Raw genomic sequence first — 58101 nt, forward strand, 5'->3', positions numbered from 1 at the left:
AGCTCCAGAAAGGTGCTGGACAGCCTGCCTCAAGCAAGCAAGGCACCTATGAAAATCACGGAGTCTCTGGGCCCCACCCCAGAAATTCTGTTCAGGACATAGGAGTGCAACTTGATTAATGGTATCCTTAACCAGCTCCCCAATGGGACTCTGACCCAGGGAACTACTATTTTGGTTCAACTCCTCCCTCTTTTTTCTTTTTTTTTTACAATTAGGGAAACAGAGGCCCAGAGGGGTGATCTGTCCATGGACACCCACAGAACTGGGAGTCCCCTGCCTCCAGCCCATAGTGGCCTCTCCTGATGAAAATCTAAGGCAGGAAGAGACGTGGTGATGATGTGGAGGGGTCAGAGCGAGGGAACCTGGCTGGGGTTCTTGGCTCGCCCACGGGAATGGGGATCTTGGAGACACTAGGTAGAGATGAAGGCACCTCTTCCCCTTTGCCCTGGGAGGCAGAGAGGTGCACACCTTCAGCCCACTCCTTCCTACCAAGACAGGCTTCCTCATGAGCCAGGGAAAGGAGGGAGAGCAGCCACTCACAGGCTGTGTGACCACTGTAGGCTGCCAGGTAAAATACAGGATGAAAAAATGTATATATTTTAGTATAAGTGTATCCTATGCATAGTGTTGTTTATCTGAAATTCAAATTGAACAGGTCATCCTGTATTTTTATTTGTTAAATCTGGCAATACTTTGGCCACCTGATGTGAAGAGCTGACTCCTTGGAAAGGACCCTGATGTGGGGAATAATTGAGGGCAAGAGAAGAAGGGGGTGACAGAGGATGAGATGGTTGGATGGCATCCCTGACTCAATGGACATGAGTTTGAGCAAACTGCAGGAGATAGTTAAGGATAGGGAAGCCTGGTGTGCTGCAGTCCGTGGGTCGCAAAGAGTCAGACACAACTGAGCGACTGAACAACAAAATCTGGCAACCCTAGACCCATGAATCACTTTACCTCTATGAGACTTAATTTCTTCATCTTGAAAAATGAGATAATACACTACCCTGTAAGGATACTGTGTAAGTTAAGTAAGATGATATAAGTAAAATACTTGGCACAGGGGAGGTAAATTTGTGAAGTTGGCAAGTCTTGCCTTCAGAGTCCCCATACCCAATATTTTCATCTCCACCATTCCTCTCTCCCTTCCAGAGTTCTGTTTTAGATCTGCAGGATTCCAGTGAACATCTTCCGAAAGCTACCTGATGCGGTGGGAATTACCACCTTCTGGCTATGTGACCTTGGACAAGTTGCTTACCCTCTCTGAGCTTCATCTGTAAAAGGACCTTATCATAGTATTACCTCCTTAGGGTTGCAATGACAAAATTAGTGTATAAAACACTAGTATTGAGTCTAGCAGCAGGGCTCACTAATTAGAGCCCATTAACACCTTGCACTAAGACACACCTTTATTTTCATTGTTTAACAGAACATCCTTTATCCCCAGGGAAAGAATGAGTCAAGGTGGAGCTGCAGGCCCAGCGATAGGAAAACAGGGAGACGTTTCCGCATGGTGAGCAGGGGTGAGGATCTAAAGGTGGGGTGGGGTGGAGACTTTGCCCGGCCTCTCTCCTTGCATCCCTGTGATCTTCTTGGAAGCTCGCATGAACCAGGCCTTCTGGGTACCACATTCCCGGGATGTGGGATCCAGACATCCCTCAGGATGCAGACCAGGCCTCCACCAGGCAGAAGTGTGTCCTCCTGGCTGGCTCCCACAGACGGCACTATCTGTTTTCCAAACTCGCTCCTAATCTTCCTAATCTTTTTACATCTCACCTGCCTGCATGCCCGGTGGCTTCCATTAGCGCCTTTCCAGCCCGATCTGCAATCTCCATCTTGGGAACGTCTCCAAGAGCAGCTCCACCTGGCTCCCGGCAGGCTTGGCTTCTCCCTCCTGGGCAGCCAGGATGCTGCTCTCCAGATGCAGCCAGCCATTAGGGGAGCTTGTTTGCTTTTTTTTTTTCCCCGTATTTTTCTTACTCTTCCCCACAAAATTATTTTTGCTGTGTTTGGTCTTCTTTTTACTCCCCCCCAGCCCCCGCCCAAACTTCTCAACTGGTCTCCTTGCATGGGCAGCCCTGAGTAGCATGTGAGAATTTTGCCAAGTGCCTGCCATGCACCGGATTCAAACAACACTGATCAGAAGCCTCGTCCCAGTCTGAGGGGTCAATGTCATCCCCAAACACCGTGTTCTCCCCTGCAAGAGCACGCACAGCAGAAAGGGGGGAGATGCTGAATTTGGATCCATGCTGCCTCCATCTCCACAACAAATTATTTGTCGTTTTGCGATCCCCTCCGTTTTTCATAAAACAATCCCCCGAAGCTCTTTTATCTGCTGAGAGAGGCAAAGAATAAAGTGCAGGCGCTGAAGACGTGTGGCGGTTTCTGACAGTTCCCTCCCCAATTCCCAAACACTCCCCGCACGGAAAGAGAAACCCTGATCTTACGGGGGAGGGAAGGAGAATGGAAGGAGAGATTCTGAAGGCCCCCAGAGGAGGGGAAGGATTTCTCGAGAAAGACAAGATTAAGACAATCTCCATAATAAAGAGCCGGCCAGGAGAAGGAGAAAAAGTGGATCAGGTAGTGAGTCTGGAGGTCTGTGTTTCTGATGGAGAGGGGGGTGCAGGGTAGCAGATGAGAGTGAAGGGGCGTCCGTATCAATGCCGTGTCCCCTTCTTGGGGTTCAGACAGTACCGTGGGGATATGAACACACCCGTTCACAGGATAGCACAGGGAGCAGGATTGTACGAGAATGTTCTTAGGTTTTTTTCATCATAACCAAACATTTCCATGAAAAGGAGCAGGGCTACACGAAATGCGCTGCACACGTACCACAGAGTACTACTCAGCGATAAAACCGAACCGGCATGAAGCAAAAGCAAGGCTGAATCTCACAAGCATGTGAAACGAAAGAAGCCAGACGCAAAAGACACTGAGGAATTCTATTTACGTGAAGTTTAAGAACAGGTAGAAGTGACCCGTGGTGAGAGAGGTCGAAGCGCTGGTCTCTTTGCGGGTAGAAGGGAATACAGTCGTCCCTTGGTATCTGCAGGGGATTGGTTTCAGAACATCCCTGTGTCCCCTTGGAGACCCAAATCCAAGGATGCTCAAGTCTCTTCTATAAAATGGCATAGCATTTGCATATAACCTACACACATCCTCTTGTATACTTTTAATCCTTTCTAGATTACTTATAATACCTAATACAATGTAAATGCTATGTAAATAATTGTAAATACAATGCAAATGGTAGTAAATAGTTGCCTGCATGTGGCAAATTCAGGTTTTGCTTTTTGGGGAACTCGCTGAAATTCTTTTCAAATATTTTTGATCCGTGGTTGGTGGGATCGGCGGATGCGGACACTGAGGGCTGACGGTAATACGAGAGGCACGAGGCAAGTCGCTGGGGTGATGGAAATGTTCTGTGTTTTGATCTGGGTGTGGTAAAGGGTGTCTTCATTTACATAAAAAGCCATTGAACGGGGTCACTTAAGATTTGTGCATTTTACTGTGTGAAAATAATACCTCCGTGTTTTTAAGTGCAATACAAGAACTTTAGAGTTATATTATATACACATTTGACTATCTGCATTTTGCCTAATAAAATTCAGAGAGAAAGAACTAAAGATAACTACCCATTACAATACGGCAAGGGAAAAAAAATTAAAAATAAAATACGGCAAGGGCTGCTCTCCATCCTTGTTGCTTCAGACCCTCAAGGAGCCTATTCTGTAGCATGTACCTGTGGGCCCCGACCCCCCATCTCCAACCCCCCACCCCTAACCAACCCCACCCCACCGCTCCCCCAACCTCCCACCACTGTCTGCCTCAGATCCAGAGCCTCTTGTGGTCTAAACACCTCACCACTGAGTACAGCTCCAGTCTTTAAAGATTTAATTTTTTTAAAAGGGTGTATACATTAGCCAACTGATACTCCATTGAAGGACTAGAAATCTGTTCTAATGTCAAGGCTCAAAGTAACCACACAGAACTATCCCGAAACAGTAATATGGTCTTCAACATGGTGCTTTCCTAAGAATTTTTCTCCAAGGGTGAAATTGACCACTGACAATTACTGCTTCATATGCTGATTTTGGAACGCAAACTTTGAGTGGGAGGTGATGACTCCACCAGAAAGAATCTGAGTAATTTAGAAATTATTTCTCTGATGACCCCCAGACCCTTTGTTGCAGGAAGGAGGACCCCTTCCAGGGCCCGAAACTGGGCTCTTGTCTAACAGTCAGAAATGAATTGTCTGAGGAGACACATGTGCTGACAAAGCAAGAGATTTTATTGGGAAAGGGCACCCGGGCGGAGAGCAGGAGGGTAAGGGAACCCAGGAGAACTGCTCTGCGCCTGGCTCACAGTCTTGGGTTTTATGGTGATGGGACTAGTTTCCGGGTGGTCTTTGGCCAAACATTCTAGTTCAGAGTCTTTGCTCAGCCAAGATGGATGCTAACGAGAGGGATTCTGGGAAGTGGCGGACAGGCAGTGTCTCCTCTCAACCTTTCCCGAACTCTTCCGGTTGGTGGTGGCTTACTAGTTCCGTGTTCCTTATCAGGATCTCCTGTCATAAAACAACTCATGCAAATGGTTACTGTTGCCTGGCCAGGGTGGGCGGTTTCAGTCAGTGTGCTTCCCCTAACACCTTGACTGCTCTCTGGGATGGGGCTCCTGGATCCCGACCTCACAAGCATGACAAGGGGTTTCCTCTCATTCCTTCACTCCCGCTTCCCCTCCAGGACCTTGAGCTCTGGAGAAAATGAAAAAGACACCCTCCTCTTCTGAATGAAGGTGTCCCAGCTGTGACATTCATAGGCCTACTGCTGACCCATTACTTTTCACACTAATGATATGTTCATTATTATCGATGCCTTTTATTTCTTGGGAAGTGTTTATACTCTTGCAACAGCCTGATAAGTGAAATCATCCAACACTAGGAAATAAGGCAAATAGATAACTGGTGTCCTTTCAAAGTCAAATTAGAGTCGTGTCTAACAAGCCCTCCTAAGGGTCACCTGACACTCCAGGGGAATGTCACTTTGCTTGACTTATTATTTACTATTGATTAGGGCCCAGGCTCTGTAAAGATAGCTGTTAGCTGGTAGAAAACTGATAAGTTGCCAATTATTTTTGTCTGGTAGAGATGCAAATGATTTCTTTCCAGTAGAGTAGATAACTCCAACTTGATGATTTTATTGTCCTAAAGAGCACTAACCAGTTTTGTAACTACCTTAGCAACCTATGAATATTCCAGAATTCTTGGGGTTTTTTTTTTTTGTTATTGTTTTTTTCACTGAATCTCTCTCACCCTAAAGAGGTATATATAATTTTTTTCCTCATATCCTTCATTGAACAAGCTTTGTTCCTTCATTTATAAACTGCAAAAGAAAACTAACACATGCTCCCTATGTATTTCTTTTTTAAAATATTTATTTATTTATTTGGCTGCATTGGGTCTCAGTTGCAGCACTTGGGATCTTTGATCTTAGTTGTGGCAGGTGGGATCTAGTTCCCTGACCGTGGTTGAACCCAGGCCCCCTGCATTGGTAGCACAGAGTCTCAGCCACTGGACTGCCAGGGGAGCCCCTCACTATATATTTCTATATGAATTGTGCATTTAATATTTTGAAAATTATACTCTGAGAAGCCTTTCGTAGTATTTGTTTTATCCTCATGCCAACTCTGTCATTTTCTATATAATCTTGGCAAAGTCTTTCTGTTTCTGATCCTCAGTTTCTTCATCTGTAAAATGGGAGCAGTCAGGCTGACCATTCTGGCTCTGACACAGTATTTCTAACTTCTCTTGCAGGGAGGCAAGATTGACACAATGCAATCAAAGAAGAGGATGCTGGAAGGGATGTTACAGACCAGCCTCCCTGCTTCCTCCCTCATCTTCTCCCTCATCTTGAGAAAGTGAGGTTCAGAGAGGTTAGGTAACTGGCCCAAGGTCACACAGATATTATTTATAATGATGACTTATTTTAATGTGGTATTTGACAGTATAAACTTCCTTATGTGGGCGTGCATGCATGCTAAGTCACTTTGGTCATGTCCAACTCATTCTGATCCTATGGACTGCAGCCTGCCAGGCTCCACTGTCCATGCGATTCTTCAGGCAAGAATACTGGAGTGGGTTGCCATGCTCTCCTCCAGGAGATCTTCCCGACCCAGGGATCGAACCCTCATCTCTTATGTCTCCTACGTTGGTAGGCAGGTTCTTTACCACTAGCGCCACCTAGGAAACATAAACTTCCTTATATATTCATATAATCCCTTGGCAGCCCACCAAAGGGACTGTATCATCCCCATTTTACAGGTAAAGAAGCTCAAGGTCCAGAGAAGTGATGTGGCTTGCCCAAGCTCATAGAGAGGTGCTAGCTCCCCTGAGCCCCTGAATCCTGAGGAGCAGGAAAGGGGCTGGCAGTACGAGCTGTGGGCCCCCACCCTTAAGCCAGAGCATCCCCCCCTTGCTTGTATGCACATTGTCTGTCACACAAGATTGCAAGAAAAAGGGAGTCTCAGAGTCTTGAAAACCCTGGTCCTAGACTGCCTTCACCTGCCCAGGTGCAACAACCCTCCCCCTTCTCCTCTTCCTCTCCTCCTCCCTCTGGAAAATGAGACAAAGCAACGACAGCAAGGACAAAACATGGCCATGGGGAGAAGCAGAAAGACGTATTCAGCCAGGCCTGAACACACTGGCCTCCGATCTGGGGGAGACAGAATCACCCAGTCTAAAGAAAAGCGTTCTCAGGCTGGCAACAACAAAGGGAGCTGGGTTGACAGGTAGTGAGCCCCCCATCGGTGACCATGAGCAAGGCTGGACAACCCCTCCAAATGCTGACAGCAGTTCTCTAGGTGGGCATTTATTGCTGATTTTCATTTTTTGATTTTTAAATGTTGATCAAAGCTGATTATTAAGTGTCCAGGGTTTTGTATGTGTATTATGTCTCTAAAACTTTATACTGTTCAACAAAGGAGAATCTGTGGTTTCCAACTTATGAACAATAACCAAAACCAGACTGAGGCCCCAGGAAGTCAAGCACAGTCCCAAGGACATGCGGCAAGGAAGTGGCAGTCTAGAAAGCTGGTGACCAAGCCTCTCACGACTGCATCACAGTTCTTGTCTCTTCACGCTTTTTTGTATTACCAAGCTTTTGGCAATGAATACATGCTGCTTCCGCGATTATGAAAAAGTCTAACAAGTCACTGATTTGAGAGAAGGTTCCTTCTACCCTGCTGCTCCGTGTCTCCGGCAGCCTCACTGTCCCGCCCAGGGCCCACTCCTCCGCCCCCATCCCTGCAGCCTCCCGCCTCGCTGTCCCTGTGCTTGCGCCCGTGTGGTTGGGCTAGGATGTCCATTGTTGCAGTCTTGCTGAGGTCTGCTCAAAATGTCCCTTGCTGGCCTCTGGCCCCTGGGGCGGATCCAGGGAAGGAGAAGGAGAAGTGGGAAGGGATGTGAAACTTGGCCCCGGGCCAGCACCGCCCTGCTGGGTGTCCCACAGGGGTCCCCGCGTGAAGGACCAGAGTATCCAGTGCGCTGAAGACTGGACGCAGGTGAGGCCACCACTGGATGGGGAAGGGGGCTGTGACGTTTAGCGAGCCAGGGGAGGTGGCCCAGGAGACTGGACCGGGCAGGGAGGGAGGGAGAGTGCTGCTACCTGGTTCTGTGCCAAGACAGGGCCGGGGGGCACTGGTCCAGGACCCAGAACAAGTGGGTTGTTCTGGGGGGACCTTGACTCCAGAGGCTTGGGGGGAGGCTGGGAGGTAGCCACAGAGCCATCAGCTCTAACCAGAATTCCTGGATCCTGGCTGGGAAAAGGCTGGGGTGTCAGAGCCCAACAGAGGGGTCCCGCAGAGGGGCCCAGGAGGTGACAGTCAGCTCTCTGTCCTCCAGTGGGTGCTAAGAGGTTCCACGTGTGGGGAGGAGGGGGCAGATGTGTGTGTCAGCTGTTTGTGAATTCCAGTGTGGATGTGCAACTCTGCCATCTGGGTGAGAGAGTGTTAATTAAACAGGGAGCGGGCACTCAATAAATATTTATTCAAAGGAACTGATCATCTGCAGGGAGTATATGACTGTGTGTGTCCAGGTAAGTGAGGGATGGAGTGTGTCAGTCGGACTGTCCAGGGGTGTGTGGTGGACTTTTAACTTTGCTTATTGTGTTGTGTAGGTGTCTGAGGTCTAGAAGCTGTGTTCGTGTGTCTGAGTGTGTAACCCTATGGGTATGTTCAGTTGTGTGTGTCAGTCTGCATGAGTTTGTGGTTCTGTGTATATGCTGGGGGGTCCTTGGAGCTGGGTGGAGAGTGGACTTCAAAGGCCCTGGGTGGGGTATGTGTGCAATGGTCAGGGACATATATAGATATCATGGGGGGGGCGTGGTTCAAGCGTGTGAGTTGGGTGTGAACGAGTGTGTGATGTCCAGCCTGCCCAGGCCCTGCTCTTGTCTCCACAGCGGGACCATGGAAGTCCCCCAGGGCTGGCTGGTGATCAGCGTGCTGGCCATCTCCCTGGCCTCCTCTATGACCCAGGACGTGTGCCGAGCCCCGGATGGGAAGGACGGGAATGCAGGAATACCTGGCCGACCCGGACGGCCAGGCCTCAAGGGGGAGCGGGGGGAGCCGGGTAAGCCCTCCCTCAGGACCCCAGCCCCTCATCGCTGGGCCTGGGCTGGCCTCCTGGAGGTGGGGGCTCAGGGCGGCAGTGAGAAGCAGAGGCGTCCACCTGGGCCCCCACAGGAAGCCCCTCAGTCTGCTTGGTCCCAGGGCCCAGCCTTCTCCCAGGGCCATTTACCCAGCCCCCCGGGCCTCTCTGTATCCCCCTTAACTGCCACATCCTCTCTCTTTGGCCTTGCCGTCCTCCTCTGGAGAGTAGGCCACTTCAAGCAAGGCCTATGAAAGGTCCTAAAGCTGTGCCCAGCCTTGGTCTTTGTTCAATCACCAGAAAGACGAATGCCCTAGTTTTTAGATTTGAGAGCCCTTGTCTTGCTGTGTGACCTTGAGTGAGTTACTCACCCTCTCTGAGCCTCAGTTGCCTCATCTGTAAAAGGGAGAAAGACCCCACCTAGCATGTGGAGAGGGATCAATCCATAACAACTGTCGTTTTTGCTTCCAGCTTCCCTGCAAGCCTGTCCCTGCTTCCCCCTTCCCTGCCCCTTCAAGCTTCAGAAACTCTCATATTCAAGAAAAAAGGCCAAGGGTGAAGGAAAAGGGAGGAGGGCAAGACCAGAGCCAGAAAAGATGGTCTCGTGTAATCACCCTGAGACTCCCAGTCCATAGACCACCAGAAAGATCTGCACAGGCATTTGCAGTGATCTGCACCCAGACATCCTACAGGTAGCCCCTGCATCTGAAGAAGTCAAGGTCAATGGCCTAGTGGGGGACAGGGAGAGGTGTGGAGTGCCCAGCTGTGGGCAGGAATGCAGTGAAGCCAGTGGACCGCCTTTTCCCAGAACCTGATCCTTCCCCAAGTGTCTGTTCAATTTCTCTTCATTGTACAGATAAACAAGCTGGGGCTCAGAGAGGTTGAGACACTTGTCCAAGATCACACAGAACCAGTCAGAATCAATCAGGCCCAGACACTCCCCTACCCTCTTATCCCACAGCTATCTGGGGCCCCAGCCACCTCCCTGAGGTCTGGAGGATACCAAACTCTCAGTCCCAACCTAACCTTTTCCCTACAGGGGCCCCTGCCATCCAGACGGGGATCCGTGGCCTTAAAGGAGACCAGGGTGACCCTGGACCCCCTGGAAATCCAGGCAGAATGGGCTACCCAGGACCCGCTGGTCCCATGGGGCCCCCTGGCCTCCCGGGGTTGAAGGGCACCAAAGGGAACCCCGGAAACATCAAGGACCAGCCGCGGCCAGCCTTCTCGGCCGTGAGACCGAACCCTCTGACGAGAGACAACGTGGTCATCTTCAGAGAGGTCATCACCAACCAGGAGAATGTGTACCAGAACAACACGGGCAGGTTCCACTGCTCTGTCCCAGGCTACTACTATTTCACCTTCCAGGTGGTGTCCAAGTGGGACCTCTGCCTGTCCATCAGGTCCTCTGGGAGGGGCCAGATCCAGCCCTTGGGCTTCTGTGACTTCAACAGTAAGGAATTCTTGCAGGTGGTGTCTGGAAGCACGGTGCTGCATCTCCAGCAGGGAGACCAGGTCTGGATTGAAAAAGATGCCAGTAGGGGCCGCATTTACCACAGCCCAGAGGTCGATAGCATCTTCAGTGGCTTCCTCATCTTCCCATCCACTTGAGCAGGGAAGACCAACCCCCCCACCCCCGGTCCCCATCGTGGCCTCTGCATCCTGCTGTGTGACCCTGGCCCACTCACTCCAGCTCTCGGGCCATCTCTGCTCTGCCCTATCAAGTGGGTGTTCTGTTGCTTTAGCTGCCTGAACGGAGATCATGTCTTAGAACTCTTCCTGGAATAAATATCTGAATCCACATCTGCTGAGCCTGAAGTTCACTGGCTACCTTGGGCATTGGGAGGGAGGCTGAAGAATGACAACAGTTATTTAAGTGCTTACAAGGCAGGCCCATATTTAGCATTTTACAGTGTATATTTAGCAGGTCCTGGGAGCCTCATCAGCCTGGACTCAAATCCTGGGCCACCATTTGCTTAAATCCAATTACGTGCATTTTATGTTGCTTTGGTGAATCTCAGTTTCCTGATCTGTAAAGTGGGAATACTGACAGCACCCACCTCAATGGGTTGTTCGGAGGATTAAATGACTTGATATAGGAAAATTGCAGAGGAGTTCCTGGGGCATTAATAAGGGGCCTCCCAGGTGGTTCAGACTGTAAAGAATGTGCCTGCAATGTGGGAGACCTGGGTTTGATCCCTGGTTTGGGAAGATCCCCTGGAGGAGGGCATGGCAACCCACTCCAGTATTCTTGCCTGGAGAATCCCCACGAACAGAGGAGCCTGGCAGGCTACAGTCCATGGGGTCGCAAAGAGTCGGACGCGACTGAGTGACTAAGCCCACACACATACGGTTTAGCCTTTATGGTATTTTGTTTAGTCTTTACAGTTGAACTTTGAGTTGGGTATTATGACTGATCCCATTTTACAGATAATGAAACTGAGTGAGTGTTAAGGAGAACTTAAAGCCCAAGGTTAGCATGTAAGGCAGAGAAGGGCATGGCAACCTGCTCCAGTATTCTTGCCTGGAGAATCCCTTGGACAGAGGAGCCTGGTGGGCTGCTGTCCATGGGGTCACACAGTGTCAGACACGACTGAAGTGACTTAGCACGCATGCATGCATTGGAGAAGGACATGGCAACCCGCTCCAGTATTCTTTGCCTGGAGAATCCCAGGGATGGAGGAGCCTGGTGGGCTGCCATCTGTGAGGTCGCACAGAGTTGGACACGACTGAAGTGACTTAGCAGCAGCAGCAGCATGTAAGGGGAAGGGGTGGGGTTAACCCCAGGTCCTGCTAATACCCAAGTCTGCATGTTTACCTGCTCCCCTCGCCAGCCTCCACAGCCACACACCTGACACATGGCACATGTCGCTTCCAAGGCTGAACCAGAAAGGCAGGGGCTCAGAGAGTGGGAGCACTTGACCCAAGGGCATCCAGAGGTCCTCCCTGCCGAGTGTCCTGAGTCCAGCTCCGGACTTCTACCCTGGCAGGCATGGAGGGTGGGCATGCATCCTGCTTGCACTGGGGCCTTGGAGGATCTGGAATGTTCCTGGTCCATTCCCAGGGTCCCACTTCGCCTGTCCGGGTGCTGCTGAGAAGCAAAAGCCCCACTATGTCCTCTGTGCGTGAGAAGGGTAAGGAGACCAGAAGTCCAGTCCTGGACATGCCCCATGCTTTTTGCCAAAGGAAGCCAACTTTACCTTTGTGCTGCTCATACTCACGTGTAAACACACACACACACACACACACACACACACACACAGGAATACATATCACACACTCACACACTTCCTGGACCAAGACTCATTCACTCCTCACCCGCAGACCCACTCCCTGAGACCCACAGGGCACACCCCTGGACACACTACTTGTGCCTTCAAACCCACAGACACACTGAGGGATACACACGGTCATACCCGCACACCCCCACCTCCCCACAACCATCAGTAGTGCTCTCACACACACGTGTCCCTGACATACAGGTGCACACTCACGCCTCACCCTCCCACGTGCACGCACCTTGGAAATGCCCTTGTTCTCTTGAGCGTTGACCTTGGGGGTCCTCACGTACCGATAGCCCCCCCACCGTCCTTCCCCACACATTGGGACCCTCTGGGGGGCTGTCTGGCCCCATCAACAGTCTTGTGGGATCAGGAAGAAGAGAGTGGGGCTGCGGAGACTCTCCAGTCCCGCTTTGGCCTCCACTCTGCCCTGGTTTCCCCCACAGCCGGCCCAGTACACACATACACGCACATGGACCGGGAAGCGAAACAGATCTGTGAGCCCCTACTTTGTGCTGGACACCTCATAACCATCAATGTGTTTAATCCCATCAAAACAATGAGGACCCCGAGGCTCAGAGAACCGAGGCGTCTACACAAGGCCCAGTGGCAGAAAGTGGTAGGTCCTGGCTTTGAACTCTGCCTGACTCCAGACTGGAGGGCTTCTCATCACAATGGGGCTCCCAGACACCCTCGGGGTGAAGGTCCCATAAGAAGCTAGAGACGTGGCTGCAGAAATGATGGGTGCGGGGGCGGGGGTACGCCGCTGCCTTGTATCCTAAATTCCATCCACACCCACCCCTCTGCCGAGGCAGATCACGGTCCCTCGGAGAGGAGGGGACCCAGCAGCGTCCAGCTGGCCAGACGGGCAGGGCGAGGGAGAGCTGCGTGTGGGCAGAGGCTGCCACCTGCTGGACAAGCCAGACCAGGCACAAAGCAGGTGACGGCTGAAGACGGGCGGGGGGCTTGGGTGCCCTCCAGCGGGTCCCCCACGCCCTCCTGATGCCACGGCCGTCCTCGCTGCTCTCCCCAGCCCTGCACCCACCTGAGAATTCCAGGGCCAAGTGCATCACATTCTCGCTCTTGCTCCACACTCTGCAGCCCAGAGCCACGGGGCGGAGGGCCAGCTGGGGAGACGGGCCCTGACCGAGGCAGGGGCGGCCTTCCGAACGCAGCGCATGACTCGCACAGGGCTGGGCACGGCTTGTGCATTAGCCCTGCCCTGCATGGAGGCTCCTGGAAACCCCACTTTCAGAGCAGAAATCGATGCTTGGGGAGGTCAAACCACTCACTTACATGAATGGCAGGCGCAGAGTCAGGGCTGGAACACTCCACTGCCCGTTACCTCCTTCTTTCCCGAAATTTCTCATGAGGAGAAGGGGAGAATGGACCTCTCTCAGCTCTGCCAGCCTGGCCCCGACTGGCAACCCCTCACCAGCCTTAATGGGCTCTGAGAGCAGATGTGGGGTGCTGGGGATGGAGGTAAGGAAAGTGGAGCTGGCAGAGAAGGTAGGTTCACCCGGGGCCCCAGAAGAGGAAGAAATGCCTACACCAAAAGCCCGGTCTTCTCTCCCTGACCCCAACCCCCAATATACAGATGGGAAGGCTGAGGCCTAGGGACACCAGTGCTTTGCTGAAGGCCTCCAGGCAAGGGAGTGGCAGCGCTGAAAGGAGACCCCAGAGGAGTCTGTCCACCACGGCAGGCTGCCTGCTGTCAGAGCTTGCCCTCACCGAGTGCACCCCCAAGTAGGACAAATGGGGGGCATATGGAAGGTTGGGCTTCCCAGATGGCACTCGTGGTAAAGAACCTACCTGCCAATGCAAGAAACATAAGGGACGTGGGTTCAATCCCTGGGTCGGGAGGGCGTGGCAACCCACTCCAGTATTCCTGCCTGGAGACTCCTCATGGACAGAGGAGCCTGGTGGGCTACAGTCATAGGGTTGCCGAGTTGGACACAATTGAAGCGACTTAGCACGCACAGTATGGACATTTCTAAAATAACACCTGCCATTTGACAAATGCATACAAGACTTGTCTCTGGGCGCAGCCATGAAGCGGTCAGAGCAAGGCTTTGGACCCAAGAAACCACTCACTTGTGCAGCTTTGGACAAGGGTTTCACTTTCCTCAGCCTCAGTTTCCTCATCTGTAAAGAGGAGGGTTATAACTTCCTCCTGTGGATCTTGTGAAATAGCTGTCTCAGGCACAGTAAATGGCAACAAACAGGGATGGGTATTTGCTAGGCTGAACTCGACTCTAGAAGTCTGCCCAGGCAGCTGAGGTTCATACACACACTGACACACACACATCCTTCACCAGATCCAAGGAAGTGGCCGTTTCCTCTTTTCAGACACTCATGACCCAGGGGGCACACAGGGGTATCACCGCGGTCAGCCTAGCTCAGCACCCAGAATAAAGTACTGAGTCAGGAAAAATTATGGGAAAGGGGATGTGGTTCTGGGGGCAGGCGGGAGGGAGCCGCCCAGTCCGCTCCGGGTCCTCCTGGCTGGGTCCACTCGGACACGGCGTACGCCTGCCTTGGAGAGGGGAAGCCGGTCCGAGGACCTCTCCGTGACCAGACCGGACACCTCCCACCCATCCAGGTGAGGGCAGAGGGCAGCTTTTCCCCGCCGCCGCTTCCTGACACGTGGCCTCAGAGGCAGCCTGACTTGGGACAGGAAGGAGGGTCCCTGTCTCCGCTGAGCCGGGGTCCTGAGCTTGAAGCAGGGACCCCACTCCCCATCCATCAGGCGGCCCCCAGGGGCGAGGGGCCGGGGAAGGGAGGTTGGCCCCCAAGGGCTGAGAAGGACGGTCCCCTGGGGAGAGACAGTGTGAGGAGGGTGGGCCAGGGGCCAACTCAGCTCTCTCCCCATCAGCTCCCTGCCCAGGTGGACATGGGGTCCGGCGCCTGGCGCCTCCTGGTACTAAACCTGCTCCTGCTCCTGCTGGCACGGCCGCTCAGGGGCCAGGCGGGCACACACTGCTATGGAATCCCTGGGATGCCGGGCCTGCCCGGGGCCCCCGGGAAGGACGGGTATGACGGGCTGCCAGGGCCCAAGGGCGAACCAGGTGAGTCTAACGGCCTGGCGGGGAGAGGTCACCTGGGGCCTGGGGGCAGGGCTTGGACTGTCCATCCGGGACCAACTCGGAGGAAGGCGTTCAGTGGCTTGATGGTGAGGAGGGTGGTCCCTTTGGCCACACCCGCTCCCGTGGCAGAGTTTTAACTCTTGTGGCAGTTCTGGCCCCCTCTCCCCTCAGAGCCCAGGACTCAGGTGTCCCTAATTCACCTCTTTGCCCCTCAGATTTCCCATATGATACCAAGGAGAGACCTAGAGCACCTGTCCGAGAAGGTGGCAGGGAGGGTCACAGGAGATAACCCAGGCGAAAGCTTTGGCGAACTTCTAAAACACTCTGCTACTGTTTTATTCCATCCCTTCCACAACTTGCCCTCTAACGTGGACCCCAGTGACTGTAGCCCAGATGGTCAGGGTTCAGGTCCCAGCCCCACCGCTTCCCCGCTCCCCCACCCACTGTGTATACTTGCCCAACTTAATAAGCCTCCAGTGCCTCAGTTTCCGCATCTGTACAATGGGGAGATGGTAGCACTTGTTGCACAGGTGTGCTGTGACGATTAATAAGATTAAATAGAAAACAGCATGTGGAAGCTATCTGTGAGTGCAGACTCTGGTCATTGCTGCCCTTCTCATCCCTGTCTTTATCAGGGCTGTGTGCTCCCCTGCCTCCCTGGGGCTCTGGGTAGTTGGAGGGGTGGGGAGTGAGGAGTCAGGGTCGCAGTCACAGAATCATCTGCCGGAGATTCGCAGGCAAGCCCCGGCATGAGTGAAGAGGGCTTAGGACATGAGTGGGCGCTGGGTTCCGGGTGAGAGCTGGAGCCTGGGGCACGTTGTCTGGCAGTGGGCTCACATCTGGAGGGGCTGGAGTGTGTACAGAGTGGGTGTGAAGGAAGCTGGGGCAGGGCTGAGCAGAGGTGACAGGTGGGTGGCAGAGGCACTGGGCAGGGGAGACCACTGGAGACGGATGTCCTTAGGAATTTCCCACCGTCACCTGCCCTCCTGGAAAGAGAGTGGAATCACACCAACATTCCAGAAGGAATCCTCCAACTCAGGCTGAGTCAAAGGAAGCCCCCAGATCTGCCATTTTCCCAGGACCCTGAACTTCACAGCTGCCTCTGGCTATCTCACTGCCCAGAGTGGTTGATGGTCACCAAGTATTGAGCTCCTAATTTGTGCCAGACACAGGTTCCAACTGCTCTCCATAGATTCATCTCTCGGGGCAGAAAAAACTAACTCTATTTTACAAATGAGAAAGCTGAGGCCAAAATCCTTTGAAGATGTGATTTACCCCCTTTGTACAAATGTTGAAGTTGAGGTTCTGGGTGATTGAGCCACTGGCCCAGAGTCACACACTGGGATCCTGTTGGATTCCTGAGGCCACACCCTCCACCACGACCATCCGCTGCCTCTCAGGCCCCCCTCCCCACGGCTGTGTCTGCCCCCACTGCCTGAAGAAAGAGGCACAGCCTTGCCCAGCATCACTGATGGCCACCCCCCGAGACCGACATTACTGACACTACCTATGAGGTGTCCGGCACACACATGCTCCCACCCAACACGGCTAGCCACTCCGGGGAATCCCTTCCATCATGGCTTTATCTCACCTGGGCGAACAGAGTCTCTGGGAGGGGAGGTCACCTGCCCGGGATCACACAGCCTGAGGCCTGGGTCCACTGGGTTCTGATTCTCTTCTCCTAACCTGGGATCTACGCAGCTCACCAGTTGCAGAGAATTCTGTTAGTGTGTCTCCACCGACAACCACACTAAAGGCAGTCAGAGGAGGAAACAGCCATGAGGGCCAGCAGTGGTGGTCAGAGAGGGCTTCCTGGAAGAGGAGACTGGAGTCAGGCCCTGAAAGATGAGTATGGTTTGGACAAGGGGAGAAGAAGCTCACGGAAGCTCCGATAACCAGGGCGGCAACAAGCGTCAGACACTCGGACTGGGACTCAGCCAGACTTGACTTTCTGAGTCCTGACTCCACCTCCTACTGGTGGCATGGCCTTGGGCAGGTTTCTGGCCTCACTTTCCCCATCCGTAACTTGAAGGAAGTTGAGCTGGGCCAGCTGTCAGAGGGTCTGAATTGGGCTAAAAGGGGGTGGAGGGGCTGGAGAGAGGCAGCCTGGAAGGCTCCATCTGGTGGACCCCATGTGTTAAGCTGGCCTGAGTGGTTCCAGCTCAGACATAGAAACCAGTTTTGTGGATCTCTGAATCTTATAAAATACCAAGGACCCTCTTTAAGAAAAATAGTACAAAATTAGGGATACATTTGATGTGTGTGTGTGTGGGGGGGGGGTTACACAAACCTCCATACACTACAAAATTGTGTTAGAACTGCACACACACACAGTGCATGTAAAAGAGGAGCTGTGGTCAATTTCTTGATTTTGATTCCATACTTTAGTTCTGCAAGATTGGGGAAAACTAGGTAAAGAATACACAAGACTTCCTTTTTTTTTTTTTTTTGGCAACTTCCTGTGAATTTGTAATTATTTCAACACAAAAAGTTGAAAAACTTATAAAATTACCCAAAGGACCTTGACGGGGTCAGTGCAAGTTAATAGGGCCTAAAGTTTAAGTTTTAGGAGCTTTCCAGAAAATCTGCCTCTGACCCATCTTCTGATTTTTTGTCAAGAAAAAGTAGGAACGTAGACTTTTAGGTAAGGAGGTATCTGAGGCCACGTGGTGTCCATGGGCTAACAGTCGTGGCCTCTGGCACACCCTCTGAGATCCAGCCCGGCTCTGACACCTCCTGAGCTGCCTGGTCCTACCCTCTCCATCACAAATGTGGGAACCGAGGTGGAGAGTTAGGGCCAAGACTCAGCCAAGGTCAGAGGGCAAGACCAAGGGGAGGCAGGATTTGAACCACGGTCTCCCTCCCCTCCTGCTCCCTGCACAGTGCTCCCAGGTGGATAAGCCGCCATCTGGGGTAAGGAGAGTCCAGGGACCAAACCCTGGTGGGTGGCCCCTGGAGGACCATCGGGTCCCTCTTCCCACCCCTGCCCCATCACTGCCTTCCCACCTGCTCTCTCCCCAGGAATCCCAGCTACCCCTGGGACCCGAGGACCCAAGGGCCAGAAGGGAGACCCCGGCACACCTGGCTATCCTGGGAAAAACGGCCCCATGGGGACCCCGGGGATTCCGGGGACTCCCGGCACCATGGGCCCCCCCGGGGAGCCGGGTGTGGAGGGCAGGTACAAGCAGAAGCACCAGTCGGTGTTCTCGGTCACGCGGCAGACTGTCCAGTTCCCGGCGGCCAACAGCCTGGTCAAGTTCAACGAGATCATCACCAACCCGCAGGGGCATTACGACAGGGACACCGGCAAGTTCACCTGCAAAGTCCCGGGCCTCTACTACTTTGTCTTCCACACGTCGCACACGTCCAACCTGTGCGTGCTGCTGTTCCGCAGCGGCTTCAAGGTGGCCACCTTCTGCGACCACATGACCAGCAGCAAGCAGGTCAGCTCGGGCGGCGTGCTGCTGAGGATGCAGGAGGGCCAGCAGGTGTGGCTGGCGGTCAACGACTATAACGGCATGGTGGGCACGGGAGGCTCTGACAGCGTCTTCTCCGGCTTCCTGCTCTTCCCTGACTAGGGAGGGCAGGTCTGCTCTGGTCCCCGGGGGCCGCCCCATCTCCCCTCAGCTTCCCCGCGAGAACCCACTGTGCTGCATCCATGCTCAGGCCCCTCTTGCCACCGATGGACGCCGCCTCCTCCAGGAAGCCCACCCTGCCCTCCTGCCCTGAGTTCTCTCCCTCCTTCTCCGGTACTGTCGTGAGTGTTTTCCAAGTCCAGGAAGAGGCAGGAGGCACATAAATAAATAAATAACTAAATCAATAGCTATGCGCGAATCTGATTCCTCACTGCCAGTTCCCTAAAAAGCGATTCCCTTCGTCTTCCACTTTGCACCTGTCACAGCCATCTGTGGCCTCCAGATTCAGGCATCAGTAAAGCTTGGTGCCAAGGTTGAGACGCTTGGCACCGTTTGGCCATTTGGGAGAGAGCTGCTCAAATGTGGCTGAAAGGCCGCAAGGGGTCCCCAAGGGGGTGTCTGTGGTCACTTGTTCATGTGAGAGGCACTGCTGTCTTAAAGATATCCATGGTCACAGGTGAATGGGAATGTGTTTGAATTCCCAAACTATGTTGATCCCTGTCGAATTTCTGGAGCGCCCATCACAAGAGGGATTTGGGGCTCAGGTGGGCCCAGCACAGACTCAGACAAGATGTGCAATGAATTTGTGCTGAATTAATGAATGAATTGGGGTGAATGCATGAATGAATAGTGGGTTCATGAATGACTAAAAGCAGAGCGGGTGAATGAGTAAAGAAAATCGTAATAGCTAACATTTATTGAACACTCACTATGCACCAGGCATGATGCTAACCCACCTATTAAATCATTTAACATTCATAACTATGTTCTAGATGGGCATGGAAGGGTGAGGGAGGATCTGACTCTTGGAGTCTAATTTCCCCCGAATAACTGGGACTCTGGGGGCCCCCAGGAGATCATCCAAAACCATGGCTTCCCATAAGCCATCTGGGCTTCACTGTGAGATTCCTGATGGCGGGCCCAGCTGGGTCATCTTGTTGGAGAACCAGGAAGCTGGCCGTAAACTGCTGCGCTTTCACTGTGCCGACCACAGCAAGGGGTTGACAGCTCAGGTTCAAAAAGACACAAAGTGTAACTTTCCTGCCCAGCTTGCAGCTCCGGCCTTAGAGTCCAGTGAGGCCCGAGGCTCACTCAGGCCAGGGAGAGCCCCCACAGCCCGGCTGGGGTCTCAGCTTGGTTCTGCAAGGCCCTGTGGAGCTCACAGAGGTTCAAGATGAGCCGTAACAGCAGAGGCGAGAGCCCAGCTTTCCACCCGCCTCCATCCACTTTGGCTCTTTGTTCCTAAAAGCTGCTGTCTCACACCTCCAGAGCTTTACCCACGATGTTCCTTCGTTCTGTAGAGCTCCTGCCCCACCCACACAATCCACTTAGATAATAACACTCAGCTGCCAGGAATCAACACAAAGATCACCTCCTCCATGAAGCCTTCTCTGATTCTTCCCTTCGTATCCCCACAGCGCCCTCCACCGACTTGGACCACAGACCTGTGACTTGTTAGAGCCCAGGTTTCCAAATCTGGGGGTGCAACAAAATTACCTGCGGATTTATTTACAAAACAAAAAGCAGATCTCTGGACTCAGACCCATTATAGAAGTTTGAGAAGACTACTATTTCCAGCAAGCCCCAGGCTGTCTTACATCTCAGGAGTGGGTCACAGTGGAGCTCTTGGAACTGGGAGAACCTGCATCGACCTGTTTCACCAATCAACCTATTCTGAAAAACGGAAAGCTACTCAAGGTTGATTCAAGGGCCACAGTGACCCCAGAGGCAGCAGCAGCATTGGGTTCCCGTGGAAGTGCTCCTAGGGGTGTTTTCCTGGAGGCAGTGGAGGGTGTCACCCCAAGGTCAGGACAGGTCAGGTTCACGTTCTCATCATAGCATGGGGACCCAGTTCAGTCCCTGTTAGCCCCCTGAGATCTCACTCACCGTCCTCAGCATCAGAAATATGGCTGAAGCTAGTAAGCCCGTGATGAAGAAAGCTTCACAATCTGTTCCTTTGGAGAGGAGTAAGAGAGAAAACGAACAATTCCGTAAACTCTTTGTCGGTGACTTGAGCTCTGAGACCACAGAAGAAAGTCTGTGGAACTATTACCGGCAGTGGGGATATCTTACAGACTGTGTGTTAATAAGGGACCCTGCCAGCCAAAAATCAAGAAGATTTGGTTTCATCACGTTTTCCTCCATGGCTGAGCTGGATGCCGCCATGGCGGCCAGACCTCATTTCATTGATGGGAAAATGGTTACGCCCAAACGCGCTGTCCCAAGAGAGGACCATGGAAAGCTGGGGGCTCTCGTCACTGTGAAGAAGCTGTTCGTTGGCGGAATTACAGAAGACACGAAGGAACATCATCTTAGAGATTACTTTGAGAAGTACGGAAAAATCAACGCCATTGAGATAGCTACTGACGGACAGTCTGGCGAGAAAAGAGGCTTCGGATTTATTACTTTTGATGACCACGATCCCGTGGATAAGATCGTGCTGCAGAAAAATCATACCATCAATGGTCATCGTGCAGAAGTAAGAAAGGCCTTGTCTAGGCAAGAGATGCAAGAAGGCCAACATTTGAGAAGTCGAGGAGGAGGCGATGTTGGTTTGGAGTATTTTCATGGTGTTGGTGCAAATGTGGGAGCAGGAAGAGAAAGGAACTTCAGAGGAGGATCCGGGGGTTCTGGAAGAGGGCGTCAGTTTGGGGATGGCTCTCACGGGTACAGAGGAAGAGCTGGAGGTGGCAGTTGGGGGGTTAGGCCTGGTTACGGGGCAGGACGAGGAGGATGCAGTGGTGGAGGGTCTGCAGACGGCTACCAGGATGAGCGCTTCAGAGCCCGTTATGACAACTACGGAGGAAGAAGTTATGCAAGTCGCAATGACAGTGATTTGGGCAATCAGAAGCAGAAACCTTCTAAGTACGATTTACTGAAGAGTGGAAAGTTGAGAGACAGCAGAAACATGGGCGGGTCATATACTGGAGGAAACCACGACCCAGGAGGCGGTAGAGGACGTGGGGGTTATGGAGAGGCAAGCCGGTGGGGGCCTTCTCAGTGGCCATGGGCTTGACTGCATGCAGAGGAGCCCAGAGGGGAGAGAAGAGCCTCAGATGATCAAAACAACAGTGCGAAGGAAACTCTTAACTCAGTCATGCCTAAATACGCAGCGACACGGCAGAAGACACCAGAAGAGCTGGTACCAAGAGCCACTTTGTGAGTGGACTCAGTTACATAGGAACACTATTTTCCTATGGAGGAAAGACTTTTTTAAAAATGCTTTTGCGATGGTTTTTGAGCTTTTGAAATGTTCTGTCTTTCCAGCAGTCTCTGGAAGAGTGTAGAATCATCCCTTCTTGAATAATATCCCATTTCCAAGTTTCGGTTGACATGGGAAACCTTTTTCAAGATTTTTCTCGAAGTTTTGAAAAGCTGTTAGCCAGAATCAAGGGATAGTAAAACATAATATCATTCTTCTTAAGACATGTATTTCATGTGTAGAGTTAAGAAGCTATTGTGCATTTAAGATTTAATAAAATAATTTTAAAAGTAAAATGTTTTGCATTTTTACCTTTTAAATATTTTTCTTGTTTTAGGATGTCAAAGTTTGAACTGTGCAGTGTGATGATATAACTTAAATATACTATGAAATGATTACCAAAAATTTTTTTTCTTGTGATGATGAATATTCTTAGGACTTACTCTCTTAACAATTTTTGTAATATCCTACAGTTGTGCTAATTTTGGTCGCCTTGTTCATTATATTTTTTATAATGTTGAATAACATGTCATGAACTTACTGGTCATTTGTATATATTTTTTGGATAAATGTCTATTCAGTTCCTTGGTCCATACCACAATTTGATATTTGCTATTGTGGTGTATGGGTTTTGTTATACATTACATGTTTTGTATTTATCTTATAACTGGAAGCTTGTACCTTTCGACAACCTTTATCCTGTATTTTCTTCCACCAGTTCTCTGCCCCTGGGAACCACAAACATGATTTTTTTTCTGAGCTTAATCTTTTTTTTTTTTTTTTGGATATCACAAATAAATATGGTCATACCAAAAGACAGGTTTGGGGAGGACGGAGATGTGGGTGGGCAGGTGGTTTGCCAGGTGAAGTCAGCGCATATTGTCCAGCAGTTGGCTTTTATGCACTTATTTCCTTACATGTCTGCCTCCCTACTGGACCAGGAGCATCCTAGAGGGCAGGTCCATTTGATACATGCCTGGCTCATGCATAGGAAGGCCTGGGAAATGTGTCAGATGAGAAGGAAGGAGAGATGGAGACACACACAAATAGCAGAGGCCAGGGCCCAGGAACCCAGGCTGGTTCACAGGGTCTGAGAGCCTCTGGCAGGGACAAGACGGAGGTCGTGGGGCCAATCCACTCACAGCTCACTTCCAGCAACCACTTAGCGGTCTACCCGGCAGTGCCTCAAGTGATACATCTTTCTCCTCGTTTCTCTTTTGTTTAAAAAATCAATACACTCTTCATGTAGGCCACGGTGTCAGATCAGAGACCTGTACTTTGGAAGCAACCATTTTTGTGCCATTTCTATTTTCCATAATTGTTTCCTTGTTGCTCTCTCTTTGTCAGGAGGGACCGGCCTTTGAAAAAAATGCCAGCTTGTCTGCTGGGCTGGGGGGAGCTGGAGAGGGCTTTCAAGGGCAGAGGCAAGGGTGGGAGAGGAGCTGGAATGAGGCATTCCAGGGGGCAGGGGGCCCCTTTTAAGACCACGGGGTGTGGAGGGCCCTTAGGCTTCTTTTCCACCCTTTGTAAGGATCAATCCCTCTCTACCAGGGAGGAAAGGCAGTGATTTTTTTTAAAGATTTACTTAGTTATTGGCTGTGCTACATCTTATTTGCTGTGCGCAGGTTTTCTCTAGTTGCAGCGAGCGGGGTTACTCTCTAGTCGCAGTTAAGTGGGATTCTTGTTGCAATGGCTTCTCTTGGGCCCCAGGGTAGTGGGCTTCAGTAGTTTTGGTGCACGGGCTTAGTTATCCTGCGGCACATGGGATCTTAGTTCCCAGAGCAGAGGTTGAACCCACATCCCCTGCATCAGAAGGCAGGTTCTTAACCACGGCACCATCAGGGAAGTCCCAAAGTCAAAGACCAGCTGGATTTCCCAGGTGGCGCTGGTGGTAAAGAATCTGCCTGCCGATGCAGGAGACATGAGATGCAGGTTCCACCCCTGGATGAGAAAGATCCCCTGGAGGAGGGCATGGCAACCCACTCCAGTATTCTTGGGCTTCCCGTGGCTTAGACAGTAAAGAATCTGTTTGCAATCGAGCTCTGGGTCGGGAAGATCCCCTGGAGGAGGGCATGGCAACCCACTCCAATATTCTTGCCTGGAGAATCCCCAAGGACAGAGGAGCCTGGCGGGCTGCAGTTCACGGGGTCACAGAGAGTCTGACACACTCGAAGCGACTTAGCACGAACACATACATGAGACCAGCTAGCTCTCACTCGGGGCCAAGGGTCTCCCCAGCTCCTGACTCCTAATCCAGGCATGGCTCCTGTGCATACAGGCTCCAAGGTTTTTGTCTTCTCTTCAGAGAAATCATACTACTCTCAACTTTGCATTGGTGCCTACCAAGGGCTGGGTGCTCAGCTAAGCCTTGGACATGCAGGGGTACCTCACTGGCCCCCCACAACTACTCCAGGAGGTAGATGCCCAGGTCCCTGGTTCATATGTGGGGAAGCTGCCTGAGGCCACAGAGCTAGAAAGAGGTAGGCCTGGGATTCAAACTTGCAGGGGGCCTGTTCCAACCCTCCTGGCCCCAAACCATGTTGCTTCCTGTTCTTAGGCTCTTTCTGTCTCTACCTCAAGTTCAAGTTCATTTTTCCCATTGTCACCAGCCACCAAATTACTGGACAGTCTATATTTGGTTGGGCCCAGAGACCCTTGGGTTCTATCAAATGAGTCTCTCACCCTCTACAGTAAATACTTCATTTCCATCAAGCAGCATTCACAAGTGAAATGATTTTCCATCTCCAAGCACCGATGTCAAGAGAGCCCTCCTGACCTATGGCAGCGCCTGGGACTTTCTGGGCAAGCATCCCTGAGAGGGGCCTCATGGTACCTTGGATGCAGTCTCAGTGAGAGGACTTATATCTCAGCACCAGGGGTGCCTGGCTCTGAGTCTTGCATCTGCCACTAGGATGAGGCACGGGCTCCAGTAGCTACTTGTGACATTCATCACAGGAGCAATGAAACCATTGTGTTCCTTGATGTTTAATACCAGGGCTTCCCTGAGAGCTCAGTTGGTAAAGAATCCACCTGCAATTCAGGAGATCCCAGTTCAATCCCTGGGTCGGGAAGATTTGCTGGAGAAAGAATAGGCTACCCACTCCAGTATTCTTGGGCTTCTCTTGTGGCTCCGCTGGTAAAGAATCCACCTGCAATGCCGGAGATGTGGGTTTGATCCCTGGGTTGGGAAGATCCCCTGGAGAAGGGAAAGGCTACCCACTGCAGTATTCTGGCCTGGAGAATTCCAAGGACTGTATAGTTCATGGGGTTGCAAAGAGTCAGAGAGTCCCTTGGACCGCAAGAAGATCCAACCAGTCCATCCTAAAGGAGATCAGTCCTGAATATTCATTGGAAGGACTGATGCTAAAGCTGAAACTCCAATACTTTGGCCACCTGACGCAAAGAGCTGACTCATCTGAAAAGACCCTAAAGCTGGGAAAGATTGAAGGCTGGAGGAGAAGGGGACGACAGAGGATGAGATGGTTGGATGGCATCACTGACTCAATGGACATGAGTTTGAGTAAACTCCAGGAGTTGGTGATGGGCAGGGAGGCCTGGTGTGCTGCAGTCCATGGGGTCGCAGAGTCAGACACAACTGAACAACTGAACTGAACTGATGTTTAACACCAGCCTCCCCCAGTAGAAGAGACATTCCTTGGGGGGCCAGACTGAGGGCTGATTTGCTTGTGGTTCCATCTCCAGTGTACGTAGCAGCTCTTGATAAATATTTGTTGAATGATAACTTTCTCCCCCAGGCCGCAGTTTCCTCATATATAACATGGACAGCACCGGTGGGGTGACCATGCCCACACACGCCCCGCTCTCCTGGAATTCTATGAAGCCAGGATGAACAAGCAGCAGGATCAGGTCCACTGTGAGAAGGGGGAGGGGTATAAATAAATATTAACCACGTTACAAATTCACTCTTCATTATTAGATGACTTTCTGCGAACAGAAAAGAGCAGAGCTGTAGAAGAGAAGCAAAGCAGAAGACGTGAGCCCAGGAAAGGCAGGCCTGGGACACAGTTTGATGCTAACAATTAACACGCGCACTGCACTTCACAGTTCACCTTCCTCTTTCTCCTCCGCTATCCCATCTGAGCTCCACAGTGCCCTCTGCAATCTGGAAAGCAAGTGCAATTATGGTCCCATCACGCAGCAGAGGAAATCGGGGCTCCCGAGGGTTCCCTGGTGGCTCAGTGGTAAAGAAACAGCCTGCCAATGCCGGAGATGCAGGTTGGATCCTTGAGTCTTGCCTGGGAAATCCCATGGACAGAGGAGCCTGGTCGGCTACAGTCCACGGGGTCACAGAGTCAGATACAACTTAGCAATAAAAACAACAACAAAACCTTGTTTTCCTTGGAATCCTAACTCTATAATTACAGTCACTAAAATCCTCCTGCAATGCAGGAGATGCAGGTTCCATCCCTGGGTCAGGAAGATCCCCTGGAGAAGGAAATGGTAGCTCACTCCAGTATTCTTGCTTGGAGAATCCCATGAACAGAGGAGCCTGGCGGGCTACAGTCCACAGGGTTGCAAAGAGTCGGACACGACTGAGCAACTAAATAACAACAAAAGGGTTCTCTTGGCTAAAAATGTTTAGCTGCTAATGGCAGAGCCAGAATCTGAATCAGGGTTTCTAACTGCAAACCCAGCCCTCAGGCAGCAGGCCGACCACATCTCCATTCCGTGGAGGAACACCGCAGTTCCTGCAGAAGTTCATGAGGTCAGGAGCCTTGGCAGGCACCGCCCCCCACCATTGTGGGCATTCCCCTGGAACACCCTATTCCCCCCAACAGCTGCTGAGCTGGCGAAACCAAACTGACCACCCACCCATCGTGTTTACAGTAAACCCCTCCCGATTGCAGAAGTGGAACCTGAAACAGCCTGAGGACAGCAGAAAGAGTGAGAGTGGGGTGAGCAGGGGCGGAGGCTGGCCTGCCGAGCCCCGGGGAGGGCGCCGTCAGGGAAAGGCCCCTCTCATCTCTGGGGAATGGAACTTCCGCTTTGGACGGAGAGCAGGAGGCTCCCAGCACCCGGTCCCACTCTGCCCAGCCCAGCGGCCTCAGAGGACACCAGGCTCCAGGTGAGGATGGGGCTTAGCAATAGGGGGACTGGCTGGCAGGACCAATATGGCAGAGGGTGGCGTCTCCTGAGTGTAGGGCCCCACATCCTCTGTCTCAGAGCCACCTGCAGGGTTGGACAGTGAGGGCTCCTGCACCCCATCCCAGACCTCGGGAATCAATTCCTCTGGGGGGTCAGCTCGGGAGTCTGCTGCTACCTGGGGCCCCAGGTAATGGGGAGGCATCTGAGTAAAGGCTCTGGGGTCACCAAGATTGGAGCTGAGCCCCACTTCTGCCTCTCAGGAGCTGGCGATCTGGGTCAAATGACATAACCTCTCTCAGCCTGCATCCTCTCAGCCTGGATCCTCTAGGCAGATAACAGAACCTTTCAGGGGTGCTGTGAGCCCTAAAGGAGATCAGCTCAGCCTCTGCTTAGCACATTGCCTGACTCAGGGTATGTCAGAGGCAGCGGTGAAACCAGAACCCAGCACCCCAACCCAGCCTTTCTCTGACACCTGCCTTCTCTTATTTCCTCGCAGTCTGGTGAGAAAGCTCCACTAGCCTCTTTCAAGGAGGAGGTGGGGTGATGGCAGGTGGAGTTGTGATGAGTTATTAGTTAGCGTTGACACAACTCAACGATGCTTTTGCAGGAGGGTGTGCGGTCAGGCCCCGCGCTAGAGACCGAGTTCCTTCTAGGCTCCATCTCACGTCATCCTCTGGCAGCCAACTTTGCCAAAGGCTCAGGGAGGTTAAGGTACTTGCCTGAAGTCAGGCAGCAAGGTAGCAGCAGAGGGGGAGTTCAAGGTCAATCTGGCCTGACTCCAAGTCAGGGGGAAAGGGGCTGTTGGAGCTGGAGGAAGATGGATGATGTCAGGAAAGATGTGAGGAGTGAGGTGGATGGTGGTGATGGATGCTGAAGGCAGAGGGTGGTCAGATCTGCTGTGTTAAGTCTTGGCCCAAGTCTAAGATTTGGTGGCCCCTGAATTGGGCCAGAACCCAGATCGCCCCAGTCCCCCACTCCACCTCCAGCTTCCTTAAGAGACCTGAGTCTCATCATCAACCCCTACCCCTACCCACGCCCCTGGCAGCCAACCAGAGCTCCCCTACCCCTGCGCTGCCTGCTCCTGACAGGCCCCCTCCCTGAGCCCAATCTCCCAAAGGGACCAAATTCTTTCTTTAGTTTTCCAAGCATCCTCTGTGGTGTCCTGAAACTTGGGGATTCCTGGAGGATGGTGATAATTCAAAAATAGCTAATATTCATTAAGCATTTCCAATACGCCAGGCTGTGGTGAGCCCTAACTCACCTTCCTCCCACCAACCCCGTCAGTCACTGCTTAGCACACTTAGCCTGGTTCTGCCTATGTCAGAGGCAGAGGTGAAATCAGAACCCAGGACCCCCCTCTGCCCACCCAGCAATTTCTCTGACACCTGCCTTCTCTTATTTCCTCGCAGTCTGATGGGAAAGCTCAGCAGAGATCAGGCAGAGATCGGGGTTATCCCCATTTTACAGAGGGAGAAACTGTGGCCAGAGAGAAGCCACTTGCCTAAGGCCCAAAGCTAAGAAGGAGCAGAAGCCTGGTTTGGACCCTCTTGGGAGCACTGTTCCTCTCCTTGTGACTCTCCAGGCCTCTCACCTTTGGTGACACTCCCAAGAGCAGCAGCAATAATAGCAATGATAGTGAGAGCCATCACTGAGCCCTGGCCCCACCTCCAGCAATGCGCTGAGCACAGGCCGCGCTGTAGCTCCTGCGTCAGGCCGTTTGGCTCCAAAGCCTGTGTTTTAACCCCAGGTGGAGAGACCTCTGGGCTTCCCCAGTGGCTGAGCAGTAAAGAGTCGGCCTACAATGCAAGAGCCACAGGAGATGCGGGTTCAATCCCTTGGTCAGCAGGATCCCCTGGAGGAGGGCATGGCAACCCACTCCAGTGTTCTTGCCTGGAGAATCTCATGGACAGAGGAGCCTGGCGGGCTACAGTCCACAGGGTCGCAAAGAGTCGGATACAACTAAAGCAACAGCATACAGGCAGAGAGGCCTCTTAATGTAACACCCCGTGGGGTTAGAGCCAGTGGAAGTGGGTTTGAATCCCAGCCACACATGGCTGTGTGACCTTGATCAAGGTTCCCACTCTCTCCGCTGCCCAGATTCTTCATCTGTGAAATGAAAATGCAGGGGTGCTTTCTCAGGGGGCTGCTGTAAGGACCAAATTAAATGAAAGAACAACCTGTAAAGCATTTGGCACAGAGCCTGGCACCTGCTAAGTGCCCAATGCATTGATTATTAAGGTTGTCAAACTGTCGTTTGTGAAACCTCCGGCAAGATAAATAGAATGTCAGCCTCTCTTGGGAGCATGACAGAGCCCAGGCTGGTCATTCATGGCCCTGGTCACATCCATCTTTGCAGTCCCTCTTTGCATGGGATCCAGCACAGCTTCCAGCCTCACTCAGGAGTCTGAGCCATGAACTGATCAGGACCAGACCGAGGGGGCTGGGGCTGATTTTCTGAGCACACAAGCCCAAATAAGCAGGTTTTTCTAGTACCAGGAAGGCCTCCAGGTGCCAAATTCTGGGTTAGCACAGGCACTGTAAGGCCCAGGGTTCTGACCACAGTCCTGCCATTAACCAACTCACTGGGCGATCTGGGAAGGCTTGTTTTCTAATGTTTGTATCTCAGTGTCCTCATCTGCAAGATGGGAAAATAATCACAACCCACTTCTTCAGGGTGCTGTGAGGATCAGACAACAGCAGCTATGGGTCTGAACTAGAGCCCCAAAACCCCGTGACTCTTTCCCAGCCATGGCCTCACCTGGGTCCCCATGATTATCCTGGGAGATGGGCTGGGATCACTCTGCTCACCCATGTAAGAGCAGGAGACTGCCCAGCTTCCGTGGGCTGAGGGCTAATGAGGGAAGCCTTCCTGGAATAGAAAGGCTTTGACAGGAGCCTTGAAAGATGGGGAGAAATTGGATACGGGCAAAAGTGGAACAGGCTGCCTCAGAAGGTAATGAGCTTCCCATCACTGAAATGGTACAAGCCATGGATGGGAAGAGGCCTGGGCAGAAATGTTATTGGGGAGACTTAACAGTAAGCTGAGGGTTCCTCAAGAAGTTAAACACAGGATTACCATAAGACCTAGTAATTCCACTTCTAAGTATATACCCAAGAATTAAAAATAAGTATTCAGACAAATCCCTGTACGTGAATGTTCACAGCAGGGCTATTTACAATAAGCGAAAGGTGGAAACTTCCCAAATGCCCATCAATAATAAATGGATTAACAAGATGTAATATGTCCATACAATGGAATATTATTCAGCCGTTAAGAAGGAATGAGGTACTGATCCATGCTACAATGTAGATGAACCTCAGAAACATTATGCTAAATGAAATGTCAGACACAAAAGGTTACATAGTATATACAATTCTACTTCTATGAAATATCCAGAATAGGTAAATCCATAGAGTCAGAACACAGAGGAGTGGGTTGCCAGGGACCGAAGTGGGGAGGGCAATTTGGGGGTAACTGACTAGTGAGTACCGAATGTTATTTGAGGGTTGTCAAATTGATGGAAATAGTTTGGAACTAGACAGAGGAGAGGGTTATACAATACTGTGAATGTGCTAAACACCACTGAAATGTTCACTTTAAAATGGTTAAATTTGTGTTATAAGAATATCAACTCAATTTTTAAAAAGGAAGAAGCTAAGGGTTGGACTAGATGAGTTTTAAGGTCCCTTCTGTCCTGAGAATTGATGCCATGGGCGTTGGCCATGCTGACAAGCTCAAGACACCCCAGGGCTTCTGTCCCATTCCCCAGGATTCTCACCAGGGCCCAGAGCCTTTGGAGGGGCCCAAGACTCTTCTACCAGAAGAGGTGGTCTGCTACGCTGGCAAGGTCCCTGGCTTCCATGCCACACAGGCCTGGGTTCAAGTCCGGGCTGCAGTTTCCTGTGTGACCCTGAACAAGTGACTTGACCTCTCTGAACCTCAGTCTCCTCTTCAGTGTAGAAAAATCGGTTCTTCCGTGCAGGGCTGCTCTGAGGATGTAATGCGGCCCACTGTGGCAAAAGCACAGGCAGCCTGAATTCAGAAGCTCAAATGACTGAGAACCTTTGGACCAAAATCTCATACCACAGCAATCAAGACCCTAACTTCCCTGCCAGTTCTCAACACTCCAGACTCTGTGCGGCCTCTGGGCCTTTGCGTTCTGTCCCTTCCTCCTGGAACATTCTTGCCCCAGCCCTGTCTGATCCTTTGGGTCTCAGCCTAAACATCACTTCTCAGAGATTCCTCCCTTGTCTAGAAAACTTTTCTGGCAGGAGAGCGCCCCTCACAAAACCAGCCCTTGAAGCCCCCTTTCATTTCATTTCATTTCAGCCAGAGTGCTCCCCACAGCGTATAACCAGTTCCATTGACTTGCATGTTGACCCGTTTCTAGTCCCCCAGACCGTCAGCTCCATGAAGGCAGGGACCATATCTGTCTTGTTCATCACTGTATCCCCAGCACCCAGAACAGGCTCTGGTGGATAAGACCCTCAGGGAACACAGGAACAAGTGAAGAAATGAATGAACAGACCGTGGCCATGACCAACCGCATCGTCTTGTCCCCCGACAGGGAGCAGCTGAGACAGGGCCGTGATGAAGACCCCTCAGGGCAGCGTTTCGGTGCTGCTGCTGCTGCTGCTTCTGAATCTGCTCCGTGTCTCCCGGGCCCAGAGCAGCTGCATCGGGCCGTCCATCCCTGGCATCCCAGGCATTCCCGGGAAACCAGGCCCTGACGGCAAGCCTGGGACTCCAGGGACAAAGGGAGAGCAAGGTACTATGGACGCTGGGAACACACGAGCGTCACTCCCCAAGGCCCTGTCACCCACCTCCCAAGTCAGCGGCCCACCTTAGAGAGTGCAAAACACTTGCAAAGCCATCAGCTTGCTGAGCCCTTCACAATAACTTTGCAAGGAAGGGATTCTGATTCCCACTTTACAGGTGGGAAAACTGATGTCCAGAAAGGCTACTGACTTGCCCAAGGGAGCCCAGTAAATGTTGAAAGGGAAGTGTTAGCCTCTCAGTCGTGTCCCGACTCTTTTGTGGCCCCGTGGACTAGAGCCTGCCAGGCTCCTCTGTCCGTGGAATTTTCCAGGCAAGAATACTGGAATGGGTTACCATTTCCTTCTCCGGGGGATCTTCCCTACCCAGGGATTGAGCAGATTCTTTACTGTCTGAGCCACTGGGGAAGCCCAATCAATGTTGAGGCTAAGGCCAACCTTGGCTCTCTCACCACTAAATCCACTGTGGCCAGCGTCCTGGGGTACCTTCAGGGTCGGGGGCTTCAGCTCTCTGAACTGCTCTTTCCTCACCTGTAAAATGAGGATGGTGCTCCTTTGTAGAGCTGTCAGTGGGTTCAAATGAAGCTGCCTGCCCCTCAAAGCCCCCTGTGAGATGTAGTTCACGCATTCATTTAACCACAGCCAACTGCTCTCATCACACAATTTCATTGAATCCTCACGAGCCCACAAAATATCATCATCCCCATTTTCCAGACGAGGAAGCTGAGCCTTGGGGAATGTGACTCAATCAAGGGGACACAACTAAGAATGGCAGAGGTGATGTAAGAAACACCTGCCTGTCCCCTGAGCCCACAGGAAACTCACAGTAACTAGTTACTCACAGTAACTATCCTCTGCCACTCTCCTGGAAGAAAAGGTTTTACATCTTGTGCCAAACCAAGGAGGGGTTTAGAGTGGTGGAATGCAAAGGGCTCGAATGCCCACTTCCAGATTTAGCAAAACACCACTCCCCACCCTGATGGGCATTGGTCCCCATTACCACCAAGCACATCCCAGATGTGGAAAGCTGGGCTGGAAGGAGACTCACAGGCCCACCAGCCTCCCATCCTCGTGTTCACAGATGGGACACAGAGGCCCGGAGGGAAGCAGGGGCCTATCTGAGGTTACCCAGTCAGGCTCCCTGCCTCCCAGCCCAGCCTCTTCCGGTCCTCAGCCATCTCTGGCCCCCTCATTCCTTTCATCTCTGCTTTTCCAGGGCTTCCAGGGCTAGTTAGACACCTCAACGAGAATGGCGAGAAGGGGGACCCAGGGTTTCCTGGGATGCCAGGAAAAGTCGGCCCCAAGGGCCCCGTTGGGCCCAAGGGTGTCCCAGGGCCTCCTGGAGCCCGCGGCCCCAAGGGTGAATCAGGAGACTACAGGGCCACGCAGAAAATTGCCTTCTCGGCCTCACGCACCATCAACCACCACCTGAAATCAGGCCAGCCCATCCGCTTCGACCATGTGATCACCAATGCCAATGAAAACTACCAGGCTCGGACCAGCAAGTTCACATGCAAGGTGCCCGGGCTCTACTTCTTCACCTACCACGCCAGCTCCCGAGGGCAGCTGTGCGTGGACATCATGCGAGGCCGGGAGGCGCCCCAGAAGGTGGTCACTTTCTGCGACTACGTCCAGAACACCTTCCAGGTCACCACGGGCAGCATTGTGCTCAAGCTGGAGAAGGAAGAGACCGTCTTCCTGCAGGCCACCGACAAGAACGCCCTGGTGGGCATCGACGGCGCCAACAGCATCTTCTCCGGCTTCCTGCTCTTCCCTGACGCAGAGGCATGACCTGTGGGGTTGATTCACCCCCACCCCCACCAGCCAAGCTCTCTTTCTCCCCAACACCCACCCCCATATCCCAGCCAAAGTGCACAGTAGGGCTCCATGGGCGTTGCTGAATGAATGAGTTAATAAAGTTTCCAAGGCCAAAGGATAGTGGTCTAATTCAACTCTGTGTCCCTGCAAGTAGCACACAGTAGGTGCTTAGAAATGTTGCTTGAATGCTGGTTGAATGACCAAACAATAAACGACCTCTGAAATGACTCTGAATGATTGAATAATAAATAACCTCTGAAAGCAGAGTGGGTAGAAGTCACTCAGTCGTGTCCGACTCTTTGCGACCCCATGAACCATACAGTCCATGGAGTTCTCCAGGCCAGAATACTGGGGTGGGTAGCCTTTCCCTTCTCCAGGGGATCTTCCCAATCCATGGATCGAACCCAGGTCTCACGCATTGCGGGTGGATTCTTCACCAACTGAGCTATGAGGGAAGCCCCAACGTCCCTTTTTGAAAGCAGAAACTCTCTCTAATTGGTGGTGACTGGAGGGCCAGGCTTTGTGTCTAGCTCTGTGCCAGCTCCGTAATGGGAGATGGGAAGGGAACACCATCTGCGGAGCACCTATTATGCTCCAAACACTGGGCTAGACCCTTTCTTCCTTCTCTCATTAATCCCCACACTCGTCCTTGAAGACCAGCTAAATCATGCCCAATTCACAGAGGAGAAAACTGAGGATTTGTAGGGGTGAAGGGATTGCTCTCAACTGCACAGATGAGTGGGAGGCAGGTCTGTCCACTAATGATCTGAGACCTCTTTCAAGACAAGATATCTAGGACCCTAAAGAGGTTTTCTGCATGTAATGTTACATACCTCCGCCCAAAGGGTCAAAGAGCCTTTCTTTAGTCTTAACTGACCTTGGAATCACGATCCTTCCCCTTTTGATTCCCCTCACATGCTCTCCCTCCCAGTATCTTGCCAGCCTGACTCAAGCTCAGCCATCCAGTTAGAACACGTAACATTCAGTGGTTCCTCTGCTCAGTAATATTCAGTGGTTCCCCACTGCCAACTGGACATACTGCCTGCCCACGAGCCTGGCACTCAAGCCTCTCTATGAACTGACCTTCTAGTCCCAATCTCGCCTCTCCTGGACAAAGAATATCGTCACTCCAGACCAGCTGGGCCCCTTATGTCCTCTAGGCAAGATGCAAGCTCTCCTGCCTCAATGATCTTACATTCTCCTTCCACTCTACTTATCTAACCATCCTTTTAAACCTCATTCAAGTCACACCTTCTCCCTAAAAGTGGACCATCTCAGCCCTCACAGTCCCTACTCGTCAGACCTCCCTAACCCCAATTCTCAATTGTTTGGGCCTGAGCACAGACTGCCTTCATCTAGCCTTTACTCATGCTCACCCCAACTCCTGGGCTAAGCTGTGAGCCCCTTACCCTGCTCATGGCTGAACCTCTCCCAGCCCTGCACCTGCTCTCTGCAGCCCCTGCTACTAGCCCTACCCACCAAGACTCTCAACCAGTCCTGTCCAGAGGTAGGAGGGATTTAAGGCACTTCAGTTCAGTTCAGCTTAGTTCAGCCGCTCAGTCCTGTCTGACTCTTTGCAACCCCAAGGACTGCAGCACGCCAGCCCTCCCTGTCTATCACCAACTACCGGAGTTTACTCAAACTCATGTCCGTTGAGTCATGATGCCATCCAACCGTCTCATCCTCTGTCCTCCCCTTCTTCTCCAGCCTTCATTCTTTCCCAGCATCAGGGTCGTTTCAAATGAGTCAGCTCTTCACACCAGGTGGCCAAAGTATTGGAGTTTCAGCTTCAGCATCAGTCCTTCCAATGAATATTCAGTTTCCGATTTCCTTTAGGATGGACTGGTTGGATCTCCCTGCAGTTCAAGGGACTCTCAAGAGTCTTCTCCAACACCACAGTTCAAAAGCACCAATTCTTTGGCACTCAGCTTTCTTTCATACATTACTTTCTCACATCCATACATGACCACTGGATAAACCATAGCTTTGACTAGACAGACCTTTGTTGGCAAAGTAATGTCTCTGCTTTTAATATGCTGTCTAGGTTGGTCAGAGCTTTTCTTCCAAAGAGTAAGCCTCTTTTAATCATCTGCAGTGATTTTGGAGCTCAAACAAATAAAGTCTATCACTGTTTCCACTGTTTCCCCATCTATTTGCCATGAAGTGACGGGACCAGATGCCATGATCTTAGTTTTCTGAATGTAGAGCTTTAAGCCAACTTCTTCACTCTCCTCTTTCACTTTCATCAAGAGGCTCTTTAGTTCTTTCTGCCATAAGGGTAGTGTCATCTGCATATCTGAGGTTATTGATATTTCTCCTGGCAATCTTGATTCCAGCTTGTGCTTCATCCAGTCCAGCATTTCTCATGATGTACTCTGCATATAAGTTAAATAAGCAGGGTGACAATATACAGCCTTGCCAGACTCCTTTCCCTATTTGGAACCAGTCTGTTGTTCCATGTCCAGTTCTAACTGTTGCTTCCTGACCTGCATACAGATTTCTCAAGAGGCAAGTCAGGTGGTCTGGTATTCCCATCTCTTGAAGAATTTTCCACAGTTTGTGGTGATCCACACAGTCAAAGGCTTTGGCATAGTCAATAAAGCAGAAATAGATAATATTCTGTAACTCTCTTGCTTTTTTGATAATCCAATGGATGCTGGCAATTTGATCCTTGTTCCTCTGCCTTTTCTAAAGCCAGCTTGAACACCTGGAAGTTCACAGTTCAAATACTATTGAAACCTGGCATGGAGAATTTTGACCATTACTTTACTAGCGTGTGAGATGAGTGCAATGGTGCAGTAGTTTGAGGATTCTTTGGCATTGCCTTTCTTTAGGATTGGAATGAAAACTGACCTTTTCCAGTCCTGTGGCCACTGCTGAGTTTTCCAAATTTGCTGGCATACTGAGTGCATCACTTTCACAGCATCATCTTTTAGGATTTGAAATAACTCAACTGGAATTCCATCACCTCCACTAGTTTCGTTTGTAGAGATGCTTCCTAAGGCCCACTTGACTTCGCATTCCAGGATGTCTGGCTCTATGTTAGTAATCATACCATCGTGATTATCTGGGTCATGAAGATTTTCTGTACAGTTCTTCTGTATATTTTTGCCACTTCTTCTTAATATCTTCTGCTTCTGTTAGATCCATACCATTTCTGTCTTTTATTGTGCCTGTCTTTACATGAAATGTTCCCTTGGTATCTCTAATTTTCTTGAAGAGATCTCTAGTCTTTCCCATTCTATTGTTTTCCTCTATTTCTTTGCACTGATCACTGCGGAAGGCTTTCTTATCTCTCCTTGCTATTCTTTGGAACTCTGCATTCAGATGCATATATCTTTCCTTTTCTCCTTTGCTTTTCACTTCTCTTCTTTTCACAGCTATTGGTAAGTCCTCCTTAGACAGCCATTTTTTTTAATTTATTTTTCTTGGGGATGGTCTTGATCCCTGTCTCCTGTACAATGTCATGAACCTCTGTCCATAATTCATCAGGCACTCTGTCTACCAAATCTAATCCCTTGAATCTATTTGTCACTTCCACTGTATAATTGTAAGGGATTTGATTTAGGTCATACCTGAATGGTCTAGTGGTTTTCCCTACTTTCTTCAATTTGGCAAAAAGGAGTTCATGATCTGAGCCACAGTCAGCTCCTGGTCTTGTTTTTGCTGACTCTATAGAACTTCTCCGTCTTTGGCTGCAAAGAATATAATCAATCTGATTTCAGTGTTGACCATCTGGTGATGTCGAAGTGTAGAGTCTTCTCTTGTGTTATTGGAAGAGGGTGTTTGCTATGACCAGTGCATTCTCTTGGCAAAACTCTATTAGCCTTTGCCCTGCTTCATTCTGTACTCCAAGGCCAAATTTGCCTGTTATTCCAGGTGTTTCTTGACTTCCTACTTCTGCATTACTTTTCTGTAAAGAACCCAATAGGAATTACTTTAGGCTTGGGGGCTATACAATCTCTACTGTACTTCTCAACTCTGCTCTGTAGCGTGAAAACAGCCCACAGACAAGATAAAAACAAGTGAGCTTGACTCTGTTCCAATCAGTCATTAAGGACACTGGGATTCGAATTTTATGTAATATTCATGTCACAAAATATTTTTCTTCTGATTTTTTTTCCAACCATTTAGAAGTGTAAAAAACCATTCTTAGCTAGCATACCACACCACCTCTGGGCTGAATTTGCCATTCTGCTTTAGACCCAACTGTGGCTCTGGGCTTGGAAAGAGAAGAGCAGGACTTTGGATGCAGAACTGCCTGATTCCCAAGCCAGTCCACATTCCATTAGGTTAGGTTCCTGCTAGGTTCCAACCTGGGGACATTGACAGAAAAACTCTCTGGGCCTCGTTGTCTTGGACTGTAAAAGGGACATTGTGGTTCCTACCCTGAGTGACCAAAGGCACCAGCTCTCTAATTGCCGTGGGTGATGAAATCCCCTGGAAATGTGCTGGTATCTAGCTCCCCCTCCTAGAGCTTCTGATTCCGTATGACCTGGAGGCCCAGGAATCCACACTTCCCTCAAACACCCCAGGTGACTCCCGTGCGGGGGACCCTCTGCCTCCAGTGAGAAGGCTGAGCTGATGGACAGGAAAGCCGTGACAAGTAGTAGCCCAGCCTCCTCCCACAAGAGTCCGTGAGCCATATGGAGTTGAAGGAAGAAGGGAAAAGGACATCTTTTTTGGGTGTCGTTAGTTCTAGAAGGTCTCAATCCCCTCTCCTGTTGGAATTCCCTCCCTCAATCTCCCAGCCTCTCACCTGAACGCATCGGACCCCAGGGTCCATGTTCTCAAGCTTCTCCCGTTGGGTCTGTCTGCACGTGGCTGCACTTCACCCCAAGGGCGGATCTGGCTTCTGGTGTCACGCACGTGCAGGGCCTCCCAACCGGCCACAGGGATCCAGCCGAAGTCAGCCATGCCCAAGGTAACCGCAGAGCTTGTCTCTGGGGCTGCCTCAGGCCGCTGCCTCTCCGGCAAGACCCGCACTCTGACCTCTGACCCATAAACCCTGAGCCTGCTGCCTTTCCTCCACCAGCCCTCCCCCAGCGACAGCACTCTGAACAGTGCCCCCGGGGCCTCCCCACCCAGATTCCAATCCGCCAGAAACCCGGGACTCTCACTGCGTGTTCAGCCATGCCCACTGCAATCAAACATACCTTGCTTTACAAAAACATGAAAATATCTAAACCCTTCACCTTTGTTATTGCACTCTCCCACCCCCTGGGGAGGGTTCACTTCTTCAGCTCTGCAGGGAAATAGCTGAGGTTTCATCAAACAGGAACCAAAACCAAGAATAATGGGGAATTCTAGAGGTGACCCTAGATGGGTCTCGGGACTTCACCTATCCCCTCACTGTCCGGACCTGCCTTTTCCCTGTGCCCCTCCTCAGAGGGGATGGGGTTGAAACTCAGATCTGGACGGGCTAACGGTTGGGCAGGGAAGGAAGGGAAGGGATCTCCTTGGGCCTGTGTGCCTTGACCTTCAGGTAGCCACTTTGACCCTGACTCATAACCCTCAACATGCCAGAGTCCTTTTAGTTTCCAGGCTTCCAAGAAATCTCCTGGAAATAATAAAGCAGGAAAGGATGGGCTTATCAGGAGAGGCCAGAGTTCCCCTACAGGAGCCAGGAGCAGGTGGGACAGCCCAGTCTCAATGGCATGGGAGACTGACTGGGGTTTCCTCTGAGAGCTCTAGGATCTGAGCCTCCCTCTGCGGACTGGTCCTCTTAACTGTTAAGGCAAATGGAGAGAAATGCATGCCCCCAATGACAGCCTTGATTGCCAAGTCAGCCTGTACCCCTGGAGGAAGTAATACAGAGACTAACATCTCCAATCCCCAGTTCCCAGGAGAGGGGATAATCTGATTGACCCAGCTTGGAACAAGGACACTCCTTGCCCAATCAGCTGAGGCCAAGAAGGAGCAGGCCTATAATAGTGGTTCAGGGGACATCCCTGGGGGTCCAGTGGCTAAGACTCCGCACTCCCAATTCAGGGGGCCTGGGTTGAATCCCTGATCAGAGCACTAGGTCCCACATGTCGCAACTAAGAGCTGGCGCAGGCAAATAAATAAATGTTTTAAAGAAACAATAATAGTTCACGATTATTGACCTAAACGCCCAGCAAATATTCTCTCCTGCACTAGTTACAACAAGCCTAAGGAGCAAATCTTCTAATCCTATGGTTCTCAAACATCAGCAGGCATCACAGTCACCAGGAGGGCTTCTTAGAACAGGCATTTCCTCAGAGTTTTCACATGCTGCTGCTGCTGCTACTGCCTGAGGACCACACTGAAAGAACCACTGTCCTAATTTAATTGTCCCCATTCTATAGAGAAGAATGTTGAGGCTCATGGAGGGGACGTTACTTGCCCATGCCATGCAGGAAATTTAGGACGTGGATCCAGGGAACCATGTGTTACACTCTGCGCCCTCCTGCCCAGACTGCAGGGTGGGCAGGGCAGTTCCCAGCCTGGCGTGGGCAACCCTACCAGCTCTGCCACCTTCTGGCCTCGGTACCCTATCCTTGCTTCTCCATGTCCACCCCAGTCCCTCCCAGTGACCCAAAAGCTTTGAGCCACTTGAGGAAGGGAAAGGAGGGTAAAAGCAAAGAAGGAAGGCGAGGGCTTGATAAGTAATAGTAATAACAGCTCACAGGGTGCCTGACGCTTGGCGACTTTTACAATCATGTCCCCCTTTTACAAAGGGGATCTCGGAGGTGCAGAGCAGTGATGTGGCTTGCCTGACACAACACGCTAGTAAGTAGTACAACAAGGATTCAACACAGGCCAGTTTGGCTCGGGAGTCACTGCTCCCCAGAGCAGGCAAGAGATCCCCGCGGGGCTGTGTGCTGTGGCAGCTGAGGCCTCTGGCTCTTGAGTCAGACAGACTTAAGATCAGATCCTGCCTGCACATTTGTACCAGCATGTCAAGTGACTTCCCTGTTCTTCCGTGTTACCCTCTTACAAACAAATGATGCAGCGTGCATCCTGGTATGCACCCGGGATTCTTCTCTTGAATTAAATTCCTAGAAGCAGACTCCCTAGGGGAAAGGATATGTAAACTTTTAAATCTCCGAACTGTGTTTCCAAATGGAACGATAGGTCGTCAAGGCTGAACAAGCCAGACCAGCTCCAGGCTTGCTGCCACCAGGGGGGAGCAGACACCAGGAGAAGGACAGCTTGGAAGAGGAGCTGGTGGGCAGGTGGCTGAGATGGGACCTGAAGCTCCAGCCTTCTCCCTCCCTTCTCCCCAGGCGCATCCCACTTCCTGGGCGGGCTGTGAGCTTCTGGAGAGGGGCTGAGGGTCAGCTTTGAAGACCCAAGTTCCTCTAAACCAGGGTCCTCAAAGCGTGGTTCCATCATCAGCATCAGCTGGGAGCTTGTTAAAAATACAGATTCTCAGCCCCCATCCCAGATTGAGTGAATCAGGACGTCTGGGGATAGGGCCCTGCATTCTGTGTTTTTAAACAAACCTTCCAGGTGATTATGATGCAGCTGAAATCTGAGAATCACCGTTATGCACTAGGGGCTGCCAAACCTTTTCTGTAAAGAACCCAATAGGAATTACTTTAGGCTTGGGGGCTATACAATCTCTACTGTACTTCTCAACTCTGCTCTGTAGCGTGAAAACAGCCCACAGACAAGATAAAAACAAGTGAGCTTGACTCTGTTCCAATCAGTCATTAAGGACACTGGGATTCGAATTTTATGTAATATTCATGTCACAAAATATTTTTCTTCTGATTTTTTTTCCAACCATTTAGAAGTGTAAAAACCATTCTTAGCTAGCATACCACACCACCTCTGGGCTGAATTTGCCATTCTGCTTTAGACCCAACTGTGGCTCTGGGCTTGGAAAGAGAAGAGCAGGACTTTGGATGCAGAACTGCCTGATTCCCAAGCCAGTCCACATTCCATTAGGTTAGGTTCCTGCTAGGTTCCAACCTGGGGACATTGACAGAAAAACTCTCTGGGCCTCGTTGTCTTGGACTGTAAGAAGGACATTGCGGTTCCTACCCTGAGTGACCAAAAGCACTGGGTCTCTAACTGCTGTGGGTGATGAAATCCCCTGGAAATGTGCTGGTATCTAGCTCCCCCTCCTAGAGCTTCTGATTCCGTATGACCTGGAGGCCCAGGAATCCACACTTCCCTCAAACACCCCAGGTGATTCCCGTGCGGGGGACCCTCTGCCTCCAGTGAGAAGGCTGAGCTGATGGACAGGAAAGCTGTGACCAGTAGTAGCCCAGCCTCCTACCACAAGAGTCCGTGAGCCATATGGGGTTGAGGGAAGAAGGAAAAACAAATTTCTTGTCTGCTGGGACCTACACAAGATGAGAAACACAGTGAGGGAGGAAAGGCTGGGGGCTCACCAATCGGAAGGATGGAGCAGCTGTATTCAGTTCCCAGCTCGCTACGTACAGGCTGTGTGTTCTCAGGCTGATTACTTAATTTACTGCTCCCGTTACTGCCACTCAATCTGTACCTGTACCTGTTACTGTTTCTCAATCGTACCATGAGGGTGATGATCATTGACACCCTCGAAAGCTAATGAGGGCTAAATGGGATTCTACGGGCAGAGCCCCTGACACACAGAAGGTTCTCCACAGGTATTGGCTACAGTTACTGATGGTGAGCTGTCATGGGAACTGGGGTGCTGTGATGCTGCAAGACCGCTCAAACTCTCACAGGCTCAAAACCCACCCAAAGTCTTGATAAAATGCGTCTTCAAGTGCAGCAGGCCTGGGGTGGCGCCTGAGAAAAAATCTGTTTTTCTAACAGGGTCCCTGGGGAAGTTGATGCTGCTGGGCTAGGGGCCACACTTTAAGCGGCAGGGTTAGGGGCCCTGGTTCAGTCTGTTGATCTGCTGTGAACTGGAATTCTCTTGACCACCGGCAGCAGTCAGTACAGGAGCTGGGAGCTGGCGAGCGCTCGGTGACGACCCTCTTGCTGTTATAGTTGCCGTCGTGGTCATGTGAGGACTTTCTGACGGTGATGCTGAGCAAGTTCACAGGCAGACACAGGCAAGGGCAAGGGCAGAGGGTCCCTCTCCCCGACGCCGAGCACCCCTTGGCTCTGAGCTCCCATCTCCCCTCCACATGCTCGCCTTTCTGGTCTCCTGCTGACAACGGGCACCAGGTGCCCTTCCTTTACCCCCCGCCCCCACGACCCAACACACACACACACACACAAATACACGCCCTCCTTTCAGAGCAGGCTGAGAGCTGCGTTTATTTTTGCACGTAGCCAGGAGGGATTCTCATAGACAACCCTGTTGGCCAGATGCAAGAGGAAAGGGTGTTTGTTCAAGAAATCCAGCAGGGCCCACCCAAGCAGGGACACCCACAGTGAGGAGGCCTGGCAGAGCAGGAAGCACCCTGGGTGAAGAGTCAAGAGCTCCTAGCTCCACACTGACCTCGGAATCTGACTCACTGTGTGACCTCAGACAAATTGCTACCCCTCTCTGAGCCTCAGACTTCCCCACAGAAGGAAGGATTTGCACTAGATCAGCCGCATCAGACTCACCTTGCGACAGAGATTCTCAGGCCTTCCCCAAGTGTACTGCTCAGGAATCTAGGAGGGCTTGTGCTCCCCACAGGGAAGGAAAGAAAATTTATTACCAGGTCACTGATAGGGAGGATTCAGTGTGCAGGTCCCGCGTCACACCTCACTTATCCAGTATCCTCACCTGTACAGACCGTGGCCAGGGCCCTAAGGGAACAAAGGATGCTAGAAGCAGACGTGTCACCACTCAGAGAGCCCGGAAGATTCATGCTTATCAGATGAATGAATGAAAGCAAATGTGTGTTTGTTAACAAAATTAATCGGTAAATCTTTCTTACTCCAGAGAGCACAGGGTTTGGAGACAGATGCCCATAATATAGGGTCAGTAAATAGCTGTTGAATGGAAGGGAGAAAGGCAACGTAGGAGGAATGTCAGAATCAGGTCCTGCCCACAATGAAAGGGAATGCGATTGTTTCCTAGGCCCCTGGGACCATTTCCTTGGGAAGACCTGGCATGTCCAAGGGAAATAGAGACAGGAAGGTGGGAGAAACTTAGCTGAGATGATGAATGTCACACGGACATTAGCCCATTTAATGGGCTACCCCCCTCCCCACCCTCGATGTAGGCCTATCACCCTCACTCAGAGGTAATGAGACTGGGGCTTATTCCTCAATGATGCAGAGAGAACTGAGCCCCTAGTGACTCCAAGGCAATGCACCAGCAGGGAGTGGGCACATCTGATGGAACACATTTTCTTGGAAGCCTCCGTCCTCGCTTCCATTCCAGATCTTCCTGCCTCCCCACCCCACTTTCCCCGTTGTCTTTTGCAGATTCTCCCCACCTGTGCCATCTTGCCACGTATTTGTCCCTACAAGATCTTGCAGCATCTGGGGAAGCAGGGAGAATGCAAACAAGCTGACGGCAGAAAGAGGGCAGGAGAGGCCCAGCCTACAGAGCACCTCCCGGGCGTCAGGCACCGCGCCCGATGCTTTATGAGCCTGCCCTCACTGGCTTCTCACGAGAGCCCCGCTTGGTCCCTGGCCAGCTTTGCCACGTTCTGGCCGGGTGACCTTGGGGCAAGGAAGTCAGCTTGACCCTGAGCTTTTGTTTCCTCGGCTGCAAGATGGAGCTGTATCAGCTAATATTGGTGCGAGTGCTAGATGAGCTAGTGCGTGTAAAATGCCCGCCTGGGGTGTAGTATGCAAACCACCAAGAGTGATTTGGGGGAAATTCCTTGGCAGTCCAGTGGTTAAAACTCCACCTTCCAACGCAGCAAGGGGTGCTGGTTCAATCCCCGGTCGGGAAGATCCCACACGCCTCCTGGCCAAAAAGCCAAAACATGAAACAGAGGCAATATTGTAACAAATTCAATAAAGCCTTTAAAAAGAGTCAACATAAAAAGATGTTTTTAAAAAGAGGGGGGCACTCTCTGTTCCCCTTCTGATGTCTATGTCAGAAGATTTCTCTGCCCCTTTTCACTGTAATAAAACTTCTGCCACACAAGAAAAAAAAAGTCTTCTTAAAAAAGAGTGGTTTTTATTAAGAACTGCATGCCACACCTGATACACAGTAGATCCACAACAATGACGAGCATCCTCATCTGAAGAAAGAGACTTTTGGCTGTTGTGGGGTTTGGAGAAGCTGCAAGAGGCAGACAAGCTTCGGGGCTCTTAAGCCCTGAGCCCATCTTGGGACAAACTTCCGCATCTGCCCCCAGCCTGGGTTTGCAGCGGGCGTGTGGGCTGGCCCGCGGGGCGGGCTATAGGCTCTGGTTCCTGAGTTCACACCTCTCTGGGCAGCCCTCCCCGTAGGCAGAGGTTTCCTCTGGAGAGACAGCTGGGCCCTCGTTAAAAAGTCATGTGCAGACCTTGTTTGGAACACGTCAGCTAATGTGATTAAAGGCAGGACATAAATGTCAGCCTCGCCGGGACTGCCCCAGCTGGTTTCCGGAGAAGGAGATCTGAAAAACGTGTCTTTATTCCTCCTGTTTCTTGGGGCTGGAAACCAGTACAGGGTCTGCAAGGAGTGGCAAGGGAGACAGTCTGCCCCACAACCAGGCCAGTAATTGTGTGACCTAGAGTCACCTAGGCCCTTTGAACCTTTTTTTCTCACTTGTTAAAAAAAAAAGAAAACCCCTAATCTGTGCACTGAGGGCTATTAAGAAGAAAAGGATAACACTTGTATGGTACCCAGCATAGACGTTGGGGAATGGAGCTGCACACTTTGGAGAGATGCTCAAAGAATGTCCCGTGAATTGGACTCAAGTGGTAAGTCTTCGAGATTCTTAGTGAAAGAACATTAAAGAGTTAATGTAGGCAGAGTAGGATGAGGGTGTGCTGGTTCCAGAGTCATTGACTCACTGTGACCTCAGGTAAGTGACTCTACTCTTTGGGACTATAACAGGTGGTGGGGTGATCCCTGGCCTGGCCAGCCCTACCTTCCAGAGCGCTGTCATGAGACCCAGGCCTGCCTGCCCAGGTCCTTGCTAGCCCTGGTGGTCAGGGCATAGAACTACTGAGATTCTAGATGCTCCCGAGGCCTGGATTTCAGTCCCAGCCCCTTTCTGAACTGAGCACCTGCTATGGCCCCGGCGCTTCCAAAAGCAAGTTGGTGCAAAACAAGGGCCCTGAACAGGGAGCTAGAGACCTGGGTTCAAGTTCTGGCCTGAGTAACCACTTGCCTGTGGTTCCCCCTCCTTTTTTTTTTTTAAGTCTCCCTCTCACTTTTATTTTTTGGCTTCACTGAGTCTTTGTTGTAACTCGAGACTTCGTTGCCCCAAGGCGTGTGGGATCTTAGTTCCCAACTGGGCATCAAACCTGCACCCACTGCATTGGAAGGCAGATTCTTAGCCACTGGACCAGCAGGGATGTCCCTGGCTTTCCCTCTTGAGCCTCAGTTTCCCCATCTGTAGCGTGAGAAGGGCTGGACCAGGGGAATCTCTGGGTCATCTCGGCTCGGGGACCTCGAAATCTCTTCCAGGAAGTGAAAGAGTGGCTAGGACTAGGAGAGGGGTGGTTTAATGATTAACCAAAGGGCAGAGCTATGTGGGGGGAGAAGCCCCTGGACGCTCTTGGAGCGCCCCAGCCAGGCTGAAGGAAAAACCCAGAGCCGGAAGCGAGCTTACCAGGCTGCAGCCCCAAACACCAAACAAAGATGGGACCCACATGCCAGACCCAGGAACGGCAGGATGAGGGGAGGGAAACGGACCCTCACTGACTGCTCCTTAACCTCAGAAGAAGAGAAGGATAGCAGCTGGCATTGGCTCTGCTCCTCCTTTGTTCCAGGCTCCGTTCTAAGCACTTTCTATACCTTAATGTGTTTGAGTCCCATGAGACAGGTACTATTATTAAACCCATTTCACGGATATGGAAACTGAGGTACAGGGAGGCTACATAAGTTGGCTAAGACAGAGCTGGGACACGGACTAAGCCAGCATGGCCCTTGAGCTGTTCTTTTGAAGTATCAATGATGAAAAATCATTTAATGAGCACCTAGTGTATACCGGGCTCTCTGCTAGCTTCTGTACCACATGAGCTTCCATTCATTGTAACAGCCTCTTTACGAGGAAACATTTTCAGTAATCATGTTTTGCAGATGAGGAAATAAAAGCCCAGGGTGATGAAGAGCTCCCAGGAAAGTGGCTAAACTGGTAATCTGACCCAGATCTGAGTCTAGAGCCTGCGGGTGCCCCTGCTACGCCATCAGTCTGGATAGGACTCCGCCCCAGAAACCCCGAGGGGGTCCGAAAGCCAGTGTCTGAAGGAAGACTCTCCCATGGCAGTGTGGAATGTGACAAACACCCTCCAGGCCCCACTCCGGGGCCAGAGAGGAGGGAGTCAGGGAGTCAGAAGCTAGCAGAGAGCCCGGTATACACTAGGTACTCATTAAATGATTTTTCATCGCTGATACTTCAAGAGGACAGCTCAAGGGCCACACTCTCTTGTCCATGTCCCGTGACCTAGTCAGCTAGCTCATGGGGACACCCCCTGAAAGGAGGCTTGGGAGCTCCAGAGAGCTGTTGTGAGCTTCACAGGGCATTGGCGTTGAGGGGAAAGGTCTCTTTATTGAGCACTTGCTGTGTCCCGTGTACCACACTGAATCCTTCTGTCTTCCTTGTCACCTGTGATGTAGGCATCGTCAGTCATCATCCTCGTTTTACAGATGAAGAAACTAAGGCTCAGACAGATGCAGTCGCGAGTCCAGTAAGGCTTGACTTAGCGGGAGTCAGGCTCAGGTCCGTGGGTCTCAAAGCCAGTGCCCCTTCCACAGGGTGCACGCTCCCATCCGAGCTCAAGCGCTCAGCCCACAGCCAGTCCATGGCGGGCACGCCCGGAGCGGAAGCCCACCCTGTGCCCTCCTAGTTCGCTCCCGGGCCCGTGATGGGTTAACTTCCCTGAGGCCCCGGGCCGTCCCTGTCAGTCTCCCATCCTCTCCCGTGCGTTATGAGGACCAGACCTGCTCCTTGCTCCGGGCAGCTGACGGGTTCTCTGCTCCGTGGTTCGTGCTCCAGATATTAAATTACTCATAAAATATTTGGCCTGTCCCCAAAGCGACTGCTGCCTCCTCCCCGCGCCCGCCGCTCACCGCCCACTACAAGGTCAAGTTCTTCAGTGGGGCATGAGGGTGGGGAGGAGGAGGCACTCAGAATATGAACCGAACTTCATCTGACATGAGCCTACAGTGGGTGTCAGAGAGCCCAGGAAAGAGGGTTGGATTTTCCAGAGGAAGGGAACACATCTGTGAGCACCCCCCATCATTCTGGGTTCCCCAGATCTGATCTGAGCCACAGGACTGCTCCCCCAAACCCCAATCCTGCAGGCTATGAAGAATTCAGAACTCCTGACTTCCCCAAGGCCCTCAGGACAAGGCCAAGGGTGACCTGGAATAGGTTCCCATTGTTTGAGGGGCAAGTGGTCTCTCCTTGCCTCCTTCCTCCCACCCTCAACTCGGTTGTCATGGCAACCGCAGTGGGGGGCGGGGGGCTGGACAGCTCAGCTCCTGGCCAGGCTACCCAGCATGCTCCGCTTTCACCCAGTTTTCTCCCTCGCTGCCCTCCGGACAGACAGGGGCTGGGGCCCGCCGACCCTGTCATCAGCCTGCTGAGGGTGCACACCCCAGGGCCCCACCTCCAGTTCCCAGTCTTCAAGGCGGGAGGCTTTCCCGCACAGCTCTCAAGACTGGGACTTTCATGAAGATGGGTTTGACAGAGAATGATATGGGGGCTCTTTCAGGAGCCCCCTGGAGTTAATGAAGTCAGTTAAGCCCTGGGATTAGAAGGTCGGGGTCATGGGTACAGCCCCTGTTTGCAGAGTATCTCACCCCACCCCTGTCTCCTACCAACTGTTTCAGAAATGCCGAATGCTGGTCGTCTAGGGAACTGCAGAAGCTGTGGGGATGGGGTCCGGCAAGCCCCCTGCCAAGCACCTGCAGTCACGGTCCTCAGGGACAGAGCCCGCAGCCTGGACTTTGGGAGCCTTGCCTCACTCCTTCCGGTCTAACAGAGGACACGTTTTCATAATTAGTAAGGCCTGTTTTAGCGAGCGCTCACCCCCCTGGCCTGGGGTTTCATACATTCAGCACACGACCACACCGGGTGTGGCCTCTGTCACGGTTCCGCCGTGTGGGCACTCTGCCCCCGGGTGGCAGCCGGCACAGATGCCGTGGGGGGTTTACTGAGCTCCCAGGTGCCTTTCCAGTTTACATCCTTCTACCACAACCTATAAAATGTAATCTCATTTTTCTTTTTTTACTATATTAAGGTTACAGAAAGTGAAAGTGTTAGTTAGTCATGTCTCACTCTTTGCAACCCCATGCACTGTAGCCCGCCAGGCACCTCTGTCCATGGGATTTCCCCAGGCAAGAACACTGGAGTGGGTTGCATTTCCTTCTCCAGGGGATCTTCCCACCCCAGGGATGGATCCCGGGTCCCCCGCATTGCAGGCAGATTGATTACTGTCTGAGCCACTAGGGAAGGTTCCAGGGATTTATCGATAGCTGAAATTCGGCAGGCTTTAAACAAACTCCACATTTTGGCAGTAGGTAGCACAGACTCTGGGAGAACTAGATGCCTGAATGCAAATCCTGGCTGGGCCACTCGCTTGCTGTATATCCTCAGGCAAGTCACTTACTCTCTCTGTACCTCAGTTCTTTCCCAGCAAAATGAAGATGGTAAAAATTATCTCCCTCATAAGGCTGCTTCGAGGACTGAACGAGGTAACGCACACAAAGTGCTTAGAACAGTGCCTGGTGCGGCATTAAGCTCTTTAAAAAATGCCGGTTATTAATATTTAAAGATGATGCATGAGAGCAAAGTTTCAAAAGTAATTTGCATCCTGAGATACACAGGCCTATCCTTCTCCGCTTGGTCTTTTATCTGCTGATTCGTTTCAGGGCTGCACTGCTCAGACACCCATAATCTGTCCTGATGCTGCCTCCAGCTCCCTCAGCCCTGCGTTCAAGCCCGCATCCTCATGCTTTACCTCCTACGTGTCCATGGCAACCGTGTTCCCCCCACTCCAGACTCCTGCCACCTTGATCTCACCCCTCACCTCTCCAACTGTCCCCTGCTTCTCATCCTGCTCCTGAGCACCCAGTCCCCTCCGTGCAACCACAGCAACTTTTCTAAAACAAGTCACCCCTGCTCACACACCCTCTGTGGCTCCCCAGCGCCTGCAGGTAAAGTCCAGCTCTTTAAAACCCAGTCTTTCTCCCCCGCCTCTCCCTCCAGCCTCGTAGTCCTCCCCCCACCTCCGTCAAAATGCGCTGCGCTCGTCTTAGCAGCACCCTAGCAGTGCCCCCAAAGCCTCGGGCGCTCTCAGGCTCCATGGCCCGGGCAGGAGCTTTTCCTCGTCCCCCATCTCCTCCCTCCCCCTACCCTGCTCTCCCACCCACCCGCACCCTGTCTGCCTAGCTCCTGCCTGCTAAGACTCAAGATCTGGCGGCTGTCTCTCCTTCTCTGAGCAGCCCTTCCTGATGCCTCTGCAGCCTCCAGACAGGGTGGAGACACTTCTTTGGATGCCCTGAACCCTTCGCATGCCGGATGGGGTCTCTTGTGGTCCATCAGTATCCCTAGAAGATGCCCCAGTACAGCAGGTCTTCCTTGAACCTCTGCAGAACACATGCAGGATGGCTACGTTCTCCTAGTCAGTCTGCAAGGTCCTCTTCCAAGGTCCTCTTCCCCACCTTCTATGTTCCAGTCCCTTCTATTCATCCTTCCAGGCCTGGCTAAATGCCACCTCCTCCAAGAGCCTTGGATCACCCTGGCACCCTGTTTAGCCCTGCGTGAAATATTTCACTCCCTCCTCCAGCAGGCCATCACAGTGGGCCTGAACGCAACACCTAGAACTCTAGGGCTGAACCCCCAGGCCCTAGAACAGCATCTGGCACACACTCAGAGCTCAAAACATATGTTGAAAGAAGGAACAAACAAATGAGCGGAATTATAGTCTAGACCAATGGTTCTCATCCAAGGTGATTTTGCCCCTGGAGGACTTCTGGCAATGTCTGGAGACATTTTTGGTTGTCATAGCAGTGGGGAGGGGGTGCTAGTGCGGGGAGAGGCCGAGGAAATGCTTAAACATCCTACCATTTTCTCAGGACAGCCCCCACATCAAGGAATTATATGTCCCAACATGTCAGTTTTGAGAGTCCCTTGGACAGCAAGGGCATCACACCAGTCAATCCTAAAGAAAATCAACCCTGAATATTTCTTGGAAAGACTGATGCTAAAGCTCCAATATTTTGGCCACCTGATGCAAAGAGCTGAATCATTGGAAAAGACCCTGATGCTGGGAAAGACTGAAGGCAAAAGGAGAAGGGGGCTGCAGACGATAAGATGGTTGGGTGGCATCACTGACTCAGTGGACATAAGCTTGAGCAAACTGCGGAATACTGCGAAGGACAGGGAAGCCTGGCGTGCTGCAGTCCACGGGGTTGCAAAGAGTCAAACACGACTGGGCAATTGAACAACAACAGCACATCAGTACTGCCAAAACTGGGAAACCCAGGTCTTGTTACATACAAATCTGTCCCCCGAGTATACTGAGGACCCTCAGAGCAGAGCCTCATCTCATTTCTCTGGCTGCTCAGCACCCACCAGAGAGGAGGCACGGAATCAACAATGTTTTAAATTTATTAACTAATTTCTTTATTTGGTTGCGCCCAGTCTGAGTTGTGGCCCACGGGATCTTTCACTGTGGCATGCGAACTCTTAGTTGCAACGTATGGGACCTAGTTCCCTGAGCTGGGATGGAACCTGGGCCCTCTGCGTTGGGAACACCGAGTCTTAGCCACTGGACCACCAGAGAAGCCCCAACAATTATCTTTTTAAGTAAACTCACTGGCAAGACCACTCCTGTTCTTTTCTCTGCCCAACTACCTCCTCTCACTTGGAGCCTGGCCTCAAATGAGGCTATTCCTGGGCCTCCAGGCTTCAGTTTGCTACATCCAACCAGTTTCTCTTGGCCTCAACCTTCCTTTTCTCAGGTCCTCCTGGTCCACACAGTCACATGGAATAAGCAAGCAAGAAAGGATACCACATTTTCAAGATCACAGGGAGTTTTGCCAGGCGATGGGGTTCCTGGAAGCAAAGCCTGGTTGGCCATCAGAATCTGGGCCCGGCCCCCTCACAGACTGCCTGAAGCATCTCCCCAGTGAGCCCCAGGGGTGCAGCCTGTAGCTCAGGACTTCCTGCCCTGCCTGGAGCCTGGGTGCTCCCAGCCCTCCTGCTCACACGGGGGTGCGACTTCTCCAAGGGCACCGCGGCGACCCCTGCTGCACCCCTAGAGGCGGCCAGACAAGCGGCCTTTGTGGTCTGGGCGCGGGCCGCCGTGGGGAGCAGCACAAAGGGTGGGAAGAAAGGCGCCAATCCTCTTAGGACCCGCTGTGCGCTTTCCCACTGGGATCCATCTGCTCCCGGGGAGCTGGGGGGAGCCGGGCAGAGCCCGCGCCTGGCCCGCTGCAGAAAGCAAGCAAAAGCTGCCGGAGAATGAAAGCCGGGCCCGGCCAGCCCAGATCCCCACGGCAAACACAGGCCTGGCCCGGGGCCTGGGAGGGGGCAAGGCTGATCCCAGGGGGAGAACACAGTTAAAAGCGCCGCCCCAGGAGGGGGACCCTGGGCTAATCCCCTCCTGCCCCGCGCCTTCCCTTCCCACACCCCTGCGCCTGGCTGGGACAAGGGATGGGAGGGGGAGGGACTGGGTCCTCTCCGGGGTCCTCTCTCCAGCTCCAGGCCCTCAGTGGACCCCTTTACATGCATCCCTTATCTTTTCCTTGCAGCACCCCACTTTTTGAATGGGCTCAGCAAGGCTAAGTCACCCAGCTGCTTCATGGCAGAGCTGGGATCTCAGCTCTGGGCTGAACCTAAATTCGTTTACCCAGGTGGCTCTGAAGTTTGCTGAGCCTCTCTGCGCCAGGGCTCTACAACCATCTCCATTTCTTACTGCAGCCCTTGGACACATGGGGAAACTGAGGCCCAGGAGCAGAAGGTGATTTACCCAAGGCCACAGACCAGGTAGAGCGTCCCTGGAGGCTCAGGTGGTAAAGAATCTGCCTTCAATGTGAGAGACCCAGCTTCGATCCCTGGGTTGGGAAGATCCCCCAGAGAAAGGAACAGCTACCCACTCCGCTATTTCTGCCTGGAGAACTCCATGGACAGAGAAACCTGGCAGGTTACAGTCCGTGGGGTCGCAAAGACTTGCGCATGACCGAGCAACTTTCATTTTAACTTCACCATCACAGACCAGTCCTAGCTCCACTCTGCTTTCTGGTCCCAACCCTTATATCTCTACGTGCGACCTTGAACGAATCAGCATCTATGAGCCTCAAGATCTTCACCTAGAACATGGGCATAAGATTAACTACCTCATAGGGTTGTTGCAAGCATTCAGTCATTAAATCATAGTCATTTTACAATTTATTTTCAATTATTTATTTATTTTGCTGCATCAGATCTTGGTTGCATCATGTAGGATGCTTCTTTGAGGTCTACAGACTCTCCAGGTACAGCAGGCTGGCCCAGTCAATCCATGGCAGGTGGGATCCTAGTTCCCCAACCAGGGATCGAACCTGCATCCCCTGCATTGCAAGGCAGGTTCTGGACCACCAGGGAAGTCCCGTTACAGTCGTTTAGAAGGCCGAGTCCATGTTTACATGCTAAGTTGCTTCAATTGTGTCCAACTCTGCAACACTTTGGACTGTAGCCCACCAGCTTCCCCTGTCCATGAAATTTTCTAGGCAAGAATACTGGAGTAGGTTGCCATTTCCTCCTCCAGGGGACCTTCCCAACCCAGGGACTGAACACACGTCTCTTGCATCTCTTGCACTGCAGGCAGATTCTTTACTGAGCCATCGGGGAAGCCCATTCCAAAGTGTAGACAGATAATATTTGTCCCATTTTACTTATGAATAAACTGAGGTTCAGACTGAAGAGGTGATTGGCTTAAGGATAATAGCTGAATGGGGACCTGAATTCACCTCTCTGACTGCTCATCCTGTAGTCCACAGTTGGGGTGCTGCTGGGGAAGTCTGGGTCTTTAGACTCAGCAGGCCCGGCTCTGCCACCTTCTGGCTTCTAACCTCAGGCTCCTTAAAACCTGATGTGGGTTGGCCACGTTACCTTTGGAGTCTTCCTTTCCTCCTCTTTAAATGGGCATCTGTGAAGAGGGTAATTCTGAGGGTTTGATAAGATAATCAATTAAAACTTGAGCTCAGGCCTGGCACATAGTAGGTGGCCAATTATGGTATTAGATAGCCCGGAGCAGAATGGACCCCAGAACAGGAAGGGGAGGAAACAGTGAGTTTCCGCCTATGAATGGCTGACCCCAAACACTCATTTTTTCCATGGTTGGGGTTTGTCTGGCGGAGTGAGGAAGGGGCAGGGACCAGGGGGAGGGAGGCAGCAGCTGGGGCCCAGGTTGAACCCCTTCCAGGGAGGGGAACTGCAAACCAGCTGCCCCTGTCCCCCACGCCCCATGTGAGGCCCAGAGCCCGGGTGCAGTAGAATTCAGAATATCAGAACCCAGCCGCCGTCTCCTACACAGACACACACACACACACACAGGCCAACTCTGACCACCTTATAGGTGCCTAAACGGAGGCTCAGGAAGGAGGCTGGGCCCTCCCAGAAGATCACCCAGCCACTGAGCGTAGCCCAGGCCCCAGCCACCCTGTCCCCTCCCTTGAGGGGTTCTGGCCCGGAATGCCCATCAGCCTCCCTCCCTGCCCTGCCCACTAAGTAGCCACGCAGAGTGCCAGGTGGCCCGAGCGAGCCCTCTGGCCCTTCTAGTCCCCAGGATCCAGAAGCAGCTGGCCTCCTCTTGGAAGAGGTAAGTGAGCCCACGGTTTTCCCCTCTCTCTCCTCCCGCCGCCTCCGCCCTGCCTCTTATCTTTTCTCCACTCCCTCTCTGTTTCTCAGGCTCTTTTTCTCTCTGAGCATCTCTTTCTCATGCTCATACTGTCTCTCTGCATTGGTCTCCCTGCCCCATCGCAGCCCTTGACACTCTTTGCCCTCTGTGCGTCCCTCTCCATCACCAGGGCCTCTCCTGGGGGCTTCCCCGTTGATGGTATCCCCCCTCTGGGGCACGGGGTGACGGTCAGGGCCAGCTCATCATCCGGGCCAGGGCCAGCCTGTCACCAGGCCCAGGCGATTCCCGGCCCCCTGGGAGCCTCTGTCCCTCTCTGCGCACGGCCAGGGCGCAGGATGGACATGGCCCCACATGCGTTCCCGTCCCCAGGAACCAGAGTCACCGAGTGACTTGAGGAGCTTTGTAAGAATTTTACTCACCTTTGAAAATGGTCCCTTCTCCAAATCTTGTCTCTCCCACCCCTCCCCCCACAAACCCCCCTGCCTGTGCCCCCCAGAGACCCCCATCTCAACCCTCTGGTCAAGCCCTGCCCAGAGCTCTCAGACTGCCCCCTGCAGAGCAGGGTGGGCCTGTGGATCCCGATTCAGATTCACCCCAAGGGGTCATCAGATGACCACAGCATTCATTCCTAGTTAACTTTTGGCCTTGAGGTCAGCGGGAGTCAGACATCCTGGGTTCAGATCCCTCCCATAACTGGCCAAGGGTATTGGGCATGTGACTTTACTTTTCTAGGCCTTATTTTTCTTCGTCAGTGAGTGGAACATAAACTACTGATTTGTAATTGAAATTTAAGAAAGGGACGTAACTAAAGAAATCGGGGCTGGGGGGACATGTGGCTGAATCTGTGGATTGCCTCATTTACATACAACAGAATGTCTGCTCTGCAAGGGCCCTTTGTACTTTTGGGGAAACTGAGGCTGGGAGAGGGGAGGCCACCTGCCAAGAGTCCGACAGCGAGAGGCAACAGTGCGCGGGCTTGAATTCTGGCCTGGCTCTCAGCGGTTATTCAGTGCAGATTATCAAAGACAACCGATTCCAGAGGGGAGATCAAAGGCCTGCTTCTTTATTCACAAAGAGAAATCCTCATTAAAACATGGCCAACGGCTGAGGCAGCCAGGGAGACAGGCCATGTATGCACAAAAAGAGAATTAATGATCCCAGGCAGACGGCGCCAAGCGGCAAGGGAGCCGTTCAGAGAGTCTGAGCTGAGGAGAGCTCGGGCCAGCACAGGGGTGGTCTGGGAGGGCTTCCTGCAGGAGGAAGGGACTCAGGCCAGCCTTGTGGGAAGACAGGATGCCCCAGGAGAGCTGACTACAGCTGCTACTCATTGAGCACTGACTGTGTTCCGGGCACTGAAAGGATGAGACTCCTATACCCATTTTCCAGAGTAGAAAACTGAGAGGTAAGGGGTCTAAGCGATGCCATAGGGCAAGCCAGGGCCAGATTTTTAAACCATGTCTGGGCTCCCCACACCTCCAAGTTCATCACCACTGGGTTGTGCTGCCCACGTAGGAATAGTACGTGTGCATGAGTGTCTCTGAGGATAAGAAGGGAATGAGGATGTGGTCTGTCACTGGAGCAATTTGTCAAAAGCCAAAACTCTGGGAAGTGGGGGTGGAAGGGCCTGGCTAGAACAGCATAGTAGGGCCAGTCTGAGAAAAGGTGCTTTGAAAGTGCTGGTTGAAGTGTTCAGCAATTACCCATTCTTTGATTTGATCAAATATTTCATGAGCATCTGCTATGCAACAGATATAGTTCCAAATGCTAGGGGCACAGCAGTGACAAAAATAGACAGTGCATGGTCTCATGGAACTGATCCCTTGGGGGGAAGGATGGAGAATAAACACATAAATAAATAAAATCATTTCAGATGGTGTATTAGTCTCCCAGGGCTGCCGCAACAAACTGCCACAAACTGGATGACTTCAGACAACAGAAATTTATCATCTCAGAGTTCTGGAGGCCAGAAGTCTGAAATCAAAGTGTGGCAGGACGCTGAGTCTTCTGAAGACTCTAGGAAAGAACCCTTTCTTGTCTCTTCCAGCTCCTGGTAGCACCTGGCATTTCTTGGTTCATGACTGCATCAGTCCAATCTCTACCTTTGTCCTCACATGACCCCTTCTCTGTGCCCTCTCCTCTTCTTTTAACGATTCATCCCATTTTACAGAGGAGGAAACTGAGGCTCAGAGAAGAAAAATAACTCACGGGAGGTCACCCAGCCAGGGGGTGAGGAGCGAAGTCCAACTGATCCCCAAGGGCTAATGTGGGGACCCCAACATTGTACTACATGTAGGGGGGCTTGGCACTCATTACTTCTATAGGAGGAAGGCTCTTAACTCCAGGGGTGTCCACCCTGGGGGAAAGGGCTCTCACCTCTGTAAGGTCCAGCCCCTTCCTCTGGCAGCAGCCCCGCGCTTTTCCTCTGGGGACCCCCGGGTTCCTCACACTATCTGGGCAATTTGAGAGGGGCTCATCCACCCCATCTCCCACTCTAAGCTGTGGCTATCAGGCCTGGCCAATCAACATAAGCCATTCTCCTTATGGCAGCAGTGATTGGTTCAAAAATGGGTGTGTAACTCATGTTAGGCCAATGAGAATCTACCCAGGAACTGCGTGGGTGCTTATGGGAGGAAGGGGGCCATCGTTCTACTGGGCTTGCTATCCAGGAATCCATCTTGCCAACACGTGGGCAGAGGACTTGGGGATCACGTGCTTGAGAAGGAAAACAGAGGGAAGAGACCGGTGACTGACGGCGTTGTTGGAGGGCCTGGATCCAGCCCTGCCAGGGTGCCGCAGGCACATGCTCAGCGCTCACCCGCCCGGTTGCCTGTGGAAGGACCAGAGCCGTCTAGGACTGCCGTTCTTGCAACCCGGATCAGACTTAAGAGAACTCCCAGAACGGTATCAGGGCGCAGGACGGAGGTCGGGTCTGTGGCTTGATGTGGAAAAGCCCACATTTCAGTCCTCTGGCCTAGAATCTGCCTTTACCTGGCAGGCTGTCCAGATTCTCAAAACACAGCAGAACATCTCTGGGCACATTTCCTACTGAAGCCCTGAACGCGCCGCTCTCCTGAATCTCCCCCCACCCACCCCTCATCTGGGCATCTTGTGCACCACCCCTAGAACTCCCACCCAGCTCCTGGGCGTCCAGCCACCCGCTCCTCCCGTGTCCCCAGCTCCCCTCTGGGCTGAGCCCTCACCAAGCCTCTCCTTGGCCGCTCCTCCTTGGAGCTGGCTTGAATTACAGTGTTTGCTCAGCAAGGTTGGGAGGAGACAGACTCCCACCCCCATCAACTGGCTCCTGCCGAGCTGGTGCACAGCCCGCAGGCCACGCACCCCTTCCCAGCTCCCTGCTGGTCTCACAGCGGTGGGGGGCGGGCGGGGGGGAGTGCACCCACCTTGGGGACCATCCCGGGTCCTGGCAGATCTGTGCTCAGCGACAGTCTCCCTCCCTGACCAAACCATCCCCTCCGCAGCCCAGGAGCCAGTCTCTGGGTGCTGCACGTGGGGGGTCCACAGACATTTCACACTCAAGCAGTTCCAGACACGATTTACCATCTCCTCCTGAAACTCTCCTCCACCAGAGCCGAGGCTGGGCCACTGGCGCTCGGGTGCCTGAGCTGGGGCTGGAGCTGGAGCTGGAGCCTGCCTCCCAGCCCTGCAGCCAAAACTGTGCCCCTGGCCCCACTTCTCA

At 52.1% G+C, this 58101-nt stretch overlaps 4 protein-coding genes across 5 annotated transcripts; all 4 read left to right on the forward strand.

Annotated features, from left to right (window-relative positions):
- Positions 1-7408: 7408 nt before the first annotated feature.
- C1QA (complement C1q A chain) lies at positions 7409-10444 on the forward strand. 2 transcript variants are annotated; one of them, XM_043909165.1, is made up of 3 exons: positions 7409-7557; positions 8454-8623; positions 9681-10444. In XM_043909165.1, the coding sequence occupies exons 2-3, from the start codon at positions 8461-8463 to the stop codon at positions 10250-10252; spliced, it is 735 nt and encodes a 244-aa protein (XP_043765100.1). In that variant the 5' UTR covers positions 7409-7557; positions 8454-8460; the 3' UTR covers positions 10253-10444. The 2 variants fall into 2 exon arrangements, with proteins under 2 accessions (XP_043765100.1, XP_043765099.1); XM_043909164.1 differs by lacking the exon at positions 7409-7557 and adding an exon at positions 7953-8090.
- A 1309-nt stretch (positions 10445-11753) lies between these two features.
- On the forward strand, positions 11754-18828 carry C1QC (complement C1q C chain). The gene is made up of 7 exons (XM_043910558.1): positions 11754-11775; positions 12369-12419; positions 13024-13128; positions 13361-13431; positions 14321-14524; positions 14798-14990; positions 18030-18828. The coding sequence occupies exons 1-7, from the start codon at positions 11754-11756 to the stop codon at positions 18584-18586; spliced, it is 1203 nt and encodes a 400-aa protein (XP_043766493.1). The 3' UTR covers positions 18587-18828.
- Positions 18829-18957: 129 nt separating this feature from the next.
- Positions 18958-22141, forward strand: LOC122698316 (heterogeneous nuclear ribonucleoproteins A2/B1-like). Its single transcript, XM_043909166.1, has one exon. It carries the CDS (start codon positions 20550-20552, stop codon positions 21657-21659), a length of 1110 nt encoding a protein of 369 aa, XP_043765101.1. The 5' UTR covers positions 18958-20549; the 3' UTR covers positions 21660-22141.
- A 4611-nt stretch (positions 22142-26752) lies between these two features.
- On the forward strand, positions 26753-33809 carry C1QB (complement C1q B chain). The gene is made up of 3 exons (XM_043909167.1): positions 26753-26931; positions 31520-31720; positions 32944-33809. The coding sequence occupies exons 2-3, from the start codon at positions 31543-31545 to the stop codon at positions 33516-33518; spliced, it is 753 nt and encodes a 250-aa protein (XP_043765102.1). The 5' UTR covers positions 26753-26931; positions 31520-31542; the 3' UTR covers positions 33519-33809.
- The last annotated feature ends 24292 nt before the right edge of the window (positions 33810-58101 follow it).

Source organism: Cervus elaphus, chromosome 8 (genome assembly GCF_910594005.1).
Source record: "Cervus elaphus chromosome 8, mCerEla1.1, whole genome shotgun sequence".
Lineage (NCBI taxonomy): Eukaryota > Metazoa > Chordata > Mammalia > Artiodactyla > Cervidae > Cervus > Cervus elaphus.

Coding starts and splice junctions, on each gene's coding strand:
- C1QB (XM_043909167.1), top strand. CDS start 31,543: ATGAAGACCCCTCAGGGCAGCGTTTCGGTGCTGCTGCTGCTGCTGCTT. Junction 31,721..32,943: donor AGGGACAAAGGGAGAGCAAG/GTACTATGGACG, acceptor CTGCTTTTCCAG/GGCTTCCAGGGCTAGTTAGA.
- C1QC (XM_043910558.1), top strand. CDS start 11,754: ATGTCCTCTGTGCGTGAGAAGG. Junction 13,432..14,320: donor AAGTGGAGCTGGCAGAGAAG/GTAGGTTCACCC, acceptor CGGTCAGCCTAG/CTCAGCACCCAGAATAAAGT. Junction 14,525..14,797: donor GACACCTCCCACCCATCCAG/GTGAGGGCAGAG, acceptor TCTCCCCATCAG/CTCCCTGCCCAGGTGGACAT.
- LOC122698316 (XM_043909166.1), top strand. CDS start 20,550: ATGGCTGAAGCTAGTAAGCCCGTGATGAAGAAAGCTTCACAATCTGTT.
- C1QA (XM_043909165.1), top strand. CDS start 8,461: ATGGAAGTCCCCCAGGGCTGGCTGGTGATCAGCGTGCTGGCCATCTCC. Junction 8,624..9,680: donor GGGGGAGCGGGGGGAGCCGG/GTAAGCCCTCCC, acceptor TTTTCCCTACAG/GGGCCCCTGCCATCCAGACG.